The 59,805-nt window shown below is 38.9% G+C and overlaps 2 protein-coding genes across 5 annotated transcripts; both read left to right on the forward strand.

The window, feature by feature from the left end:
- Positions 1-494: 494 nt before the first annotated feature.
- Positions 495-38,533, forward strand: emilin1a (elastin microfibril interfacer 1a). The gene is made up of 12 exons (XM_077587199.1): positions 495-812; positions 21,781-21,897; positions 25,249-25,424; positions 27,452-27,551; positions 28,887-28,995; positions 29,488-29,655; positions 30,373-31,650; positions 33,734-34,148; positions 35,178-35,303; positions 35,401-35,418; positions 35,513-35,647; positions 37,255-38,533. The coding sequence occupies exons 1-12, from the start codon at positions 691-693 to the stop codon at positions 37,572-37,574; spliced, it is 3,084 nt and encodes a 1,027-aa protein (XP_077443325.1). The 5' UTR covers positions 495-690; the 3' UTR covers positions 37,575-38,533.
- Positions 38,534-39,370: 837 nt separating this feature from the next.
- On the forward strand, positions 39,371-56,961 carry ankef1a (ankyrin repeat and EF-hand domain containing 1a). Of its 4 annotated transcripts, none has more exons than XM_077587203.1 (10): positions 39,371-40,471; positions 41,716-41,951; positions 42,238-42,399; positions 46,837-47,036; positions 48,735-48,884; positions 49,014-49,137; positions 50,165-50,966; positions 53,591-53,817; positions 55,239-55,351; positions 55,439-56,961. In XM_077587203.1, exons 2-10 carry the CDS (start codon positions 41,762-41,764, stop codon positions 55,439-55,441), a joined length of 1,971 nt encoding a protein of 656 aa, XP_077443329.1. In that variant the 5' UTR covers positions 39,371-40,471; positions 41,716-41,761; the 3' UTR covers positions 55,442-56,961. The 4 variants fall into 4 exon arrangements, with proteins under 4 accessions (XP_077443329.1, XP_077443326.1, XP_077443327.1 ...); XM_077587200.1 differs by having other exon boundaries at positions 41,742-41,951; XM_077587201.1 differs by lacking the exon at positions 39,371-40,471 and adding an exon at positions 40,823-40,942 and having other exon boundaries at positions 41,742-41,951.
- The last annotated feature ends 2,844 nt before the right edge of the window (positions 56,962-59,805 follow it).

Genomic DNA, 59,805 nt, shown 5'->3' on the forward strand with positions numbered 1-59,805 from the left:
TAAAAAAATTGAATCTTTTTTCAAACTTGAGTCTTGAAAAAGTGTCTTATAATCGGAGTCGTCTTATATTCGGGCCAATACGGTAATATTGTTGTCAGTGGTATTTATTTATTTAGTGTTTTTAAGCAGATGCAGCAGTAAAAACAAGACATAATTCTGAAAAAAACTATTGCTGTCAATAAAGTAGGTTCTGAAAAAAAAAATAAGAATAATTGTGAATGATTGAGGCTTAATAGATGAGCATGCTAAGATCAGGGGAACAAAAAAATACAACATTCTGGAAAGTGCACAGTTAACACTTAGACTTTAGCATAGATTGAATTCATTTGTAATAGTGGAGGAAGTGTTTGCTTTAGCTTCACATACTTTTAGTGATTCTCTATAATGGGGTTTTGATGCTTGTGTACAAGGCAGTTTGAAAGGGGGAGGGATGGAGCAAGAAAGTGGGAGAGAGAGAGCGAGAGAGAGAAATGACGCAGAAAAGTTTCCCCTACTTGCCCCTGAGGAGGACTTACTCCACTGCCACTGTTCCATCCATTGATCACAAGTAAGAAGTTGAAAAATGCACTTGACTGACTTCAGAGGATCCTCTCATCTTGTAACGCCATCATTATTGAGCTGTCGGTAACTTGTACTTTTTGGGGAATAAACTCTACGTCCGACGAAGAAAGACTTTGACAGGCAGCCACAATGGACCCAAAGATGAGGATGTTGTTTTACCTGATCGCTCTTGCCTTAGCAAGGCTGTCGTGGGGTCTTGGATACGCGGACCCCGCGCTTCGTGGTGGGCAGCGGGCGGCTAGTAGACACAGGTTAGTGGAGCACACTCATGCTGTTTTTACGCAAGAATACTGTGGAGTTTTATGACATTATTTGAATCATACATTAACCATTACACGAACGGAATACACTAAACATTATTTATTTATCTATCTATCAATCTATTTATTTATTCATCTATCTATCTATTTATTTATCTATTTATCTATCTATTTATTTATTCATCTATCTATCTATTTATGTATGCATGCATGAATTTATTATATATATATATATATATATATATATATAATTTTATTTAGGTATTTAAATTGCACATTTTAAATAAAAACACAAAATGTTCTCACTTGCCAATGGTGTTTACTACAAACGAAATGTATTTATTTATTCATCTATCTATCTATTTATTTATTTATTTTTTATGTATTTATGTATGTATGCATGCATGCATTTATTTATTATATATAATATTATATTATATATATTATACTGTATATATATTTATTTTTTATTTTCATTTTTTATTTTTTTATTTAGGTATTTAAATTGCACATTTTAAATAAAAACAAAAATGTTCTCACTTGCCAATAGTGTTTACTACAAACGAAATGTGCTTTTAATAATTTTTCACTCACATTCATGTGATTGATTGTTTCCCAGTGTTTTTGAGCTAATTAAGGCATTTAAAATAAGAGAGAGAGAGAAACATCTCTCTGCGCACCAAAGGATAAAATGTCGCGTAATATATACAATACATCAATGAGGATGCTTCCATATTAATTTATTTGCAAAATTTGCTAATGAGAAATCTGTTTTTTTTTGTTGAACACAAAGGTATTTTGTTGTATGAATGACAACAAATCATCTTAATTTTACCTTCAGCATTGTTTTGGAAGTGTGTTTATTTCTTCTGCCTGTCACTATATGTTAATGGGATATATAGAAGAAATATTATTTTTTGCAATTATTTCATATTCGTGAAATCATTGATCTGGTAAAGAATAACCAAGCTAGTCAGAAAATTCATTAGAGATAACAATATTAACATCATACAACTTACATGATATACTATTGGTCTTCAAAACAAGAAAATAATGCAGCATGTTATATATGTAATGAGCTTTGTTGGGGAATTACATTATACAAATATTTATATCTATATCTTCATCAAGTGTGCAGTCATGGTTCAAAATGAAACACGTTCCTTGTGATTGGCTAGCGACCTGTTCAGGTTTTGCCACTCATCACACGTGACCAGAGTAAGAATACATTTAGAGGTAAAAGAATAGAGGAATGTAAACTGTAGTTCAAAGTATTGTTAGATTTAAGTATAGAAACACATAAATAATTGCAGTAAGTTTGCCTTGTCTGATTGGGTGGGATGTCATGAAGTATTGACTGTTAGAAAATTACATTTGCGTGTCGTCTTTAGAACTTCAGAATCAGCTTGTAGCAAACGTGAGTGACATGAAATAATGCTGTGAATATGAGATTACAACATGTTATGGCCTTCAGCATATGAGGATCTTGCTCCCATCTGTCATCTGCTAACAGCTTCACACAATATGTGCTGCTACAGGGAAAAAAACTGTCTTTTATGTATAGCAGTTTGCTCCAGATTTGTTGTTTTTTAATGATTTCATAGTCCTACAGTCCAACAAAGTTGGCCTTGTGGAAAGAAATATGTCATCAATGCTTATTTTTTGTTAGGAAATATCACCCATTTATCCATCAATTGGTTTCAAATGCAGTTTATCCTGTTCAGGACTATGGAAAAGCTGCAGTTTAACCCTGTTGATTTAGGGACAGATTATATCACTCATTCACAGTGCTGACAAAACACCTTTCAAACCCAGCTATCTAACCATCCATTTTCTATATAGCATATCCTGTTGAGGGTCACAGCTAGCTGGAAATAAAAGTATTCACTGAGCCTAACATACTGTAGAATGTTTTTTTTACTTGGTAATCTTATTGGACTGAAACCTAAGAAGCATGGGGAGAGTATACAACTCATTCATTCATTTTCTAAACCGCTTTATCCTCACTAGAGTCGTGGGGGGTGCTGGAGGCTATCCCAGTTGATTTTAGGCATAAGGCGGGGGAAACCCTGAATTGGTGGCCAGCCAGTCACAGGGCATGAGGAGACAAACAACCATTCACGCTCACATTCGTACCTAGGGGCAATTTAGATTGTCCAACCACCCCGTGACCGGCCGTTTGGTCGCCGGACGTTTGGTCGCCGTACGTTTGGTCGCCCGGACGTTTGGTCGCTGGACGTTTGGTCGCCCGGACGTTTGATCGCCGGACGTTTGGTCGCCCGGGTGAATATAATTTTGAGAGCTGGTTTCAACAGTAAACTCTCTGTCATGTTCTCAAATATCCGGCGACCAAACGTCTGGCGACCAAACGTCCGGGCGACCAAACCTCCGGGCGACCAAACGTCCGGCGACCAAACGTCCGACGACCAAACGTCCGGCGACCAAACGTCCGAGTACCCAACCAGCCTACCATCCATGTTTTTGGAATGTGGGAGGAAACCGCAGTACCCAAAGAAAAGCCACGCAGGCCCAGGTGGACCAACCTGGATTTGAACCCGGGACCTCAGAACTGTGAGGCCGACGCGCTAACCACTCATCCGAAGGGCCACTGAGAGTATACCAATTCCGCAAAAATAAACAATCCAAACTTGAATCTCATCAAATGGAGTACGTAGTCCTCGCTAATCTGCCATTAGTTTTTATTACACCTGATATTCAGAAGAACCATAGTTGGTGTGGTAATATGTTTAAATCGCTTTGGTTCAGGCAGCTTGGATTCAGTTCCCCTCTGACTTACTGTGTCAATTTGAAAATGAATGGTTGACTCTAAGTGTGATGTGAGTGACAAGCAATGACTGACAACCAGCACAGAGTATATGTACCTTATGCTGTTATAGGTCTCTGCACCTTATGACTGTGGACAGGTTAAGTGGTATATAGGAAATGAATGGCTAGATGGACACCTGATGCACAGTGGTGTGTAATTCACGGGAAACACTGGAGACATTTTATAGCAGTCATATAACTGAACTGTCTCCATTCTATGACCACAGTGTTTCAAGAGGTTAGGAAAGAACTCAACTGGCCTCTCTGCTAGTAGTTTATTATTCTGGTAAACCTTACGACTAGCTGAAGTTGATCTGTGTTTTGAAGCAAAGTTAATAAAGTCAAGTCCAAAGCTACTAAAATGAAAAATGTCCCTAAAGTCAAACTAAACCTTGGAGTAACTCTCAGTCTGTGCTGTTGTGGCATCGTGGTATGTCATTAGTATGTGCTACAGAGTAATTGTGCTTATTTACCTTTAGACTGAGTGGGGACATGACGTCATGGATTGCCTTGTGCCTGTTGTATGAATGAATAGCATGATTAGTTTTAGCTGAGCCAGTCAAGGATTATACTGTTCTGTAAATACATGCATATGTGCGTATTTCATAGTAAAACGCATACATGCACCACAACAGAATGACAGACAGTTTATAGCATTACATGTGGTATACAGCTGCATTCGTGCTTACCATATGTTTGCACTTTGCGTGTGTACACGCGTGTATGTGTATTTGTACAAGCAAAAGTGTCTAGAGGTTGAGCTCCCGAAATATGAGCTTCTATTAGGTTTCTTTCGGCAACTCAGAAGAGTCAACTGCTTCTGTTTTCACTTCCTGAGTGATGGTACCTGGTTGGCTTGCCTCTTTTGTGTAGCTTATTCTTGTATAGGTTTTCTATTGTTAATAGATGACTTCCATATTTCTAAAATGGGTAGCGGTATTTTAAGTTACTTGGTGATTCAAACTTTCTTGTAGTCGTGTGTGTGTGAATATATGTGCCAGCCAGTTATTAGATTCATAGTGTGATAACATGAAATGAAATCTTTAAATGTTTGTTAAAAAATTATATGTCATTATATTTTTCTCCACCTTTGTCGACAATTAGCAGGACATTCTTGAATAATATTGTTGCTTTAGCATTGCTAAATCAAATAAACACAACTGCTCTATATCAAAAAAGTATAATACTCAGAATTATGGAAATATTCCGAATGAAATGAAAACAAAAGGAAGAGTAGCTTTTGAAGGGTCTGCTTTTTTTTTCTTTATTGTGGGGATTCATTCATATTCTGTACTGCTTATCCCAGCAAACCATGGGCAATAGGTCGGGTGTAACCTGAATTGGTTTTGTGTCACTATGTTATTAAAATTGACCGATTGCGGAAAAAAAATGTAGGTTGGGCGGCATTGATTGATGACAATTTGAACCGGCTGCAGCAAATTCATTTTAATACATTAATAAATCGTTTTTTTTATTATTTTCTCTCATGCTTGTGTGTTACTCTCATCTCTCATACAAATTTGGGACACTGATCATGTTTAAAGGGTTTAGTTGGTAGTTTTTGGAGGACTGTGAAACAAATTAGAGAATTTACATATAAATACTGCTCCATCTACGAAAAATGTGAGTTACGAAACAAGTTAATTAATTAATTCATTCATTTTCTGGACCGTTTTATCCTCAGAAGGGTCGCGGGGGGTGCTGGAGCCTATACCAGCTGACTTCGGGCATGAGCCGGGGGACACCCTGAATTGGTGGCCAGCCAATCGCAGCGCACAAGCAGACAGACAACCATTCATGCTCACACTCATACCTAGAACCAATTTAGAGTGTCCAACAAGCCTAGCATGCATGTTTTTGGAATGTGGGAGGAAACCGGAGTCCCTGGAGAAAACCCACGCAGGCCCGGTGAGAACATGTAAACAGCACACGGGTGCACTGACCTGGATTCGAACCAAGGGCTCCAGAACTGTGAAGCCGACGCGCTAACCACTCAATCGCTTGGCCAGAACCGAAACAAGTTCCGGGATGAACTAAATTTGTATTTAGAAATATCACTGTACTGTCCCACATACAGTATTTGTAACTGATTACTTCCTAAGTAAGCCTAAGTATTCCCCTCAAAAAGAGACAGTCTACCAAAAATAAACAAACAATGAAGAGATAAATACAGACAAATATGAAATCTTTGGTGTTTGGTATTTTGGAAAAAAAAGTACGTACATTTATTAATAAGCAGTTGCATGAAATGTGTTGGTGATTTAATTTTATTTGCATGCATTTTTTCCACAGTAACTATGAACAATAACTAATTGCAGTGGACTGGTGCATGTCCATTTCAGAGCAATCATACCCAAGGATATTTAGAGTATACTGAGTTAACTTAACAAGCCTATGTTCACATAAAATGTGATAGGAAACCAAAAATCTTGAGAAAAACAACGTACTACTTTCTCTATTATCAATTAAGTCAGTAAATCTGTGGTATTGTGATAGTCAATGAACTGAAATAAAATACAATTGCAGTTCAATGCTTGAGACTGGAGTTGAACACAAAATATCTAAACTAGATTATATTTTTAGAAGAAAAACAATCAGGAAAAGACTGCTTCTGGTTGTATATTTTATGTTGTCTTTATCACACAGCCAAGAAAATGTTACTGTAAAATAGAGAAGCCTAAGATGTGACCAAATCCTAGATAAACATTGAGTCTTAGTGAGCCAGAGTACAGTAGTCCAAGTAGAACCAGTGGGGATTAAAGCATTACAAGAACTGGAAGGTTAAAAAAAGAGAATTTCCATGATGGTGGTACAGGTGGTTGAGCAGGTCGTCCGTTGATTGAAGGATTGGGGGTTTGAATCCAAATCCCACTTTGCCCATTCTTGTTACAGTGGTACCTCGACCTATGAGCAGCTCTACCTACCAGATGCTCGAGATACGATGAACATTTAGATCAAATCATTCGCCCAAGATACGAGAAAAATTTCGAGATGCGAGACAGCCAGGTGCCCATGACATGAGAGGCTGTTTATCATTGTAGCGCACGTCTTTTTTGCCGCATCTCTTTCGTGTATGACAGATATTTACGAGCACTGAACTATTTATTCAGAGTTTCTCCTACGCATGGACCAGAAAACGCACAACGCACATGCGCGGGCAAAATGAGGGCTTTCTGGGTAATGATGTATACTCGTGCACACAACACCGATAGCCAATGGCACCCTTTCTCAGAATAAAACGTCATTACCCACAATCAATACGTGGGTAGGCTGTTATTCCTTCCTTAGCCTGTTAGCTCCCGCGATCGCTCATTCAAGACTACTTCTCGTTGGCAAGTGGTCGTGCGTTATCCTATTGTGAGGACATTTGTGTGCATCATTTTCGGAATATTTTGAAGGCAATACAACAGCAAACAGTCCATCGATAGCGAACATGAGGGTGGAGGCGTGGCAAACAGCTAACCCGCCCAGAACGAAGGTAATTTTTTTTAAACAAAATTAAAATTCAGTTTTGTGTAAAGTTACATTAAACGTATGTTTGAGTGTGTCTGTACATATTAATCCAAGTTAATTTAAATTTGTTTGTTCCGTTACGAGTGCGTTGTCATGGAAAGAAAAATTGAAAATTTGTTTTTAGTTCATTTCAATGGGACACGTTCGCTCGAGTTACGAGAAGCTCGACATACGACCTCAGTCCTGGAACGGATTAAGATCGTATGTCAAGGTACCACTGTATATAGTTGGGAGAGATACTTGACCCTACTTGCCTGTGTGAAAGTAGTATGAGAACAAACACAAATTGGCTGCCTCACTTCTGTCAGACTGCACCAGGTCAGCTGTGGCTAAAATAGTAGCTTACCACCATCTAGTGTGGCATCAAAGAATAATGCAATGTAAAGCATATTTAAGTGTCCCTAAATGCTCTATATAAAGTCAATGCATCATTATCAGTAGCATTAGTATGATTCATTAATTCACTCCTTTTCCGAGCCGTTTATCCTCACTAAGGTTGTGCAGGTACTAGAGCCGATCCCAGCCAAAAACAGATAGTAGGCGTAGTAAAGCCTGAATTGGTTTCCAGCCAATCACAGAATTCTTCTACTTATTATTAAATGTAGTAGAAATATTAGCAGGCACTACCAGAGTCATTGAAAAAGAATATAAAAGAAGGGAAGTGACTCATAGTTACAAAAAAAGACGAGCCAGCCCCCTTTCTCTAAAACAAGTAGGGGTCTGCATGGTTGAGTCCCTATGAACAAAAAACACCACATGGAAACCAAGATGAGAAAGAAGAATACATTGCAGGTTGACCCTCTGACATCTGTTTGAACTCAAATGATGTGTTTTGACAGATGTGTCTAGTAGGCTGTAAGTGCTAAAGGTGCTTGAATAAAGTGAAGACATCCAGCAGACATCTATTAAGACAGCTTATTGTCAGTGTCACTGTGATGAACTGTGCTGGTTTTGTTATGAAGCTGTAAGGGGCCTTCTGCTCTTTTAATTGACGTGCATGCTAAATAGCATTCCTGGAATAAGTAATATGGCTCATCCCAGAGAGTGTGGAATTATAAAATGGCACACCAGATGGATTTTTAAATTTATCCGGCACGGAAATATTTAATGTGTCCATCTGCGAAAGATCAATTTGAGCCCTTTTTTCTGGGAGGAAACTTGAAACAAAAATATACGACTGCTGATTGGACGACAGGCCCGAAGGATGAGTGGATAGCGCGTCCGCCTCGCAGCTCTAGGGTCCTGGGTTCAAATCCAGGTCGGTCTAACTGTGTGGAGTTTGTATGTGTAGGTTTTCTCGGGGTACTCCAGTTTCCTCCCACATTCCATAAACATACAGTACTTCCAATTGGTGGTAGTACAATGACGCATGAAATCCCATTTTTGCACCAAGTCACTGTCAATTGGACACCATCTGTTGGCCAAAATGTACAGATCTATTTGATGATAAAGTAGAGTAAAAATTAAAACAGAAAGTTTTACAGCATATATAATTTTGGATTGTTGAATCGAACAGCACTACGTTCAACGTGTAGGGCACAGGTGTCAAAGTGGCGGCGTGGGGGCCAAATCTGGCCCGCCACATCATTTTGTGTGGCCCGAGAAAGTAAATCATGAGTGCTGACTTTATGTTTTAGGATCAAATTAAAATGAAGATTATAGATCTATGTTATATTTCCGGATTTCCCCCCTTTTAAATCAAGAATTGTAATTTTTAAATCATTTTTTTCTGTTTTTATTCAAAAAATCATTTCGTAAAATCTAAAAATATATAAAAATATTTTCTGTTTTCCACTATAATATGGAACATAATGATTAAAAGAGATTTTCCTTTATTAAGAAAAAAAGATCAAATAAACATTGTTTTAGATCTATAAAAATGAAATAGTTAGGGCTTTTGATCCAGTTCTTTTAATCCATTTATTTAAAAAAAATCTAAATATTATATCTAAAATGCTCCGGCCCACATCAAATCGAGTTGACGTTAATGCGACCCGCGGACCAACCCGAGTCTGACACCCTTGGCGAAGGGTAAATGTCAAACTGGCTATGCTTTTGAAATCACTACTATTGATGAAAAAGTTTGTAGTATTTGTAGGAGTGAGGTAAAGGGGTGAAATTGGTGTCTTTAATGCGATCTCTCAATCTTGGCTGCATTTTTGCAAGTTGCAGCTGCTTTCCATGTTCAGCCTAGCTTGGCACTCCTCGTCATCATAGCGATGAAACCCTACTCACCATTGGTTTTGCAGTAGAACACGAAGGCTTAGAGCTTGTCCATTTTCATGAGACAGGATCAGCCCCTCAAAACAGGCTAAGCTAACAGGCTTCAAACATAATCAGGGGGAAAGTGTGCTTATGTTTTTCTACTTGGTATATTTTGATGAAAGCACATCACAGATATGTTCTTATGACCTACGGAAACTTTTAAATTGGAGTGGGGGGTGGGAGGTTCACAGTGCAGTGATCCAACACCATTGGCAGGAAATAAAGAACCAGGCCCCGCTACTAATAACAAAAATCTGCAAGTAATCTACAGCACCTTAAAAAGGTTTATACTGTACTGTAATTGCCTAACCCCGAGAATAGAGTAATGGCACTAGACAACTGACTCTAACAGTTTCTTGGAATGAGAAGGCCACCAGTTTGCACAAATAACTGCAAAGAGTGAGTTTGTCAAAATGTCCCTCTTCCTTAACGGTGAATCAGTAAAATCAAATTGACACAAAGTATTTGGATATTTACGCTTTTGTCTGAATAAATGCTGCTGTAAACAATTGTTCGCAACATGTGTGGCGGAGTAAGGGGCCGAAAGGTGGACGCAAATTCAAAGAAGCAGAGACCCAAAGCAAACATGGAGCAGGGAAGTGGTGAAAAACTAAAAAATATTTAAGTTTCCCAAAATCCACAAACAAAGTGTAAAATAAATACAGGGGAACCAAAACAAATACAATGAGCCAAAGCTAAGTTTCCGGATACAATGGTAAAATCATCAAGTGTTTTGGTACGTAGCAAAAATCTAGGCAGATCTTATGATCTGAAACGTTGTTCTAATGTCTTAATCAGAAGGATAATGTCACGTGAAAGTTCCATTTCATTTTGTTCGTAATGAACATTGATTGTTATCCGTTTTTCATTAATCAACATTATGTAATCTATATTCAAAGTATTTGAGGGGCCATTTACACAAGACCAGTAATAGGGGAGAAAATGCATAAACCTTTCCAGATGTCCATATCATTTAGATGGAGATGGCGTTTTGGGTTGCAGTAACCGCAAAAATCTGTAAATTTCTTCCAGATTGGAAATCTTGACTATCCTCCGCTGCAGTGGTTATTGTTGTTGTTGTTGTTGTCTAAATGATTCAAAACACAAAACTGAGTTTTAGTGGTATTTGTCATCCATACTCCGAAACCATAGGTGGTGGTTATACTCCAATGTAAATTTGAGAATGAATGGGAAGAAAATATATAGATGAAATCACAAACATGAGGCAATTCAAATACTTATGTAACATACTACTTTCCAGATCAACGGTTAACTTTCCAGGAGTCATGTTAACAATTTACGCCGATCATCAAAGATTTAAATATTTTAAAAAAGCATACAACACATCAAAGCCATTGAACAGAATAGTAAGTAGTGGAGAACAAGGATTACATGCAGCAATCAAGTTTTAGTTGTGCTTACACTAGGCATGTAAACTACACTGAAAAATGTTAAATTCAGATTTCCCCACAACTCAGAATTATTTTTACAACAAAACCACCGCCATGTATTTTCCTGCTTCAGACCATTGTTGCGTAAAAGTGGCCTAAGTCATCGAGTTATATTAAGAAATAAATATCGAGGTCAAAGGTAAAATCAAAAGCAAACTATGAAAGAAAGAAAACAAACTTATATTCTCATTGCAAATTGTGTAGCAAATAGCTACTTTCTTTATTTTGCAATATTAATTTGCCATCTTTATGAAAGTTATTTAAAAATATGAAAAGCAGTATTATATTCTTCAATATTCTCAGATTTCTGTGGAACTGTATCCTTGAATTAGGTATACCGAAAATTGACTTTGATGTTATTTTATAATAATAATCGAACATAGGCTTTGTCATCATCATTGACTCGACAAAAGCCTAATTGTCATCATACCCAGAAGATCTGCGTATGACGAAATTGGTAGTGCTTCTCCACAAGGCAAAATGCCCAAATAAGTGATAATTACAGACTCGTAGGCATTCTGCCGTGATGGATACATGATGTACATCACATTACCCCTCGAGCGCAACCAAATTCCGACGACTGCAGAAAAAGTTTGCCTCGCAGATGCCAACAAAGAAAAAAAACGATCACTTGCCTCCCACTGTCTCATCACTTACCTTCAGTCAGCCAGTTATTACACTGTGTGTACATTGTGTGTTGTGCTACCGCAAGTTCAGAGTCCTGATGGCTGTCGGAAAAAAACTGTCCTTAAGCCTATTTGTCCGTACTTTGTGAGACCTGTAGCGTCTGCCAGAGGGCAGTAGCTGGAACAGGTTGTGACCAGGGTGGTATGGGTCCCCGACAATGTTCCCGGCTCTGCTGAGGTAACGAGGGCTGAAATATAAAGAAATACCAAGAATTACCAAGAAATATAAAGTTCATGTATATGGATTACGGATCGGGCCTTGAGTTTGATTTTCGCCTTGGACAGATTAAGACCTTTTACTACTTGCAACATGATTAATAGCGATGTAAGATACGCTTGTCAGTTTTTTTAAATATTTGATTGACTGGCAACCACTTTAAGGTTTACTGAGCTTCTGACCTGAAGTTAGCGTTGGCATGCTCAATTTGCGCTAACGAGGACACGTGGAGTTGAAAATGATTTACAAGACAGTTACAGTATATGCGCCCTCTATTCATTCAGCACACAAGGGAATGGGTTTTAAAATATCGGACATACATATCTGTATGGTGCAATGCAATTGTACACCACGATCAAGTGAGACATTTGATAGATCTTGAAACTGACCTAAATTTACCTAATCATTTGGCGTAAACCAGATTTTTCATCTTTGAATACTGTACCATGCAGTGCAGTGCAGTGTTCTGTTTTTTCTGACCAGGTCAGAAGGGACGGCATACCAGCAGGCATTGCAATGTTACCAGGTAATTATAGTGTAATAGGATTTTCCTGGCCAAACCTTGGATTTTATCCAAATTCAGTCCGTTTGATATTTTGCAAATTAGAACAATTGACAAATCTCCTTATATATGTAACTGAAAATGTGGGAATATTATCGATTTCAGTTCCAGCCATTGTAGATTAAATAACTATTTTGTCTAACTTTTGGCATTTGTAATTTGATTAACATTTTTTTCATTGAATACATGTGCATTGTCAGTGTATTTGTATTGTAATGTGTTACCCAACATTTCTGTCAAAGCTCAACCAAAACATTTTGTTAAAAGCATGTTTTCCATAATAGGTCAAAAGTTAAAGTACTCCCAACCCATGGCTCTTAGTTGTCCCAGTGCTGACGTGTGTAGACAAAGCTACTAAGGCTGTATCATGGATCCTTTCTGTATATCTTAGTCAACGCCAGGCTAAACAATCTAAGAAAGGTTTACACAGTCATGCTGTCCCTAGATTTTGGAACAGGTCCAAACAGAGAATGGTGTGGATGTGTGTGTGGGGATGCGTGTATGCACGTGCGTAGTAAAGCTTAAAACCCTTGGAAAGAAATAGAAGAATGTGTTCTTCCATTATGTTAAACCGCATGCAATCACTCAAGCTTGAGTGTGTCCACTCAAGTGTATACAACTGTGTGTGCAGTGATATACCTTTACAGCGACACTGAAGGGATACTTGACCCTAGGTCATAGTTCAAACATAGAGGCACACCCCTTCATTGAAGTTGCTGTTAGAGCCCTCCCTTGAAGGCAAATGAAAGGTATCACAACAAAAGGGACTGCTTAGTGATTTCTTTGTTTAAGCATTCAGCCTCATTCCCCCATTTTTCCCATTTCATTTACTCATCCACTTGCCCTTTGTGTCACTGTTTTCACTAAACACTCCTGCTTTACCTAGATTTCTCTCTGTAATAGGTCACTAACAGAATATGTTAGGGTGGATTTCTCAGAACATTGGTGTGCTCAAGGACAGTCTTGTGTTTAATATGCAGTTGGATTTAATGGATACTCAGTCAGGTGCGGTTGTTCGACACATGGTGAGTTATCACCCTGTAAGCAGAAATATTAGGTCAATTTCACTGATCAATGTCTTCATGGATGGTAATTGAGCTGATTCAACGTGAAGACCCGTGTTTTGATGGTTTCCTTTGTATGGAGGTATAAACATTCTTGTACATATAAAAATTCTCCATACTCTGTACTTGTAAGTAGAGGTCGACCGAGATATTTTTAAGGTGATATATCAGGCCGATCTATGGACTTTATCCAACATCGTTCATTGGCCGATAAACAAACAAAACAAGCTGATAAAGAAACTAATTTTGATCAGGCAACTGGGCAACGAGAGTTAGATGTAGTCAGTGAAGGCTCCGAAATGTATAATCTTTCAAAAAGTTGTGTGTATATACATATACATACATATATATATATATATATATATATATATATATATATATATATATATATATATATATATATATATATAAGTATGTCTATACATATATATATATATATATGTATGTATGTCTATACATATATATATATAATATTATATGTAACAGTATCTAGATATCTATTTTTTAATGTCAATTTTAAAATTCTATAATATCCGTATATAACTAGAACTTCACTCAGCCATGTCCAGACCTGCCCTAAGGCTGAAATTGGGAAATTATTATGGAATGCAGTTTCTTGATTTTTTTTGTGGGTGTCACTAGGCTATTTCTGGTATGTAGAAAATGACTAACGGAAGAGTGATCCCATCAGATTAATGAAGGAGGATTCTACCAATGATGCTCTCCAGCTTGTCCTACACTTTGGTGGGAGGAAATGGTTTCCTCAGTGGATGGCTGACATGCACTTGGTATGAGGAAGTACATTAGAAGTACCATACAGATACTACATGAGTTTAGTCAATGAGATTAATGTAGAGACATGGTCACTTTAAGATTGCATTCCATCTGATTATTCACCCCTTGTCACTTACATCAACAATCTACAAAAATACAAATCTGAAAAAACTAAATACATTCAGGATAGCAAATGAATCGCCTGTACCTCTGTGGTGTTCATTCATTCATGTTCAGAACCACTTTATCCTCAATGGGTCGCAGGGGGTTCTGGAGCCAATCCTAGCTGACTTTGGCCGATCGCAGGGCACGAGGAGATGGAAAACCATTCAGACTCACACTCATACCTAGGGGCAATTTAGAGTGTCCAATCAGCCTACCATGCATGTTTTTTGTAATGTGGGAGAAAACAGGGGTAACCGGAGAAAACCCACACCGGCCCAGGGAGAACATGCAAACTCCACACAGGTGGACCAACATCTATTCGAACTCAGAGCTGTGAGTCCGACGCGCTAACCACTAAACCGCCGGGCCGCTTCTGTGGTGTTCAATGCTTGGCAAAGTAGTCATGTAAAACACTTGTATATCAGTAGGTAGCAGCAGGTTGTTTCGTTAGCAATGAGTGGCAGTAAAAAGAAAGGGAAGAAGGTTTCCCCGTGCAATGTCTCTACAAGAGAGGCAATATAGCTGAAACTATCTTTCATTTGGATTTATTTTGACCGGGTGGTGATGCAATGATATCTATATGTAGTTGTACTTGGGATGAGGTAAAAAGCTATCCAACAGTGATTTGGTTCCAAGTAAACCTAAGTGGCATCTCAAAACAAAATACACAAAAGTTAAAACAGATAGATTGAAAAATGTTGAGAACTAAGAGAACTTTATGGGCTTTTGTCCAATCTTTTTCTTTTATTGATTGCTTCCAAAGTATCGGCTCTGTGTTTATACAAACAAGCCTAGGTGTCATATTTAGTGGGTAAAAAATGTGATTATTAAATTTTCTTTGGGCTTGCTTGATTGATATTCTATACATTACTTATATTGTTGATTCATACTATAGAGATTCAGTAGTAGTAGTAGTATTCAATGAAGTAGGTGTTCAGTGCATTTGATAGTGTTTAGGTTAGCACAAAAAGCCTTGCTGGCAGTGAGGGCCCACTTCTGTTTTACACAAAGCCATTTCTTTCCAGATTTAGGCATTAATGTTGATTTACTGGATTACAGTGTGGAATGCTTGACCTCACTCACCTAGAATGAAAAAGAAGGCAAAGGTGTAACCTGTTCAACAACAAACACGAATGCAAAGATGCACAACAGTAATATTTATTTATATTATTATATTTTAGTTTTTTGTTTTGTTTTTGGTTGTCTTTCGGGCGGCTTGGCGACAAAGTGGTTAGCGTGTCAGCCTCACAGTTCTGGCGTCCTGGACTCAAATCCAGGTCGGTCCATCTTTGCGGAGTTTGCATGTTCTCCCTGGGCTTGCGTGGGTTTCCTCCGGGTTGTCTGTCTCCTCGTGTGCTGTGATCAGATCACCACCAATTCAGGGTGTCCCCTGCCAACTACATGTAGTTGGCTGGGATAGCCTCCAGCACCCCATGTGGCCCTTGTGAGAATGTTTGATGCTCACATGTACAGCACACAACATCATCATTGTATAAATATAAATGCTCCTCTTGACAATTCTTGGGAACCAGAAGACCTTCAGGATGGAATGAGTCCTGTGTGCACACTCCAAAGAAGGGAAAAATCATGTCTGTATGTTCATAACTGAATAGACATGTACCTGTTAAATAAGAAAAATGATTATTTACATTATATCGTGGATAGTGTCTGTGCACCGTCAAGTGGGATAACTGGATTTTTGCTTCTGCCTCTAAGCCAGTCAAAAGTGATAATACATTGCTAAAGGCAACTCTCTGAATAACTATGTCCTTAAGACAGTGGAGATATAGAGGGACCAGACAGATTTATTACAGCTGTCTCTATTTTAGATGTTCCTCATTCCATTCTTCTGTTTTCCATTTTAAGTCCTGATGGAGAAATTTCCCCTCTCTAAGAATGTCCAAAACACACACAATGGGAACCAACCACAGAACATAACAAAGCTGAGTGGCAGCTGTGCTTGTGGTAGCAGAAAAATTCTGATTATTCCAGATGCAAGGTGGCAGATTACTGGCCCCACACCATCATAGCTGAGTTGCCAGCAAACGTAAAATGAAAATGTAATTTAAAAAAAACTAAAGTATAGCAAGTGACAGGCAAGTGTTTGCATGGATTTTGCGGCGTATAGTAGACTTATATTGTATTCAATGTTCCCTCTAAGCTGTGCGCGTGTTACACCCTGCATTCGATCTTGACACACAGGGGGAAATAATCAGAACAGCGAGATGTTGTTGTTACTTCAATCCAAACTTTTACTGTAATGATTCAACACAAAAACCCATAACATACAATTAAACCCATATATATACATTATCAACACGTTAGAACCCAAAACATAATGTACAATTACACCTATATATATAAATATATATATTATCAACACTTTAGAACCCAAAACCCAATGCACACACACACTCGTTCAACACACGGTCATAACTTGTTATATCTTTTCCTTTTACAACTTGTAGTAGTCCTACTATTATTCAACAGGGCAAACAATGCAATATCAATAATATAAAATCCTTTCTATGACCGTTATAGACACTGTCAACGATAATGGTGGCCGAAGGTAGCGTGCTAAATGCTATTCCATGTGCGTGACCGAGACTCTCACATTCACGCCCGTAATTCAAAAGTAAATAAACATTAATAACCATTATCTCTTTTCTCACACGCTAAACAGTGTATATTACAAACCCCAAACTCAAACAGCCTTTACAACAAACAGCATACCTTGACACACAGGGGGAAATAATCAGAACAGCGAGATGTTGTTGTTACTTCAATCCAAACTTTTACTGTAATGATTCAACACACCTCCCGTGCCTCAAGCTATTTGCTAAGACATCAATAATCGAATACCGATCTACTTTAACATGCCCCACACTTGCCATGTGGATCCAAGGATCACCAATCGAACACCGATACACACATTCAATCCAAACTCGTCATAGCTTCTTTACATGCAATCGTTAATAAATCAAACACTCTAGCATGTCACACTAATAAATCAAACACTCTAGTATGTCACACTAATAGATCAAACACTCTAGTATGTCACACTCTCCCCCACAAAAACAAATGTCGTCCCGACATCAGTATATTCCAAATATCTTCCCCTTGATGGTTGTTATGCTGAACAGTCTAGCGAACTTGTCATCTCACATCCTCTTCTGTAAACTGATACTCATGAAAACTCCAGGCGGCAAGGGCCACAGTTCAAATATAATCCACAACTCGTACGGTCCACGTTCACTGGATGGAAACTGTAATCACAGTCGTAACAGTCCATGTTCGCATAATACATGCCACCCTTGTAGGCTCAAGCCTGTTGGAGTCCATACATAAAGGGTGGTTGAATGTAATATGGCTGCAAGTGTACTAACCAAGGAACCACTCCTGGTGCAGGGTAAGCAGGTACCAGCTGATGTGGTGACTGAGTACTATAACAGGAGGGGACACCAAGCTGATCATAGGTCGTTCGTCGTGGTGGATGTCTCTCCCTTCTTGGCCGTTCATAAGTCAACGCCTCAGGTTCATTCACAGCGGTTGGCGGAGAGGTCTCTGATAAATGATCATCACGAGGATCTTCAACAGCCAGATTTGTTCCCTCACCAGGCAGGTCCTCCCGCTGATAGTCCTCTTCTCGTTGTACTGGTCCGGAAGCAGGGCCCTTCACTCCGAGTCTCTGATTCGCTGACAGTGGCCTGTGCTCAGACTCCATCCCTTGGGCATCTCTCTCATTTAGCACCTGGAGGGGCTCGTAGTGAAAGTCATATTCGTCACCACTGTCTTCGTCTGACTCTTGAAGATGAGATACCGGCTGCTGTTTCTTTCTCTGCATACTTTTGCCAATTTTTCCTTCTTCTAGTGCTGCCTCAACAGGTAAATGATCACAGGACATCAGTAGATTTCTGTGCAGAACTCTGGAACGCCCTTTACCTTTTTCTGGCCTGACTTCATAAATTGGTAGATCAGATCCCATTTGCCTCACCACTGTATGAACTGTATCTTCCCAGAAGTCACGGAGTTTTCCAGGTCCTCCTCTTGGTGTCAGGTTTTTTATCAGGATGCGTTCTCCTGGTTGTAGCACAGAGCTCCTCACTTTGGTGTCATAGTGCTTTTTACCTCGTTGTGCAGCTTTCCGTGCACTCTCGGTGGCAATGGTGTACGCCTCCTCCATCCCTCGTCTCCATTTCTCCACATAGTCCTGCTGTCCATCTGTATCGGACTTGTTGTACAGTCCAAAGAGCATGTCCACTGGAAGCCTTGGCGATCTCCCGAACAGTAGGTAAAATGGTGAATAACCTGTCACATCACAACGGGTACAGTTGTATGCATGCACAAGCTTGTTCAACGACTCCTTCCAATTCGATTTCTGTGTCTCAGTCAGTGTTCTTAGCATCTGTAGCAATGTCCTGTTCATTCGTTCCACCTGACCATTACCCATCGGGTGATAAGGTGTTGTCCTGGATCCAGCCATGCCACTGAGTCTCTTCAACTGTGTGAACAAATGATTTTCAAATTCTCTTCCCTGATCATGGTGGATACGTAAGGGGAACCCAAACTTCAGGGCAAAGTCATTGAAGATAAGGTTTGCAGCAGCCTTTCCTGACTTGGAGGTGGTGGCATATGCTTGGACAAAACGTGTAAAGTGATCAACAATCACGAGGATATACTCATATCCGCATTTGCATCGATCAAGATGAAGAAAGTCAATGCAAACCAGCTCAAAGGGCTGTGTTGTCACAATATTCGTCAATGGTGCTCTCTGTTCCTGGCATGGTTTTTTTTGTTTTAGGCAAGGACAGGTTTTAGTCACATAATGTTCAATATCAGACTGCATATACGGCCAGAAGAAACGATCACGCACAAGGGATACTGTGCGGTCGACACCCTGGTGCCCCATGTTATTATGCAACTCTTTCATTACTGTTTCTCGATATTGTACCGGTAAGACTAACTGTTTACGGGTTGTGGTGGTTCTGTACAGAATCCCGTCACTGTCTGTTATCAGTTTGTCCCACTGCCTGAGCAAACATTTTGTCTTTGGGCTGAGCAACTTCAACTCCTCCGCTGATGGCTTACAACCTGACAGTTTATAATTCAACACAGGACGAATGAACAGGTCAGATTGTTGTGCTTTCCTTACCTCTTCTTTTGGTATAGGGCTGATTGACGCAGCAGCTGTCTCCTCTACATCTGTCACTGAACAACACATCTGTAATGAAGGCAGACTCAAAGGGGACATTTCCTGTACCTTGATTGCTTGGATCGTGGCAACGATGGCATCGGGTGGTAGTTCCTCAGAACATTCCTTCATCAACGACTCAACATCCAGCGGCATCCTTGACAAAGCATCAGCATCATTGTTTTCCCTCCCTGGCCTATATTTTATTGTAAAGTGGAAATCAGCCAATTCTGCAACCCACCTGGAAGTGGTTGCATTTAATTTTGCAGTGGATAGAATGTATGTGAGCCACTAATGATAGACGCGATTTCCGTTTAACACTTCTTAATATGTTAAGAAAATCACATATTTCCAGTAGGTTATTTTCCGTCAGGTTGTTCAATGTTCCTACCACCTCTTCGAGTAACTGTTCCATTTTGTTGACGATCTAGGAGCTCTGTTGACTGTACAGGAGTGAACTCTGAACTGGCACGTCTTTACCGTCCCTCTGATGATCTCGTAGGCCTCAGATGACAAGTACTCAACCGCCAACTTCCAGTTCTTCTTAAACAGCAACACCTCCTCTCACTGCCATCGGCCTGGTTTTGTGGGGGGATTTAGCTGGCTCAGAATTCAGTGAGCAGGTCATGGACACTGGACATCTGAACAGCAATCCCAGCGGTGCCTCCAAAATGTTACACCCTGCATTCGATCTTGACACACAGGGGGAAATAATCAGAACAGCGAGATGTTGTTGTTACTTCAATCCAAACTTTTACTGTAATGATTCAACACAAAAACCCATAACATACAATTAAACCCATATATATACATTATCAACACGTTAGAACCCAAAACATAATGTACAATTACACCTATATATATAAATATATATATTATCAACACTTTAGAACCCAAAACCCAATGCACACACACACTCGTTCAACACACGGTCATAACTTGTTATATCTTTTCCTTTTACAACTTGTAGTAGTCCTACTATTATTCAACAGGGCAAACAATGCAATATCAATAATATAAAATCCTTTCTATGACCGTTATAGACACTGTCAACGATAATGGTGGCCGAAGGTAGCGTGCTAAATGCTATTCCATGTGCGTGACCGAGACTCTCACATTCACGCCCGTAATTCAAAAGTAAATAAACATTAATAACCATTATCTCTTTTCTCACACGCTAAACAGTGTATATTACAAACCCCAAACTCAAACAGCCTTTACAACAAACAGCATACCTTGACACACAGGGGGAAATAATCAGAACAGCGAGATGTTGTTGTTACTTCAATCCAAACTTTTACTGTAATGATTCAACACACCTCCCGTGCCTCAAGCTATTTGCTAAGACATCAATAATCGAATACCGATCTACTTTAACATGCCCCACACTTGCCATGTGGATCCAAGGATCACCAATCGAACACCGATACACACATTCAATCCAAACTCGTCATAGCTTCTTTACATGCAATCGTTAATAAATCAAACACTCTAGTATGTCACACGTGCGCAATTGCGCACTACTCTCGTCTTCTCTGCATACAGAAAATCATATGGAGCGCACAAAATAAAATCCGATTTTTTTTTTTTGCTGTGAGGCCGACGCGCGAACCACTCATTCGCCGGGCCGCCCATTCATAGACATTAATCATTACATTTGATTATTACTAAATCATTTATGTGTAGTAGACATGCACCTGCTGATGGCAGGTGTGATACTGGTGTGTGCCCATAGCGAGCAATGATGATGTTGCTCACACCGGTACTCAGTGTGCTCAGGGAGGTTTTCTTTCTGCCCAGACAAACAAAAAATTAGAGGGAACATTGATTGTATTCCTATAATTTATTAGTGTTATTAATCAGCAAATGGTGTAATAAATGTAACCAATCTAATGTTATCATAAACCAAAATATGGTCAACTTTATGTTGACCGTTACCTTTGCTTGCATGTGTGTATGTTTTTTGGAGAAAGCCGACATAGAGTGTTAGAGAAGGCATACCATAATGTCTATTGTTGAATTAGTGAAGTTGTTTTGATCTGATCTGACATTTTCACCCGAAGGCCTATTGAATGTACAGAATAATAAGCATGGTTTGAGATTTGATCTATCTTTTTTTCTTGTTGTTCTGAGAAAAAAATACTACCATTGTCAGTAGGCTGACTCTATGTATGTTTATTGTAAATCGGGCCACTCATTATTTGTCATTTCCTTTAGCTTGTGGTTTTTGTGTGTGGTACCATAGGAACTGGTGTGCTTACGTGGTAACTCGAACTGTTAGCTGTGTGATGGAGGATGGCGTGGAGACATATATCAAACCAGACTACCAGCGTTGTACTTGGGGCCAGTGTCCTCGAGTAGCGTAAGTATTTCTTATTCTTTGTCACACACACACATGCTGAAACCTCTGAGTTCACACATGCAATTCATTGCGTAACTCCAATTTTTCCCATAGGGATTCATGAAATAGTATTTTCCAGGGCCAAAACTGTTGCCGCCATAAAATATTTAGGACTTCTGTATTTGGGTAAGTAGGATTTTAACGAAAAACAAATAACTAGTTGGTTTATTGTAGAACACATGAAATGCGATGAAAACATATACAATGTGAAACCTGTATGGTTAAACTAAAAGCTTTCAAGATGGTGTCCGACATCAAAATGGAAAATATTTTTTAAAAACTAACAAAAACTTAACCATTTTAAACACTGAATCAAAACAATATAAGCTTTTATGTGCTGACAACTGACTGAGGAAAATAACATCTTAAGCAAGACCATGTTAGAACTATTTCCAACAAACATGACTATTATAATATTAGTGTCATTTAATGAATAATTAAAGTACAAATGTTGCATATTGCTTTTTTAAACACTACTTCTGTTTCCTGTTGTGTATAACATCTTCGGCACTAGAATATATTCTTCATCTTTGCCACAATAATAAATGTGGGGAACATGCGTGCTGATGAGAACTCTATTACTCATTCATAGCATATTTCATCCCACCTCTCATTTCCTGAACCGCTTTATTTAGTAATTTGTGGCCAGCCAATCGCAGGGCATGAAGAGATGGACAACCATATACTGCCAAACTCATACCTAGGGACAATTTAGAGCACATGTGTCAAAGTGGCGGCCCGGGGGCCAAATCTGGATCGGCGCATCATTTTGTGTGGCCCGAGAAAGTAAATCATGAGTGCAGACTTTCTGTTTTAGGATCAAATTAAAATGAAGAGTATAGATGTATATTAAATTTCCTGATTTTCCCCCTTTTAAATCAATAATTGTAATTTTTTAATCATTTTTTTCTGTTTTTAGTTCAAAAATCATTTTGTAAAATCAAAAAATATATAAAAAAGCTAAAATAAACATTGTTTTAGATCTATAAAAAACTGAATATTTAGGGCTTTTAATCCAGATCTTTTAATCAATTTATAAAAAAGATATCTAAATATTATATCCAAAATGGTCCGGCCCACGTGAAATCAAGTTGACGTTAAAGCGGCCCGCGAACCAACTCGAGTCTGACACCCTTGATTTAGAGTGTTACCAGCTATGTTTTCGGATGTGGAAGGAAACCGGAGTACCCGGAGAAAACCCACGCAAGCCTGGAGAGAACATGCAAACTCCACACAGCAAGGTCTGAACCTGGAACCGAACTCTCGATCCCAGAACTGTCAGGCTGACGTGCCAACTACTCATCCACTGATAATATTATATTATTAAAAATTGAAATAAGACTATAGAGGGCAAATAGTAGATAAACAGTAAGAACACACCCAAAAATCCTCTACTTAAAATTTTAACCGCTACGACCTTAGGGGAATTTCAGTCAATTTCCCACCCATTCAAACAAATATGTAGCTCCTCATTAACTTCCTGGCTTTTATTGCACGGGTTTGTATTCTGTCTATTGGCACCATCTTGCCTTTTCCTGTCTGAGGATACTCATTTCACTCAGCACTGTTTTATTTTCAAGTCATCTTTCAGGAGTGTCTGGTCAGAGAGGATCTCACTTGTGGTTATCCTGCTGTATTGCCAGAATGTCACTATGTAAATGCTTACACCGCAAAGGTTTGATTTCAATAAGGAAGTGCTGTATTCAAAACCTCACATGTATCACTATGTTGTCTGGGGAATATCCGGTGTCCTGAATCGAGGTACAAATCGACTCTATATGGAATGGATTTTGTGATTTTCTCCAAATGTGGATCTTAGCCGCTGAGAAAGCATTCACCAAGCCTTCCTGATGTTTTTGTTCTATCGAAATAATAACCCCGTTGTTATGGACTCTGGCTCCTCCTCGATATTTGTGGCTGCCTCAATCAACGGCCTAAACCTGGGCTATGACAAGAATGGAGCAAAAAGGAGTTCTAGATCGTCATTTAGTATGATAGCATGCTGTAGAATAACATCTTGCACTCTTGTCCTTTTCTTTTCATAACTGTTCCTCCACTCCACCTTTCTCAGCTTTTCTTTTTTAGATATGTATATTTATATTTCCTCCGAGAGTAGGTCGGGTCTCTTTTTCTCACGCTATAATTGCAGGGAGCTGGAAGATGAAGATCTTTTCCGTGGCATAGAACAGGCTGAGCATACGATACTTTGAGTGTTGCCTGTGAAGAGTTAAGAAAGGGAGCGACCCACTGAACAATTGACTTAAACGCTCATTAATGGGCCTGATTCGATGCCAATACAACTTTATTCGGACTCCCGTCCAATTCTGGGCTCAGTATTGTCTGGTTATTTAGATGTGTATGGTCCTCAATCACAAATCTGAATGGGACATTAATGAGGGGGAAAACCTGCCAAGATAAGCATTTCAAGGTTCCCACTAACAGCAAGACATGGAAATATAGTAGTGGCTAAATATAGCTGATTTGTTGGAGTGTGAAAAAGAAATAGTAATAGCAACGTTTAGAAATCTCAAATTTGAGTGGTCCCAACTGGCATCTACTGTATGGAAATAGAAAACATGCCAGGTTCTTACTTTTTCTCGCCAAACAACCTGTCGTTCCCCCGTTTTTTTGTTCATTTTTATAATAATAATAATTATTCCTGTGACTATTTTAATGGTGCGTAACAAGAGTCATCATTCAACTTGTTGAAAGACAATGTGTGGCTCATTTGGGCGGAGTGTACTTTTACAGCCTCAACCCAAACACTTATCGGCTCTCCTAAAATTAAACCTGGAAACTTAGAGGCGAGGTAAGAAGATCTCATCCCTTTAAGTGTTCAAAGTGAGGTCATTCCCTTAAATGTTCAAGTGGATTGCTGATCAACTTTGCAAGTAGAATGTGTTTTGTCTCATAGGCCTCAATTTTTGCCATCAACTTGCTGGTCACATCATTGTTTTTAGAAAATTGTTATCAAGCCATATGTTTTTATGGACGACGCATAGTTAGTTTTCATTATATTCTAGTAATTATTACAAAAATGTAGATGAAAATATCAAATTTTAGTCACACAATGTCCCATCTAAAGAGAGTGGAGCCTGCATGTGTTGAAATTAGTCATCAAAACTATTCCATTTAGTATTTTACAAGAGGGAATGCTAACATTGCTTTGTCCTCTTTACAGCTAACATGCAAAAATATACCTCTTGGCGTGACAATGTAAACTTTCACGAGAAATATGCAGAACTGCAGTTTGTCGTAGCAATATAAATATTACGTTCATCTTGCTGATCAGGCAATTCCCTAAACATTCAGGTACCGGACATACAGGAGGCCGAGGTACAAGGTGGCTTACAAGATGGTTACAGAAATGGAGTGGAAATGTTGCCATGGATATTCAGGAGAGGACTGTCACGAGGGGCCAGTCAACGGAGGGCGACCCCTCGTCACACAGACAGGCCACACACAAGGCACCGGACAGAATGGAAATGGTAATGAACCGCATGCTGTCATACTTATGCAGAATGTTATCACACTCAACTAAATTAAACATTGAAACAAATTAAAACAAACCCATGACATAAATGTATATATACCAGTGGCGGTCCGTGAATTTCCTAGCGACGCCTTCAGCTGACGGAATCGATCCAACCCTCAAAAACAATTTTATGGCTATAAAACCTCTACTGCAGCTAGAGCTGCGACATAAAAAATCATCAATAATAACCTCATACAATTGAAATATTATTTAGGAATATAGCCATATTTTACTCACCAAAAATCCTTTTTACCTGTACACAATATCCATCCTCCTTTCTTTCCTCCTTCTTTTCTATTGCTGACGGAATCAATCCAATCCTCAAAAACAATTTTATGGCTATAAAACCTCTACTGCAGCTACAGCTGCGACATAAAAAATAATCAATAATATTGACGGAATCAATCCAACCCTCAAAAACAATTTTATGGCTATAAAACCTCTACTGCAGCTACAGCTGCGACATAAAAAATAATCAATAATAACCTCATACAATTGAACTATTATTTAGGAATATAGCCATATTTTACTCACCAAAAATCCTTTTTACCTGTACACAATATCCATCCTCCTTTCTTTCCTCCTTCTTTTCTATCGCTATCAAAGCTAATGCTGAAAGTCGAGCCTGTCCTGTCGTATTTCTGGCATACGTTTTTATTCGATTTAGTGCTGAAAATGTTCGTTCCCGGTTGTGACAGGCTTGCTTGCTTTGGAGTTGTCTGACCTTTCTTAATGATGTCTAGCTTTTTTTTCTTGAAAAGACCGTCTCGAAAATGACAGTAAATCTGCAAACAAATCCATTTCTTCTCCTTCAGCCATTGCAGGTTGACAAAACCGCTATTAAATCAACACAACAATATATTTGCTTGTGCAGCTCGCTCCAGATACAGTTTGGTAGCTCTGGCTAGTCCACTCTATCACTAGCCAATCATAGTTGGTGAAAGCGATGACGTATCCCTACACCTGCGAGAAGGCAATGACGTATCCCTACGCCTGCGAGAAGGCCTTGGTGTCACCAAATCGAATCCTGATTGGTTAAAGCAACAGTCTTATCGACGCTTGTTTAATGCAGCAGAGCCTGCAGAACTGATTGTGAAGGCCTTGAGGCATATTTCTGACCCTGGCAACAAATAATGGCTGAAATGTGATTGGTTAAATGCTTCAATATGAAAACACACATCTGGAAGCATTGCAACCAGGGGGAAAAGCAATGAAAGGAAGCTAACAGACAATTTGGAATTATTTAATAAGTATTCATGGACAAAATATAATTAACATCAGTCTGTGATTCAGATATTTCTTAGGCCAGCAGAGAAGGCCTTGAAGGCCCTGACGGCACACCACTGATATATACATATACTATATACACAAAATTATAACCAAGCAGAAAGACAACAAATTAAACATTAAAGACGTGTTCTCTCATAGAAAAATAGTAACAAAATAATTACATTGCAGTGCATTTCTTTGTATAGTTTCATGACAGAGACCTTTGTTTTGAGACATGATGTAGTACGTTCCACAATCAGTGGCCCGTTATCCAACCCAGTGGAAACCATCAAATTGAGCCAGACAGATTCTGTACACAGCCAAAACCGCACAATCTCAACTTAAATTCAAAATTACTTCCTGTTATATCAATGAAACCTACAATACTTACAAAAAAGACAGCACTTTGTCAATATGTTGAACAAGACTTAACTGTTTTCCCAGAAAAAATTGAAGCCTTTACTAGTTTGAAATGATTTCCATATTGTTTTGATTTCTGTAGAAAGAATCACTGAACATGCCAAAATCACTTTGCCATTAATTACATGCTGAAATGACAATTCACCACACTTTTCTTTTTACTTTGTGTAAACACATTTCCCCACCTGTTATCTACCAAATACCAACCGTGCAGACACAAAGTCTCTTTAACCCGTCTCCAGTCCAGTAACCAATCTTCCAATAACAGGTTTACTTTTTCTTTATACACAGGTGACAGTGAAAAGGTCAAACAGTTGGAACAGACAATCAACGGCCTTGCCAAAGACCTCCAGAACATGCATACCTCTATTCAAGATCTACACCAGAAGTTGTATGTGCATGTGTTTCCCCCCCGCTTTAAAGTCCAACTATTTAAACGTTTTAAAACTAAATTGTTTTTTAATCAATTAAGTGTTAACTATATGTAAATAAGAATGTTCTCAAATCCTCAAGGATTTAAAATAGACGCACCTTTTTTGCCATGGTTACACAGACCTTTTTAAAATGCCTCATTTTCTGATTATTATCATTAATGCTGTAATGACTGACATCCCAGAGAACCAATCCTGTGATTAGCTTGGCATTTACAAATTCATCAAAGAAAGTCAAACTTTTTACTTAAGTTTCCATTAGTTTTTGTGTTGAAGAGTAAGTCCAGCGATAAGTACGTTTGTTGCCAAAGTCATCTTCAACTGGCCCCAGGACATTGTCCTTGTAAATATAATTACATACCTGTCAACCATGGCCAATTGCTCCCCTTATTAATGATTGCAATTCCCGTTATTAAGCGTTAAAAAACCGTACAAATGCAACGTGGAACATATTTACTCACAAAGGGCGCACTTAAAAGTCTAAAATTTTCTCCAAAGTGGACGGATGGGGTGCCCAATCAGTATGTACTAAATTCAAGATTCTGTAGATGTTGCTGTATGATGTGAAAGGGGAATGCACGTGCGCATATCATGCTTAAAGCATGATAATATTAGCAGTCAACGATGACGTTTTTGTCTGCTACTAGTGACCAAATTAGTTTGGATTAGAGCCAAAATGTGTAAAACGAGATCGGTTTTACAAAAAACTTACTTTACTTTTTTCCCATACAAAAGTTGTTACACGGCGTACACAATTTGAAATGTTCAACAAACGTATAAAATACGGGAAAAATGTAAAATTTGACAGGTATGTAATTAATTAATCTGACCTTGAGGCACTTCCAGAGAGTTAAAGTTAAATGCTCATCTGAACACCAAACAATGGAAGAGCACATCTTTGAACTTGTCATCTTCTTGATAGCATGCCATAGAATGTATCATATTTTTCGGATTATAAGTCGCACTACCCAAACAGGGCCCAATAAGGATGAAAAAAATATATTTAGTCGCATTTTTGGGAGGGCAATTTTTAATCAGAAACCAAGAACAAACATCCGTCAAAGTAAGAATAGCAAATTGGAAAACAACAGGGTGAATAGGCATCGGTTAACATAACAATTTTTCGTATAACGATAGAAAAAAAATAGATATCTTTAAAAGTTCCCGTTTATTGATATTGCCATATTTTGCGGTTTAAATAGGAGGATGAAAAAGTATAATAAATGGGCTTTAATACCACATTATTCCATTTTCCTTTTGTAACTCAAGGTAACGTTAACTATTGTCCTATATAGTTCAGTCCTAAACGGAGCTGTTGTGCCAGCTGATTCAGCCCAGCCACATATGAAGGAAACGATAAATAACATCAACACGAAGCTGGACCATCTCTACAATAGAACACAGGTAAACATCATGTATGTGTATTGTGTACTTCACTAAATAGAATCTGAATAACCTTGCGCAAATGTTTTTTTAATTCACTGATCTCCTTAGCTATACCTGTTTTACTTGCTTGCCCAACACATAAAACAGCCAACAACGGATAGTTTTTATCACTTTGTTACAGAATAACTATCATAGAAATAAGGGTACTCAAGAAGTTTCTCTTTGCTTTTTATTTCCCTCCAAGTAGAGATCTGAGCATCCAAGCAGGCTTATTCATTTCAGTTTATTGTAGAAATGTTCCACTCTGGAAAATTGATAGATGCTGCATAGGCCAGCTCGCTCTAATAAAACTCTACAGTAAACTTCGCTTTCACAGATGCCATGACTGCTGTAGTGTAGGTTAATATGGTAACCTAGTGATACCCATGTTTAATATGAGTTAATGCACTGTGGTGTACAAGGCTTCTGACAAAATACACATTAACCTTGTGATTTGGTATATTTCTACAGGTCCATGATCAGACCCTGCTCAACATTAACAACCACTTAGAGAATGGTGGAGGCAATGACCTAGATGGGGCCACTGTAGGACACCAAGGGAACCAGCTGAACATACTCAAGGAACAAATACTGACCGAATTGGAGAGAAGGGTGACTCTGTCCTGCTCTGCCTGCCAGGTGAAGCCTGATGATACATAAATAGATGTTGGCATTAGATTAACACTAGGTGCTTTTTTTGGAACCTGTCTATTTACCCAGGTGCCTCTCTTCTGCGATATTAGTACATGTCTTGGTGTCAGGGAGCAAGTAGCGTAAAGTAATGCTAGGAAGCATTATCAAGATCTGCTCTCATTTTCCCCAGAGGTCGAGGAGAATGTATAAACCCATTTAAAGCCATAACTTTGCTCTCCATAAACAATGAGTCACTTCTGGCCGCGTTCACCTTTCATGGTTCCTTACACGGCGTGTGGATATTCATTGCCTATCAGTGCCCCTCAAAAGCAGTGTTTCAATGAGATAGAGTTTTAGAGGACATTAAAAACACATTTTAAAATGTGATTCACAAAAGCCATATCGTGTATAGATGTGTGCGCGTATTCGTACTGTACAATTATTTGTTTTGTTGCTAGCTTGTCTGAATCTTTGTAGGAACACTGTTTATTTTCCCTGTTCTTCTTCAATTCATCACTAGGCACTCATGAGCGAGTATTGCGTTGCACTTCTCGCTTTTGCGGGGAGTTGATTTGCGGTTGAAATACATTTTGATAAAGCAACAATGAAATCCTAAAGACGTTTTGTGCATACAAAAGTTGAGAGCATGTGTTATCTCTCATACTGATGAAAGTCAACACTGTGACAATAGAAACAACAGGTTTGTCATTTTCTGATATTCAGGCTGGTGTGGAGGACATGAGGAGACAGCAAGAGAAGGACAGAGAAAGAGTGAGAGCCCTGGAAAAGATCGTCAGCTCCATGGACCAACATTTTAGGCAGGCGCTGCAAATCATTCGCACTGAGACTGAAAACTCCCAGACTTGCTGCAAAACACTTACCGAGATGGAGACGAGATTGTCAGATCTGGATATCCAGATCACCTCCACTGCCAGTAAATGTGACACTATTAAAGGGCAACTGGATAAGGAGTTGTCTGGAAGCGGGGGAGGAAAGGGAAGGGTGACCGAAGACAGGATGAATGGCAAACTTAGGGAGTTGGAAAAGAGGGTGAACAATACAATGAGAAAAACTGACCAACGGTGTATTAACACCGGCAACAATATAAAGGATAGCGTCCAAAGAGATGTAACGCAGTTACAAAACATGGTATTTAGTCAGCTGGATGATCACAGCTTCAAAATAGGAAAGCTCGAGCTCGATGTTGCTGCGCTTGGAGACACTGTAACAGATCACAGTCGACGTTTAATCCATCTGGAGAATGTGACAACCATCTTGGACAGAAATTTAATAGCAACTACAAAAATGTGTAATGACACTTGTGGGCGCAGTGGAAAAGACCATACGACTGAAGACACTGTAAAAACCTTGGAATGGAGAGTTGTGGCGAACCAAGGGGAAATCCAGAAATTTAACACAAGATTAGATGATTTGTCTGTGTCAGGTGACTCACTAGTAGACAGGATTATTAACCTAACAGATGATGTCAAAAAGATTATTGCCGTGACAGGCAGGGATGGCGAGAACTTCAATAGGATAGTCACAGAAGTTGACACACTAAGCCAGGATTGGGAAGACTGTTCTATTTGCAGCAATGTGGAGGAAGACTTACGTTTACTGGCCAACTCCACCACCACCGGCCTCAACAAGTGTCAGATCGAGCTGAACGATATACGCAGAAAGGTGGATTCAGGAGAAACTGTGTGCTCCCAGGTATGCTCCAACCTCCAAGAAGAGGTAGGGCGACTAAAAGAAGAAGTGGAAAAGAGCCACGAACAGTGTAAAATCAACATTAATGAAATGAGGAATCGCTTGAACGGTCACACTGACCACAATGGAAGATTGGGAGGCGATCTGAAGTCCATCCAAGGGGAGCTATCTAAGTTCATGGTCACATTCCGCTCTATTAATGACACTTTGAAGGGCATGGATAACACCATACAGACACATGGGTACGCACTAGATGATCTGACTGACACTAAAGAAAAGATCAATTCTGAGGTAATGGTATGATTTTGCTATCAATACTAATATACTCTTTCTTTGTACTATGAACTATATACTACTGGAGATAATGTTGGTATATTTCTATTGCACAACAAATTTGCATTTTTATAAGATGAATGCTGTTAGTCTACATTAATGATAACAAATTGTGCTTCCGTCATAAAAATGTAATGTCGTCAAATACAAAGGACAACCCGAGGTGTTGGTGGACCAAATTTTCCGTGTGCGGTCGATTGGTCGCCGGTCTTTTGGTCGCCGTCTTTTGGTCGCCGGTCTTTTGGTCGCGGTCTTTTGGTCGCCCGGACCGCGACAACGGGCGACCAAAAGACCGGCGACCAAAAGACCGACAACCAAAAGACCGGCGACAAAACAGGGTAAAACAACACGGCCGGTCTACGCATCAATAAAAGCCAACAATGGCCATGAGCAGTTTCACTGAGCCGACGTGTGAGGGTATAGGAGTTTGTATGTACATGCGTTGTCCCTTTAAGAAGCTGCGTCAGTCCGGGTCTTAACAAGTTCTCCAACAAAAAACAATAAAAGTCCGGGAAATTTTGAGCTTTTCTTTAGCCTAATAATTACTATGGCATTAAGTATGACTAAATAGTTATTTGCAGTTTGTATTTAGGGAATTTGAGCAACAATTTAAATGGTAATTATCAATAACCTTCCGGGCGACCAAAAGACCGGCGACCAAAAGATCGGTGGCCAAAAGACCGGCGACCAATCGACCGTGTACCAAATTTTCTTGTTTTCTTAGCTCCGTGATTCTTGGTATTCATATTTATTTTTAGTTTTTGTACAAACGTTTCTGCATATCAAAAAGATCAGATAATGTTGATTTAAAGAGGTCATTCTACAACAAACAAGTTTTGTTGACGTATTAGTTTATTTGAAGAGGTCATTCTATAACAAACAAGTTTGGTTAGACTGTTTTCTGGATGATAGTCTATTTCTGTAAGGTACCACAGAGACAAAGCCAAAATACGTAAATGTTACATAAAGTAAAGGTATGTTTAATTCTATACACTTCAATGAAATTACACATTAAATAAAACAGTCGCAATGACACGTTTGAAATATATATTGCTACATTCTCAAAGGCTATTAAAAATTAAGAAAACTATATTATCACTAAATGATTTCAGTCTTTTAATTCAAATCCTAACTGAACACCTCAAATAAACACAAATCTCTCACACGTAAGCAAAAGAGACCAAGTTTTTGTGTAAACTTATATAACATTGAGGACTGCGTTAATTTTTGCTTCAATGAAATCTCCACCAGTTGTAATACAGCTTGTATGAATTATGTTCTTCTGTACAAAAATCAGTTGGTTCATGCTGTTTTTGATTGATCCTCAGTGTGCAGTCATTATAAATTTGCATTTGTCAATCCTATGTTTTAAATAACACTCCGAGTCATCTCTGACTGCAGTTTGAAAATTCTTATTTGTTTTGTGGATTGCCTAAAATGAAACATCGAACTTCTACCTTAACTCTTGATAGTCTATTATCAAGATTTAAAGAAAACTTTTAGACATACAAACAAATATTTTTGCAAGCAAAAATAGACTTTGCTGTTATGTTTACAAAATAGAAAAAATACAACAACAACAAAATGACCTTGTTTTTTGCTGTCACTGAAAATGTAAAACTGAAGATCCCGGGTGCTCATACTGTTTTTGCTCTAAGATCTACTTTTCAAGGAGCCGACCTCCCACGCTCTACCTTCTTCAAGGAGACGGGGTCGACACTCAGGTCCCAGGGAGGGCAGCTCAGATGCGTTTGATTACCAATGAGACAGTTTTCCGGCCTAAAGGAAACTAACAGACCAGATTGAATTTTACTCTCAGACGATATACCAGTAGTACGTTGGTAATCGACTAGTCGGATCGTGATTGACGGAATGAGCACCCCTGCTTAAGGCAGCAGATGTATGCTTCGTTTCTAGCATCCCTATCTTAAATACAAATGTGAAATACCAAATCCTTTTGAACTTTGAGCATTTGTAAACTAAATAATGCACACTAATATGTCAAAGAACTAAAGACTAACCTGCCTTTTTTCTGTTAAAGGTGGATAACTTGAAGAATGATTTGGACGAGCATGTCCTTGACTCAAACATTCGATTTGGAAGCCTTGGCAAAGATGTTGAACTGATCAGAAGTAACTATGTGACAGAGATTGGGGAGTGTCGGCGAGCAAGCAATGGCCTAGAACACCGCTTCTCCAAATTAGAGGAACTGTGCGGACGCTTCGACTCTTTTTCAGACAATTTGCAGCGTATAAAGGAGGGCCTGAACCAACATGTGTCTGGACTGTGGAGCTGCGTCAATGGGCTCAATGTAACAGTCACATCTCAAGGACATAGTATTGATAATATCCAAAATGTCCAGCTAGTGAATGTTCACTCCAAGATACACAGGCTCAACACATCTCTGCTGGACTTGACAAGGGAGTTCCATGATTTTATACGACAAGATTTCATGGGTAAGACTCAGAGGATACATGTCATGGGAACTGACTTTGAGAAAAGATATACAGTTTGGTTAATGTGAGGCAATATAAAAATAGAACAAAGAAAGAATCTGGACTGTCAAGTGTTCACTTAAGAGCCTGTATACTGTGTGAAAGAGGGTTTTAGTCAACATGGTGGTGAAAACCTCAAGTCACACTAGGTTAAAGATTGTGCAGTAGCTATCCTTGCATACTGTGAAGTGAAGGTTTCAGGTTTCTCAAGCCATTGATCTTGAGAAAAGATGCTCAAAAAGATTTTTATTCAGACATTTCAAGAGGAATTGCTGTGTTTAAACATAATGTCCTTTATTTATTTAAGACATGTACACAATGGCACGGAGGTCTGATTCTGGTTGAAATAGGAATGAGACCATTATCATCGAACCGGCAATGTCGGCACTCGGATGTTTCGTCGAAAGACGTTTGGTCCCCGGACGTTTGGTCGACCGGACGTTTGGTCCCCGGATGTTTGGTCCCCAGACGTTTGGTCCCCGGAGGTTTGGTCGACCGGACGTTTGGTAGAACGGACAGGGCGTCGACCGGACGTTTGGTAGAACGGACTCTCTCTCCCTCTCTCTCTCTCTCTCTCTCATGATTATAATTGTGAGAGCAAGAGATTACCTGGTTGCTCGCTTTCAACAATAAACTCTCTGTCTCTCTCTCTACCATCCGTTCTACCAAACGTCCGGTCGACCAAACGTCCGGGGACCAAACGTCTTTCGACGAAACGAACAAAATGTTCTACTATTAACTCTGATTTTGTACTGATCCCAGCTGACTATTTATAATGGTTTCTATGTCAATCACTACTCAAGCATTCATTCATATCGACACCAATTGGAATTTTAGAGTCAAATCCAAGAAATAGTCCACATGTGCAAACCACACTCTACACATACTTCCAAATTTAACCCCATTGGAGTAAAACATACTGAAAACTTGCTAAGTAACATCACTTAGCCCACATAATCCAAATCCGGCCTAAGTGTTCATTTCATCCAGGTCCACGTGGTCTACCAGGACCCAAAGGAGAGCGAGGGCAGTCTGGACCCGGGGGAGCTGTGGGACCCCAAGGAAAAGTGGGGCTTCCTGGTCAACAGGGCCAACAAGGACCAGCTGGACCCCCAGGTAGAAATAACCAATTTTCACTCGTTAAATTCTGCCTTTCAAGAAAATGGAAATCTGACATTTTAACTAAATACTTGTTTCTCATCTTATTTTCTAGGCCTCAGAGGTGAACAGGGTATGTGTTGTTTTTACTAAACATCACATGAAAGGTCCCATTACTGTTTCATCTGTTTAAACTTAAATTCCTTTTCTCTCACCCCCACACTAAGGTCTTGCAGGGTCTGACGCCCATGTGCCAAGACTTTCATTCTCCACAGCGCTAACTCGACCAATGCGGGGTGTAGGAACTATTGCTTTTAACAAAGTATTTGTCAATGAAAACGATGTCTACAACCCCAGAACAGGTATGAATAAGCACATTTTCTTTTTGTAGGCCAACTGGACCAAAATCAAATACAACTGCATGCAGATTTTTTTTTAAATTATTTGGACTGTAAATATTTTTTAATGATGGGATAATTGGAGCAGACACATTTACTATTCTAGTGAGTGAATTTGATATGATTGGTAAATTTATGAGTTGTCAATAATGTCATGACCAGGCCAGACCAGCTAATTGATCAAACAGGTAATTTCTATATTTGTAGGATCACAGCTTTAATTTAACATAAGGCTGTGTAATGGCGTCCACCAGGGTGGCAGAATAATCTGCAAGTGTCAGATACTCTATACGGAATTTTGCTTTACTGTTGATCAGCTGTCTATAATAGGAGTGTCAAACTAAGTTTTGTTAGCAGGCCACATTCATGCAAATTAGATCTCATGTGGGCCAGACCAGTTTATTTTTGGCCAAAATAGTTAACTTACTGGCCGCCATTGACAGCACTAGATGTAGGCATTCGTTCATTCGCCCCTCCCAGTCAAATGCATTAGACGTCTAGCACCATTAATTCCACTGAAAGATGAGCATCGACTTCCAGTTTAAGTGAATATACGACATTTATCGTTGTCAGTGGCAGGCAATGAGTTAATTTTGTGTCACTTCCTTTTCATTTTAGAGTATTTAAAGTTCACCTGTAAAATTTGGATAATTTCCTATTTCCTATCCATTGTTTTGGGGGGGATTTTCTGTCTTTTTCCTGTCGGTTAGTCACTTTCTGCTGAATTTTGGGCATTTTTATGTTACTTCCTGTTGGTTTGGGGCGTGACCGGACGTTTGGTCGCCCGGATGTTTGGTCGCCGGACGTTTGGTCGCCCGGATGAATATAATTTTGAGAGCTGGTTTCAACAGCAGATATTTAGATATTAAACTCTCTCTCTCATGAATATAATTTTGAGAGATGGTTTCAACAGTAAACTCTCTGTCATGTTGTCAAACGTCCGGGCGACCAAACGTCCGGCGACCAAACGTCCGGCGACCAAACGTCTGAGTACCGGTTTGGGGGCATTTTAGGGTTCCTTGTTAACTCATTGGCTACCATTGACGGCGCTCTTTTGGCTGCGGGAAGCGAAAGAACGAATGTGACTGCGGATGGAACATTGAGCAGTACAGTAATCCCTCGAATATCGTGGTTAATGTCGACTAGAAATGGCCGCAATTATCGAAAAATCGCGAAGTAGGATCACCCCTATTATGACTACCTTTTTTCCCCTTCAGTGCTGAGTCCTAGTAGCAAGCGGAAGACAGGGGAGTGGCTTCCGCATACGAGTTTCAGCGTGGATTTTCACATTTTTATGAACTTAAAAAAATCAAGCTTTGAATGGCAGGAAAAAATTGTGTAGAAGCGATTTTGCGATAAGTGAAGTCACGATAATCGAGGAAACACTGTAGTGCATGTGGTCGATCACCATTTTTTTTATTTTACGGTACCTATGTCAGAAAAAAATAAGCATATTATTCTGCATGTATAGTATGAATGAGCTAAAAAAATGCCGAACTAAGGCAGAACAAATGGTTCCGGCTCACTGGCCGCATGTTTGACACCCCTGCTCTGTACCTTATGTCCTACAGGCTACTTCACTGCTCCAGTGAGAGGGAGGTACTTTTTCAGTGGAATTCTAACGGGCCATAAGAACATGAAGATCGAGGCGGTATTGTCCAAATCCAACACTGGTGTGGCTCGAGTTGACTCAGCTGGGTATCAGCCTGAAGGTTTGGAGAAGCCAATGGCGGAAGTAGAACACATCCCCGGAGCTCTAGCAGTCTTCAACATCATCCTGCCAATGGAGAAAGGCGATACTGTTTGTATCGATTTGGTTACTGGCAAGTTGGCCTATTCCTCAGAACCCTTGACAATCTTCAGTGGAATGTTGCTGTATGAGACAATCTGATTGGATGGACGTCAGTAATCGAGCGTGGAGTCTTTAACGTGGACAAAGCAAACAGGCAATCACAGAGACTAAAACAATTCAAGGTCTCTTGAGAGGATACAAGGGGTTCTCTCAGGGAATTGTGGAATTTAAATAAAAAAGTTTCCACTTTTACCTAATTATTTTTCTTTGACAACTTCAAGGAGACACTTGATTCATTCTCAACAAGTCATTATGGTTTTCACAGCTTTTACAATCTAACAAATCTGTATTTTATGCCAAAAACTTGAATATCACTTATTTGCAATAACATAGCCCTCAGTTAGCTTTTTGATGACACAAAGAAAGGAGCATATGAGAATGAAGCATAATCCTCCGTAATGATGACTAATATTTTAAGGCCAGCAACCACAAATAGATTCCCATAAACAGCCAACTGTCCCAGAAAAATGCTAAGGAAAATAAGTGGGAGTGTGACAATGTTTAAACCACCATTCCTTCCAGGAAGTTGGTGCAACCTCATATCATCAAGTTATTTTTTTGTCCAAAATGCCGTTTAAAGTCACACAATTTACACTGCTACCAAAAAAATAAAGGGAACACTGAAGTTTTTGAGTGTACCCTTTATTTATTTATTCTAATATTATACCCATTCAGCAGCTAACAATACTTTTAATGTTTTTGTTTTGTTTAAAAAAGTTGTTTGGGTAAGCTATTATATGAGCACTAAGAATATTTCCATTAAAATCAATGCATTGCTCATTGAAATGAAAATTTACCTTGATAGAAACATCCTTATTATCGTTTGAAGTGGGATTTTCAAAAAGAATTGTAAACTCTGGAAGAATTGTAAATATTTCAAAACATTTTATCATGTAATATTTTGTTGTGCTACCACTTCACATTGCAAGGTTCTGTATATTTTTGTATGTTTCGTAATATGTGTGCCAAATACAATGATGCACGATTTCCACATGGCCTTTAGGAGTATGTATGGGTTTATTCGGATTTTGTTACTTACTGCAAGTACAGTTATACCAGTGGCGGGCCGTCAGGGCCTTCAAGGCCTTCTCTACTGGGCTAAGAAATATCTGAATCATATATTATATTTTGTCCATCAATACTTATGAAATAATTCCAAATGGTCTGTTAGCTTCCTTTCATTGCTTTTCCCCCTGGTTGCACTGCTTCCAGATGTGTGTTTTCATATTGAAGCATTTAACCAATCACATTTCAGCCATTATTTGTTGCCAGGGTCAGAAATCTGCCTCAAGGCCTTCACAATCAGTTCTGCAGGCTCTTCTGCATTAAACAAGCATCGATAAGACTGTTGCTTTAACCAATCAGATTTCGAGTTGGCAACAGCACAATGCCTTGTCACAGGCGTAGGGATACGTCATCGCTTTCACCAATATGATTGGCTAGTGATTAGCCAGAGCTACCAAAGTGTATCTGTAGCGAGCGGCACAAGCAAATATATTGTTGTGTTGATTTAAAGCCATTTTCAAGACGGACTATGCCAGAAAATACGACAGGCCAGGCTTGACTTTCAGCATTAGCTTCGATGGCGATAGAAAAGAAGGAAGAAAGAAAGGAGGTTGGATATTGTGTACAGTTAAAAAGGATTTTGGCTGAGTAAAATATGGCTATATTCCTAAATAATATTTCAATTGTGGGCCCGGTTCTGATATCTGAAAAGCTCCAGTGTTTGTATTTAAGCTCTAGTGTTTGTATTTAATCACTAAATGCTGTTAGGAAGTAGATTTTGCCCAACTTTAGTGCAATATTTGCCGTTTCCCCATTGACGTCCATCGCTGTCTTTTCCCGTGAAAATCACCCTCCGGCCCAGTTGTAATGTCTGAAAAGCTCCAGTATTTGTATTTAATCATTAAATGCTGCTAGGAAGTGGATTTTACCCGTTGAAGGCGCTACGAGAAAATGCACGGACCGCCACTGAGTTATACCATTGTGGACAAGACCTCTCAAAATACTTCTTGTATAAATCTGTACTCTAACTTTGCATAGCATTGCTGAGATAGCATATCTCTTTTACATATGTGACCCGAGATAAATTAAATTATTTTATTTTAGATTTCAGGTTTCCCCATTACCCAGTAGTATCATATTCTGCACTATGGCACCATCCTGCGGTCAAAGACGGGAGTACAACTGTGCAGGCAGAATGAAGACAGGTTTGGGGGATGATGGGTAGTCTATTACACGTTTGTTCTTTGGGGAATATATATTTTTTTGCATTGAAGATAATATGAGAGTATGAACCGGGTACTTTTTGTTGTTGGTATACCTTTAATAATAAATAGATGGGCTCTAATTGTAGTGCTCTTGTGAAAACAAGTCACATCTTGACCAGGTAAATCGATCTCCACACTTGAGACTTCTAAACCTAATCCTAAACTGCTAGGACAGATAAGGTGACAGACATCATGAGAAGAAACCCTTAGTAAGATGTATTTTATGTTTATTATTGATAGAAAAACAAACCCAAACGACACCGGATATAGTAGTTTTTCTGCTCTTGCACTGTAAAGTGTCGTATTACAACTGAGATGACGTAATACAGCGTGGAAGTGTTTGAGTAAAGTTGTCAAACTGTATTCAACCAGGGCCTTATTTTTTTTTCAAATCGTCTTTCTTTTTTGAATTACTTTCCCCAATGTAAAATGACAATTTGACCAAAAGCTCCGATCTTTTTTTCCACGTTGCATTGCCGAGATTTAGTGCGTTTCGTTGCCATGGAGCAGAGTTACGCCTTCAACAGAAGAAACAAAGTGAAGCAAGACGCTTCAAAATGGAAAAATAAACCACGACGGACGGAATAAAATGTTTTTAATGGAGAAACATTGAGAAGAAATGTCGACAGTGGTCAGCCTAAATGGACCAGCACGTTCATTCTATAGGTGAGTGTACTGATTGATCCCTTACGTGTTATAATTTATGCTATCTTTTTATTATTATTATTCGGACATGTGCAAGTAAATTAACTAAATTGACAAGGGGATATAGTATTGATGGTATGTGGAATTAAATTCCAACTTCAACATTGCCCTGGATTTTTTCCTGCAGTGTTGCTATGACGTCACGCCATAGTTTATGTTATGACTGTTGAAAAGCACGTCATACAGGTTTATAGTAATGACGTCACCTTATTATGTGCAATGGCCCTGCCTCTAAACCCTCCATACAACAGCCTTGCAAAAATGTCAGCCCAACCAGAAAACATTTTTATTATCTTAATTTCACCATTTGAAATTCTCCTTTGGCCACCACAATGAAAAGCATGCATTATACAGCTAAATAAATTGAAATGACCTTACTTCTGTACAAGTGGATAAGTGCCACTTCATCAGATGACGGTTGAGTTATGCTATGTATGTAATGCTGATACATTCACTCATTCATTCATTTTCTGAACCACATTATCCTCATTAGTATCACGGGGGGGGGGAGGGGGGGTGCTGGAGCTTATCCCAGCTGACTTCGATCTCGAGGCAGGAGACACCCTGAATCGGTGGCCAGCCAATCACAGGGCACGAGTAGACGGACAACCATTCACTCGCACACTCATACCTAGGGGCAATTTACAGTGTCCAATCAGCCTATCATGCATGTTTTTGGAATGTGGGAGGAAACCGGAATACCCGGAGTAAACCCACACAGGCCCAAGGAGAACATGCAAACTCTACTTAAGTGGACCGACCTGGATTTGAACCCAGGACCCCAGAGCTGTGAGACTGACGTGCTAACCACTCACTCCACCGGGGTGACCTGCTGATACATTAATTGATAATGTATTAGTAAGCATTTTGTTGCAGTTTTGGAGTTTGTTAATGTCACAAAGAACAATGGCCAGACAATGAGATGAGTGGGCTACCACCATTAAAATAGCAACAACTGAACTTACTATTATCGCATGTGGTTTACTTGAGATGACTAACACAATAGTTACCCAATAAAATGATACTGTAGTCCCACTAAGAACTAGTTTCCTATCACTAACAAGTCATCTCATAATACATGTTTTGCCATTTCTTTTTATTTCGATTAATGACCACTAAGGCAAAATGCTTTTTTTCGACCATTTTTAAGAGTGATGGATTGATGGTAACTTTTTTTGTTTTTCTTAAATGCATCTCATCAACAGTTTGTGAGCCTCTTGTCATTTCCTAGCATCTGTGGTCACCGCAACCATGACTGGCAGGGAGGTAGACATGCGCCTGCAGGTGTTGCAGATCTACCGTTTGCTGCAGTACATCAATGAAAATGACAGGGCACAGATTGAGACGATGGTTCACCTCGGGGTGGAGAACCTGATTAATTTCACTGAGCCAAAGAATGGAAGAGGGGCACTTCACATGGCTGTTTCAGCCAACAATCAAGGTAAAGACTTGTCCACATATGCGACTACGCTACTTTTTCACACTTTTTGGGGGGTTTTAGGTTGCAACCCGTGCCCAGTAATTTTATCCAAGAGGCGTTGTGGACCCTGGAACGGTCGCAGCCAATCACAGGACACATAGAGAAAGTTGTTAGAATGGTCTTACTGGGAAAACAATCATAGTAAATTTAAAGTGCCCTTTTTTCCGGTTTATTGGTATTCGTTTCAAAGTTAATAGAATACCAGTGATGGGTTCATCACATTATGTTTTATCCCCCACCTTTTCAGACTTGACAAGGTTTCTTCTCTCCTTGAGAGCGCATCCCGATGTTCAAAATAAGAGGGGCCACACACCGGTCATGTTAGCAACAGAACTGGGTAATGATGGGATCGTGAAAATGTTGGCAGAGCATGATGCTGATATGAGAATCCAAGACAATGAGGGTAAAGGTGAGTACATAACTCAGTGACCTCCACTTGCTCTACGTTGGTGCATATTTATCTATAACTAATGATGTAGCGTGCATGTGTCAAAGTGGCGGCCCGGGGGCCAAATCTGGCCCGACGCATCATTTTGTGTGGCCCGGGAAAGTAAATCGTGAGTGCCAATTTTCTGTTTTAGGATCAAATTAAAATGAAGAGTATAGATCAGTGTTCCCAAACTGGGGGGCGTGCCCCCCTAGGGAGGCGTAAAGAGAATTCAAGGGGGGCGTGAAGTCATCTGCTAAAAAAAATGTTTAAATAGATTATAAGAATAATAAAATCAAAGAACAAATATCTGCCATTAAATACATGCAAAATATGATTATAGCAGTCACTCCAACGGTCCAACCTGTTTTCTATTAACAGAGATCTGTTTTCCTGAACAATGCTGAGAAATAAATGCAATACAATAAAATAAGTTCACATGAGCAAAAGAGGAAGTGGGCTCGTGCGGGTCTACTGGAAGCAAGAAGGGGGGCGTCAGGTAAGATAGTTTGGGAACCACTGGTATAGATGTATATTAAATTTCCTGACTTTCCCCCTTTTAAATCAATAATTGTAATTTTTTAATCATTTTTTTCTGTGTTTTTAGTTCAAAAATCATTTTGTAAAATCTAAAAATATATTTAAAAAAAAGCTAAAATAAACATTGTTTTAGATCTTTAAAAAACTGAATATTCAGGGCTTGTAATCAATTTATAAAAAAAACAACTAAATATTATATCTAAAATGGTCCGGCCCACGTGAAATCAAGTTGACGTTAAAGCGGCATGCGAACCAACCCAAGTCTGACACCCTTGATGAAGCGTGTTAAACAATGAGTATTATACATGTAACACTCAGATACTAATAATGATTGGTAATAGATTGGCCTGGGGTTTCAGCACTGCACCACTAAGCTTGGTTGCAAATGAACGCTTTCCTAAATGGATGTATTTTCTATCTTAAGTGCGATCAATAGGCTTATTTGAATGCACTACCTGTTCCCCCAGCTCATCAAAATGCTCGACGAGTATTGATGAAGTTGCGGTAACCCAGACAGGTTCAATCAGAGAGCCTAAAGCCCTTCTTTGGGACCATTTATAATATATCAAAGTGAATACTCAATGTATCATTGGGGATTATCAATGACTACTGAAAATTGCACGATTTGAGAGTCAATGGGAAGGGGCATGCTTGAAAGAGAATGTGAAGAGATATCAGCCAACTGTTTTTGTAGGGAGATTTAATTTAAAAAATCTACTTTTGGTTAACCTTCTCCATTGAGTAATCTGTTTGTTCTCCTTGGAGATGAATGTCTGAAACAAACCTGTATTTGGCTGGGCATTCTTTTTGTATGATAGTATAATAGTTTGTTTGTATTTTTAATCCATTTTAAGATTCAGATGCTTGTTGAAGGCCACATCAACATGCTAATCTCAGCTATATCAAATTTATTAATAAAAAAAAAAACGACTATACGTCGCACCGTATTTTTAGCCGCAGTGTCAATAACGAGTGCTATTTCTGTATTTTACACACACAAAGGACGCACCGTTTTTATAGACGCAGCCAGGCATGGCAAAACATACACCAGCTTAAACATACACGCTCCACCCACATGATAAAAACACGTTTTTAAAAAGGCAACAGAAGCAAAACTGAGTTCGGTTGTACTTTATTTAGCCATTTTACAATGTACTCACGTCATCATCACCCACAAATCCATCAAAGTCCTCATTTTCTGTGTCCGAATTGAACAATTGTCCAAATGAGTCATCGAAAACGCTGAGTTTTATACGTTTGTCCAGGGGGCGACAATCCATTCTCAAATAGTAGCTAGCTAGTAGCTAGCGTAACTATTCCAACGCTGCTTTCCATGCTTTGTAAAGCTGTGTTGATGTCAATGTGTACAGGCCACAATCCATTGGGTGTATTGACAAAATAACTATATATCCCAGCAGCCACTGCGCAGTACTTTTTCTACGGGAAAATAGTAGAGTCGGGGGCTGCTTGCCGTAGTTTTGAGAGCTGTAGAGGATGGTGTACCCTATCGACTGATTTATTTTATTTTATCGTGATAACAATTTTAGTATTGGTCCATATATAAAGCGCACTGGATTATAAGGCACCCTGTCTATTTTGGAGAAAATTTAAGACTTTTATGTGCGCCTTATACTCTTGAAAATACGGTACATTGTATTGTTCCAGGCCACAGCCCTGTCAAGTTGCCAGTTCCGTCATTCCTGAACTGATGTTCTTGAACTATGGAGATATGTAGTATGGACCAGTATCTATTGATACCTGGAGCCTGATGTTTTATTATTTTTGTGTGTTTACCTGGTATTCCAGTAGCGCACATTACGTGAAATTATGGCGCCTGTATTGCCTGTAGTTTACGAGTTAGTCAGCAGAGAGCATGGTACACAGCCTTGATACTTTCATTTGCTGGTCACGCTCGTGTTTGTTTTACAATTTTTCCAAAGTCGTTATAGTCCATTTCTTGACTCATCCTCATCCTTTGAAAAACAGTTTAAAAATAATTAATACAATTAGTAAAACACCATGGATTGCCTGCAAAATCCAGTTCACTTCTCGAAATCCTTAGTGCAACTCAAATTTAAATTTCTGTGTCATGAATATGTTAGTGCTTTCAGAATGACAAGTCCTTCTGTAATTATGTTTGGAAAAGATTGTCAAATTTCTTAGTGTTACTGTCAATAGAATAGTGTACTCCTAGAGATGTTCTGATGGACATTAAGTGTGTGGATGGGGTGCCTTGCACAAAACCGGACAAGATGTACTTGACATTTTTACTGTTAATAGCATTTGTTGACAGACCATGTCTTTGTTGTGCAAAAATAAAAGAAAAGTACTTTGCAGCTAAAAACAAAACAAAAAACGAAAGAAATGTGATTGAAATTGTTCTCCCGACATTTGGCTTCACCCTTCTACCATTCTCAGAGATTGTAAATCCATGATTGAGAACCTGGACTAAAAGTGTTGCTCTTATGTCATCAAGATTACTCTTTTCTGGCTATTGATCCCAGGGGTTTGGGTCCTGTTTTTTTGTCCTTCCATTGTCACACATTACTGAGGTTGGCCTATAAAGCTTCTCTTCAGTAGATGAAGATTTTACCTTGAAGAAACGTGCGGCTTTAGGAGAGCTCTAGAGAATGGGAAATTAAATGTCCAATAATATATTAGACTTCAAATTGCTCATAAGTATGGGTGTGTCCATAGATGTTAGTCTGATCCCTGTGACTTGCTGGCAACTAATTAAGTGTGTATCCTGCCTACCGGATGTTGTCAGCTCAAATTGGCTCCAACATCCCAAGACACCTGTGAGGATAAGGGGCTTGAATAATGCATTTTATGACAAGTTCAGTTTGCATGTAAAGACCTATGCAATGAAGTAATGACTAAATTGAAGATGAGACTATTCAATAGAGACTGAGGTATGGGAAATGAGCAATTAATAATCCAGCACCCCCCCCCCCCCCCCCCCACACAACCCTAATGATAAAGCGGTTCAGAAAATGAGATGAGATGAATGTTAAATAAGTACTTTTGAGCATTTCAAATCTGATCTGAGAAATGCAGCAAAGTGACTGATAAGAACTGTAAGAAAATTCTATTTTTTTTATCTTTTGCATTTGTAAAGTGTGCTTATGTTTTATGCTCCAACATGAGTTGTTCTCCCCAGAGTGACTTACAGAGATTGATGAAATACCCAATGTGAACTGACTCTGAAATCGTTGATTTACGTATTATCAGAGCAAATTCAATTGGGGCCTGCTGCTTGCTTGAAATGGTGCCAAACCATATATCGTGTTCGACTGAGAGCAAAATAGTGACCATTCTTTGAAGATTGAAGATATACGTTGGATTTAGAAACAAGTAATTTCTTTAGTTATTCAACAGTGCCTCGAATTATAAGATGAACGGCAGCCTATCATCATTGACAAAACAGTTTCATAGCTTTTACATTTAAATAGCCAAAATGTATTCATTCATTTTCTGAACTGCTTATCACAAGGGTCGCTTGGGGTGCTGGAGTTTATCCCTCCGAACTACAGGCCAGCCAATCACAGCACACAGGGAGACATATAACTATTCACGCTCACCCTCATACGTAGAGGGCATTTTAGAGTGTTCAATCAGTCTACCCGGCATGTTTTGGGGATGTGGTAGGAAACCGGAGTACCCGGATAAAACCCACAGAATTCCGGGGAGAACATGCAAACTCCACACAGTCAGGACCGACCTGGGATCGAACCCAGAACTGCGAGGCAGATGCGCTAACCACTTGTTGGCCGGGCCGTTAGAGCTAACATGTGTCAGTTAAATGAATAGAGCATATTAAATATAACTGAGTATAAAAACACTGTTGTTGAACCTGTTTTTCTTCCCCCTTCTGTTTAGGGGTTCTTTTCTACTGCATCTACTCCACAAAACGGCATATACGATGCCTGGAGACAGTTCTAGAGTACCAGGCTGACGTCAACAATGTCTCATCGCAAGGGACTCATGTCTTTCAACTGATGTGTCAAAATTCCGAAGACTGCGCCCCCATGTGTCACATGATGCTGGATAAAGGGGCTGACCCGAATGCAGCAGATGAGGTTCATATTTCAATGCCAGTCATCAATTGTTGATGGAACTTTGTACCACTGCTTTGTTTCATTTGATTGGACGGTGTAGATATGTTCCAAACCAGCCCATGATAGCTGGAAATCAACAGCAAATAGTACTAAAAAAATCACTAGATTTATCCCGTCTAAATGCTGTAAACAAAACTCTTTCAGAGCCATTTATTTTTTGGGACTAAGCTATGTTGTCAGCATTTTGACAGATTTCTCCTCGACACTATTTTTGTCCCATGAATATAGTGTATTACAAATTTACCAAAAGAAACAGGAGACTTATTTTTGTTTATATATATTTTTTTCAGCGATAGAAAATCTTATTATTCCCAGTAGTGTACTCACAAACTGGGTTGCTCTTAAATTTAGAAGAGTAGATATCTGTGGTCTACTGGTAGTTGTGTCATAGTGAAATTATTCCCAAGCTTGAACTTTACAGTGAAGCAATGTTAGACCCTCACCCTCCCTGCTCAATTAAAAAATGAAAATTGATAACCATCATTGAATGGCAAGGGAAATTTACAGCTCACTCATTAAATAACATTTTCTAAAGTATTCCTCAGCACCTCTTCATGTTTGCAAAGTTGTCTTGTCTCGAAACTAATAAGAGGCAAACCCTGCCTGATTTAATGTTTATTTGAAACTCCAAGTTAAAGCTTCTGTAGGATTGACACATAAAACCAGCAAATAATTGACACCCATTTTTACTTCATTGTATAAATCTCTAAATAGCGCAAGAAGTACTTTCCACATAGTGGCACCCCAAGAAAGATTTCAACTGAAATTTGCAAATAGATTAATACAGTGGTACCTCGAGATACGAGCTTAATGCGTTCCGGGACTGAGCTCGTATGTTGATTTTCTCGTAACTCAAACGAATGTTTCCAATAGAAATGAACTAAAAACCTAATTAATTTGTTCCAACCCTCTGAAAAAACACCGAAAACAGGATATTGGATTGGAAAAAATTTTGTATTTCTTCTAATTCGCCATCTATTAACAAAGTAACAAATAACTAGTGGTTTAATAGTACTAAAATGTGTTTAGAGAGTGGGGGGGGGGGATTGCACGGCAACGCGCTCGTAACATAACACAAACAAATTTAAATGAACTTGGATTACGATGCAGACACACTCAAAAATAAATTTAATCTAACCTTACACTAAACTTAATTCAAATTTTGTTTTAAATTTTGCTACCTTTCTTCTCATGGTTGGCTCTATTTGCAATGCCTCCACCCTGACTTTCAGATGCAATCTATCGAGGGTTGTTTGCTTTTGTATTCCCTTCAAAATATTCCCAAAATGATGCAGACAAATGTCCTCACAATAGGATAATGCACAACCACTTGCCAACGAGAAGTAGTATATACGCCATTCGCACTGACTAATGGAAAAAAAACACTGAAAAAATGCAATGCTCCGCCCAGTGCTCGTAGAGACATTACACGAGGGAGTTGCTACGGGAAACACAGTGCCAATGATGTTCTTATGAGCAGCCTCTCGCGTCCGCTGTCTGCTCGTATATCAAAATGTGTCTCGTATCTCAAGATAAATATTTGCTCAAAATTTTACTCGTATCTCAAATTGCTCGTATGTCGAGGTACCACTGTATTTGGGTCAATAACTGTACTGAGGTCAACTGTACTGGCCATGACATTTATTCTCGTGTCCATAGCAAACAGGTATTACTGCTTTGATGGAAGCTTCCAAGGCTGGATCCCTGGAGCTTGTCAGAGACATTTTAAAAAGGGGTGGGAATCCCAACGCCCTGGACCAGAAACGCATGTCAGCAGTGCACTATGCTGCCATGGGGGGCTTTTTTGAGGTGAAATAGCTGCTACACGAAAATGTATACATATCATATATTCTGTGGAAATTCAAATCAGGAAGGAAAGATCGTTCTTTTCGATTACAAACTCCCCTTTGGTCTTGTGTGCCCTTGTGCAATGCCCAGGTGATTGTGCTGCTGTCTGCGTTCTCAGCAGACATAAGCTTGATTACAGTGGACGAGTGCACGGCCCTTCATTTTGCCGCAAAAACAGGCAACGTCAACTGCTGCAAGTTCCTGGCTCAGAGAGGTCACAGAAATATATTTTACACATTTCATGCAAAACAATCTATTATCTTCTACCAAAAGGTTGGGAACCATTTTTATATTTTTCAAAAAAGTTCAAATTGTTTTTCTCTCAAAATGTCTTAACATAGTAATTGGTCTAGAATGAGAAAAAAACGAATTGTGTTCAAACTATGTGGGTTAACATTCAAAGTGATCAATATTTTAGACTCCACTGTAGTCAGAAAATCCTTTTAGGCCCTACAAAGCCTGAAATCAGTCGTAAAATGTGATCAATGTGTCCCAAATCATGTGGTACACGGTTGATTGGTCGCCGGTCTTTTGGTCGCCAATCTTTTGGTCGCCGGTCTTTTGGTCGCCAGTCTTTTGGTCCCCGATCTTTTGGTTGCTGGTCTTTTGGTCGCCCGGAAGGTTATTGATAATTTCCATTTAAATTGTTGCTCAAATTCCCTAAATACAAACTGCGAATTACTATTTAGTCATACTTAATGCCCTAGTAATTATTAGGCTAAAGAAAAGCTCCAAATTTCCCGGACTTTTATTGTTTTTTGTTGGAGAACTTGTTAAGACCCTGACTGACGTCCCTTCCTAAGGGGACAACTCATGTACATACAAACTCTTATATACACTCACACGTTGGCTCAGTGAAACTGCTCATGGCCATTGTTGGCTTTTATTGATGCGTAGACCGTGTTTTTTTACCTTGTTTTGTCGTCGGTCTTTTGGTCGCCCGTTGTCGCGGTCGGGGCGACCAAAAGACCGCGACCAAAAGACCGGCGACCAAAAGACCGGCGACCAATCGACCGCACACGAATCAAGTACGTTCTACAAACATGACCCATAAATATGGGAAAGTTAATAGGCATTAATTCCGAATTAAAAATGTGGTTTAGTTTCTTGCATTACAATGGTGAGAAAACCATTTAAATAATGGCTCCTGTTTGCTATCATTGTCTCAGCCTCAAAGATGACACCGATTACTTTGACACTGCATGTCAAACTGCTTGTCATTTTATGTGCTTTATGTTCAGGTAGCAACGCCAAGTTGAAGAACGTAGAAGGTCTACTGCCGCGTCAGATTGCTAAAGACGCTGGTTTCAAACCGGCTATGAAGGAACTGAAAAAAGCTGAGAAAATGAAGGTCAAAGATACTGATGAGAGTGCCTTAACAGATATATGGGCTCTGACCTTGCACGACTGGTCTAATGAACATGAAAGTGAACTGCTGCAAGCCTTTGACAGCGCAAAGGTTCCCGCTGAGAAATTTGCCTTGGTATTAACGACATTAGGTGCTCCAGTCAACCAGGAGCAACTTGAGTTAGTGATCTCATTGCATGGGATTGGAAGAGATCCTATGGTAAATGTGAGTGACTTCATCAAGGGTGTAAACTACATCAAGAAACCGTACCTCCTCCTCTCCTACATTCCCAAGAAGAAAAAGGGTGGCAAGAAAGGAAAGGGCAAGAAGAAGCCAAAATTTGTTCTCCCTATGCCTATTTGTACCCTCCCACAGGAGTTTAAGCCTCGTCGAGAGGATGGAGGTCCACCAGAATACATGATGGAGACGTGCTATACCGAAGACTGCCGCCAACTTGACGAAGATCTTCCACCGAAACATCCTGTACTCGATGACACCTCATGGTACACAGAGAAACCAGACAAGATTTACCTAAATATCAACTACCTCGTGAAGAATGGCAACATTGAGGCTCTAGAACTGGCTTTTAGTCAGAGGATTCCTGTAGATGTTCAAGATCCTTATTACAAGACCCCCCTAATGGTAGCATGCGCCGTTGGAAACTTGGAGGTGACGAGGTACCTCATCAAGAAGAGGTGACGCACATTCATCCACTATTCATGGTTAAAATAATTTCCATGCTAGGGATTTTATAGTTGTTGTTTTTTTCATGGTGACAGGTTATGCTTGTGTTTATAACTGCTGTGCAGTTTTCTGGGTTGTTTTCTGCCAACATACATCTTAGAATCATTCATTGGGAATACAGTTGTACCTCTACTTACGAATGCTAGCTAAATACTAAAGATTCTGGTTACGAAAAATTTTGTCCCAAGATACAAAAAAAAAATCTAAACCAAATCACACATCCCTGAAATGTAAACAGACTTCATATAGGCGTTTTTTTTTTAAATTGTCGTACTAGTTTTTTTCTCATTCTCCCAACACCTTGCTGGCCTCCCATTGGCTAGATGGAAGCTGTGTTTCCATGATGTCGGAACTGAAGGTAGCGCACTGTAGGCGGACGTGGGAGCCAGCAACCACTGGCATAGTTTGAGCGCGACCGTCCGATCTAAAGCCCCTTTTCCGGGACCATGGCGGAGCAGCTCCGGTCGGCGGTGAGTTCCTGATTCGAGTCCCTTCGACCCTCATTGGTCACAAAGTTGTTTGTTGAGCTATTCTGAGTGTGCATAACATTTTAAATTAAGTTGTATTTACGTGCATGTCTATGTATGTTTACTCACTTGCTCCTCACAATTCCACCCTAAAGGAAAATGCATTTTTTATTCTAAATTTTATCTTTTTATTCTCTTTTGCATTCCTGCATTTGCATACATATTTCATACAATATTGGTAGACATGTGAATTTATTTCTCTACTTACGAAAAATCCACATTATGAAACAACTTTTGGAACCAATTAATTTCGTAAGTAGAGGTACCACTGTATATTGTTGGACTGATTGACTACCATTACAAACAGACACCATTTCACCTATGACCTTAAAAGTGATGAGCTGTAAGGAAAATCATTGGATGTAAAGGGATCGACAATTTAGAAATGCCCCCATGTGACGTAATTCAGTTGCTTGCCCCAGTCAAATCCAATTAACTTTACCTACTTCGTTTGTTGTTATTCTTCAATATTGACTAGTCTGAATAGCTTGGGAGCAAACGTTAATCATGAAGTATTAGTGAAATGGAAGAACCAACCAAGGACCAACAATGTGGATAAGTTTATAATTTCTCTATAAACATGACAGATTTTGTATACCGTATTTTCACGACTATTCGGTGCATCATATCTTTAGCCGCAGTGTCAGTAACGAGTGCTATTTCTGTATTTTAAACACACAAAGCACGCACCGTTTTTTAGACTCATATATATTATATATGGATGAACAAAGTCCTCATTTTCTGTGTCCGAATTAAACAATTGCCCAAATGAGTCTTCCAAAACACTGGGTCCTGCGGTTGTAGTTCTCAAGCCCCCGGGAATGACGGCAAGCTCCGAGTTAATATATATAATATATATATAGTTTGCAGTCTAGCTTTGAATGCTCTGTTGACGCCAACATCTAGCGGCAGGATTTCTTTTGTAAATACGGTCGAAATGACGACGAGCACCAAATTAGTGTGCTCGCCGTCATACTGGGTGTATTGAAGAACTGGGTGTATTAAGAACTCTATATCCCAGCAGTCACTGCGCAGTACTTTATCTACGGGAAAATAGTAGAGTCGGGGGCTGCTTACCGTAGTTGTCCTATCGACTGATTTATTTTATTTTATCGTGATAACAATTTTAGTATTGGTCCATATATAAAGCGCACTGGATTATAAGGCGCCCTGTCTATTTTGGAGAAAATTTTAGACTTTTATGTGCGCCTTATAGTCGTGAAAATACAGTATTTTTATTGTTGACACATACTTTTGAAAAACATAATAATATGCAATATGTTTGCTTTTTTGAAGTTAAAGGTTGTTAAAACAGAAATATGATTTTTGTGTGATTTGATAGAGAAGCTGGTGCGTGTTTGAGTGCTAGATTTTGGTCATTAACGTAGTTATTGAACACGTTGCGCTGTCAATGTTGTTGTGAGTGCAGAGCGCAAGAATTTTCAACCTGGACTTAGTGTTGCGACTTTCTTTGGCATCACAATATTGGAAATGTTTCAGAGGCCATTAGATAGTTATTGCTCCAAAATAGATATATATGATTAAAAAGCAAAGATGCATCACCTGAGTGAAAAAGTGACAATTTCTTCCTATAATCTATTTAAATGAGACATCTGTGCAGTTTTTCGTTTGACTCCAGATGAGCAGAATAGGGACATCCTGCACAAAAATTCAGAGAGCTAAGGCTGCATGATTACGAGCAAAATGATCGTAAAAAAATAATTACTTGTATCTCTATTGCAGTTCTGATTATGTCAACGTCCATCGCGTTGTGATTTACCAACATGTGATTTTTTGGTTTCAACTCGGCTTGAAGATACGTATGTTACAATTGTATTGTTTTACTACCACGTGGAGGATCTTAACACGATTTTGATATTATGTAGCTAGCTAATGCACTCACCCTCTGGTTGTTGGATGATATTTAGACTGGTGTCCAATTAGATATGCATCAGAGACTATTGAATTAAAAAAAAAAAAAATGTATGCAAAAGTGAGCTTTACTCAAGTCCTATATTGGTATCACAGTATAATTTTGTTATAAACAGTGCGGCGGTGGACTTGCGTGATCAGTTCTGCTGGACGCCGCTTCACCATGGTGCGCAAGCTGGCAAAGTGGAAATACTTGAACTTCTGGTGGACGCTGGAGCCGACATAGACGCTCAGACCATCACAGGGACCACGCCGATCATGATTGCCATCCAGAGCCTTCACCTCTCCTGTGTTGAGTTCTTCTTTACAGCTGGGGCTGATATCTTAATAGAAAACAAGAAAGGTATGACTCACTCAAACATCTGAAATTATGAATAGAGTGAGGTATTTTGTTTTCTTTATAGTTTTCATTATTTCACAAATTGCCAATTTTTCAACTTATATCATTATATATATATATACATATATGTATATATACATATATATATGTATATACATATATATGTATATATATGTATATATAGTTATATGTATATATATGTATATATACATATATATATATGAATATAGTATATGTATATATATATAATGATATAAGTTGAAAAATTGGCAATATATACATATATACGTATGTATATATATACATACGTATATATATATGTATATATACATACATATATATACATATATATATACGTGTATATATATATATGTATATATATGTGTGTATATATATATATATATATATATATATATATATAAACACTGAAATTCATCAGGGCCCATTAAAAACAAGTAATTATATTTAAAAAATAATGAAAGAATGAAAGTATATATACATATATATAGGTAGCCGTGTAGTTAGCATGTCGGCCTCACAGTTCTGAGATCTAGGGTTCAATCCCCGCTGCGTTTTGACCTGCGTGGAGTTTGCATGTTCTTCCCGGGCCTGGGTGGATTTTCCCAGGCACTCCGGTTTCCCCCCACATCCCAAAAACATGCATACTAGGCTGGTTGGACACTCTAAATTGCCCATAGGTGTAGTTATTGCATAAATGGCTGTCTCCTTGTCATACCTGTCAACCTCTGCCGGTAACTGCCCTTATAAATGATTATGATTCCCCTTACAAACCCCCCAAAAACCTTACAAACACCGTACGAGTCGTACGGTGTTTGTTAGGTGTTTTGGGGGTTTGTAAGGGGAATCATAATCATTTATAAGGGCAGTTATCGGCAGAGGTTGACAGGTATGCCTTGTCCCCTGCAATTGGCTGGCAAGCAATTTAGGATGTCCCCCACCTGGTGCCCATAGTTAGCTGGGTTAGGCTACAGTGAAGATAAGCAGTAAAGGAAAATAAATAAATCAATATATAAGTGTATATGGTAATTCATTTTCATGTGGGAACAAAATTAAATAAGTAACAAATAGGCAAAAGTGCAAGACATGACACATTTTGAAATGTCAACAGGCAATGCAATGAGATGCATTTTGCCCCAAAAATATGAGAAATAAATGAGAAATATATTACCCTCCTGCCCCATATTCTAAAGCCATGACATGGTGGATTAGTGAAAGGTCTTATTCAGTCAAATTAAACAGAGCAAAGAAAAGACTCCCAATTCATAGTTACCATCTGCTTTGTGTGAAAATGGCCTTTGCATGAAACCATTGTCAATTTTTAGAAGGACCAGTTTTTGAAATTAAATTTAAAAAAACATTTGCATGGAATGTTAAGTAAGGAGGCATTTTTCTTTCCCTTTTAGAACAAACCTGCCTCGATGTAGCGACTGCATTTGCCGATGGTGAAATATACCAATTGGTCAAAGAAAAGTATGAAGCCATGCCTAAACCAAAAAACAAAGGAAAGGGTAAAAAGGTATATTCTAGTGACACCCTTAAACCCTCAACCTCACATCTGAAATTAAGTTTAAAGCTTTAAACTATTTCTCTTTTTCTGTTCTAGTGACAGGGATCTCCATCTGCCTCTCTGGGGATTCATTCACCCATTCACTGTTTCCCTTCCCAACTTCATCTGGTGCCAACTGTTATGCAATACATTTACTTCATCAGAACATGTTCATAAAAATAAACACATTTTTTCAAGAACTCATTTGACCCACACATGTGCCAATGTGACCATTTAATCTCGTAATGGTCACTGCCCGGGTTATCAGTTAACTTGGAAATCAGTTTCCAGTAGCTATTTTAATGTTTATGTTCATTAAAGGGGGGAAATTATTTGAATTTTCAACAAAACTGTTTTTTTTTTCAATCGGAAAGACAACAATAATTCCATCACCGGAGTGACAAAATGTTGACAATGTTTCACAGATGTGAATTCATGTCATTGACTTGTTATAACTGAAAGATATTTGGACTAGCAGTGTTTTCCATCAACAATACATATACTCCCAGAAGTACTTTATATTATTTTTAGAGTCACCCTTTAAATTGAAATGTCGTTAAGCAAAGTACACATTTAGAATTTTAAATGTCTATATACATAAATTATCATATGCTCACAAGATAAATTTGAATGACTATAAAGAGTATATGTAGACTTTATTGGATAGTCTGAGTATAGTGGGCAGTTTAGTTGACTCATCGCTCCAATTTTGTATGCAGAGGGCACTCTAGGGTTTAGCCAGACAGTAACCTCGGTTGTTGTTGTTTTTTTCGGTAAAATAATAATTTTCTCCTGTTTTGTTCTACTGATCAAATCACTCATGCTTTTTCCTTTAACATTGTTTTTTGTTCCCACTGATGAAATGAATCAAAGCATTTTAATATCTAAAATTATTTGTTGGACTTGACTGAAGGAGATTCCTCACCTTTTACTAATTTAACCCTTTTTTTAAATCAATATACTGCATGTCATGTGTGTTAAAAAATCTGTGAGCCACACCAAGAAAGTGAATATGGAAATGTGCTGTGTAACAAAAGTGCAGAATTACTTTGACAGGGATTTTAATGTTAATCCTCCTAATAGGTTAATGCATCACAATGTGTAGACATTGCGACCGAAAAAATGAACTTCAAGTTAAATTGAATTGAATGCTTTTATTGTCATTATATAACTATAAGTAGAGATTTAAAGCTTTCACCACATAGTGCACAAAGAACAACAACAAACAGACACATAAGTAATCAATAAATAAGAAATAAATAAGTAGTTCAAGTGAGGCCAGCAGAATGGTTGAGAGCACACCACTCGCTGAGTCTAAAGACCCAAACAAACACATAGATAATCAATATATAGTAATGATAAATAAATAATCATTATATAATAAGAGATAAATAAGTGTTCAACATAATACATAAGGAGTATAAGTAGTAGTAATAAGTCTTGATTAGGTTCTAGGTGCAAAACTGTCCTTGAGTCTGTATGGAGTCTGTTTGTCTTGGCTGTTATGGCTCTGTAGCACCTTCCAGAGGACAGCAGGTTGAAGTGGTGGAAGCCGAGATGTGTATTGTCTTTTATAATGCTTTTAATAATATATCCATCCATGAGTGAATTTAACTGGATTTCAACCAAATAGGGGACAACATCTATGGCCTAACCCAGATCTGTCAACCTTTTGCATTCTACTGTCATGTGAAGCTTTTGTCTTTCTATTGGCTTAATTCCCAAATACATACATATACACATAATTGTGCTTTGTTGGTGCGGGTGGGCAAACAATAGCAGATGTCAGACTATTGAACCAATGTGTCTCCCTTAAAAGAGCAAGAAATGAAAACATGTCGCTGTAATTCAATGTAATTCAAGCAAAAAACTATGTCCCACTCCTTTTCTGGATTATCCATACGCTCTCAGGCAAACCTCAAATGGACCTGCAACACATGTCTGGGGATTTGAGTCCCTGGCTGTATATTGTGTTAAAAATGATGGTAGCCATTTATTACTGTCGTCGCAGTTCAATGCAGGTCAGGATTTTTGTTCATTGTGATTTTGACCCCACACAGTGAGATCTTGCATGGGACCCCACACAGTGAGATCTTGCATGGGACCCCCAGATCGAGGGAGATTTTGTTTTATGTGTTCTTTAAGAGCTCTGTAGTTTTTGCTGCCACGGAGTTTAGAGCAGGGGTAGGGAACCTATGGCTCGGGAGCCACATATGGCTCTTTTGATGGGTGCATATGGCTCTCCACTAACCTGTGAGGTAAACTATGTAAACTGCTGGTGAGAAAACGCAGGAATGGGAGTGTTATGTTGGTATTATGGCATTGACACTCCCCCAGCGCCTTATAATCATTTTTTTTTCATTACACTCTTTTGCATGGATTTTCTCATTGATACTCATTGATTAGCAACAACGTAACAATGTTGTCAAAATAATTCATAGACTTTTTGTACTTTAAGTGGTGAAGTGACTAAAAAAGGCACACATTTTCATGTATGTTGACTTTTAAATTCGGAGCATGGCTCTCAAGGATTAACATTTAAAAAAATATGAATTGTTTATGGCTCTTTCCATCAAAAAGGTTCCCGACCCCTGGTTTAGAGTGTGTCTGTTAGAAGTTGTGTATATATACTGATAACAAGTTCAAACAAATGTCATTAATGCAGGTAAGCATGAAATGCTGCCTTTTTTTACGTGAACAAATACTTATTTTCCATCATAATTTGCAAATAAATCATTTAAAGATCCAAAAATGTGACTGCTCATTTTATCATACAAATTACAGAAGAACTTGCACAATTGGTGGCTGACTAGAAAAAGAGTAGGTTTTAGTTTGAATAATACATCTGAGTGAGCAAGAGGAAATATACTTGGAGTAATTATATTTTTTAAGCATTCTTAGACGTTACTTCTTAGAAAAGAGTTGAACAACTTGGCAGTGATGCTGCGTTTCTACCAATACGTGGCGCTGTTTATCAAATGTAGCATTTTAGGGCTTTTGTTATTCAGGTAACAACTCCACAGAAAAGGCTGTGCAGTATTGTTTTATAATGATAATAATTAATAGACCAAAGCTTTTCAAGTAATACAGAGCTTGGAATGTTGTCAATATTGCTTTTCTTCCTTTTATGTCTCTTAGATTGTGCCAATGTGTGTGACTCAACAATATTTGGGACATCTTATTTTCCTGCATCCCTATAGGAGAGCATCACAGATAATGGGATCTATTTGTATGTTAAATTCAGCATCCACTCTCACTCCCATCATCACTATCGTCAGATAAAATTAGATTGCTGTGTCCTCAAGGTCCATGGGGACACAGTTATATAATCAAATCTACGGGAGAGAGGGGGGGGTTGGTTGGTGTTGACGTTTTTGATACAGGCCCTTGGCTTTTTGAAAATACATTTATTAAATCTCATTAATGACAGGTAAGCAAATAGGGAACGAAAAATACGACAAGAGGTGGACAGGACACGACAGCAGGTGATTTATGGGGGGATGATAAAGCAGTGGAGGGTGACTCAGAGGAAATGGTGGGGATGGAGACGTGGGGTGGGATGAGGGCGAGGGCTTTTGTAGCTCACAGGTCAGAGTGAGACTCCTGGGCATGTGACGCAGTATGTCTGCCAGGGCGTGGCCTTGCACTTAAATAGTCATGCAGTGTGTTTGTGCATAAGTTCCTAAAGTGTACAGGAATGGTGGTGTGTCATTGTAGCCGAATACGTCCTTCAATTCTTTTTTAATATGAACATAAACATGCAGGCCTGCTTCGTGGTGAAAAGGTGGAATGACTGTGCGATGTTTATCTGGATGAGTGGGTGTTGTGTTCAAAATGAGACTGCATCTTCCTCTCTTCTCAGTTTCACCTCCCCCTCTACTGAGTATCAGTGTGTGTTGCTGGTAAAAGCACTGCAGTCTCCCAGCACTCCCCCTGCGCCGCTTACTCAGCAATCCATGCCAGCAACACCAAAAAAAACACTAAATCTTGTGCACAATAACACATCGTATATGTGTTGATGTATTTCCTTGCATACTTGTATGTTTCTTCCTCATCGTATTTTTTTTAAGGACGCACTGAACTGTGTCAGATTTTTCTTTGTTAGCCAACACAGTAAGTGAGTTAGTTGTTGTCTTGCTGCTACGATGTCACACTATTTCAGGAACTCACAGTCTTCTGCCTACGCACTTGAATTGAAAAGCTAACCAAATCAGGGTATACAGCATTGTACTGAGCTGTACCACCTGGTGAAAAGTACAAATAATGTTGTGTTTTATTAATTGAAATGAGATCTCAAGGCTTTGTTGAATTCGGATCTGATTTTGTGTCATGCAGTGTGAACAGTCCAATTTTATTTAAGTTTATTTACCATATTTTCTCGCATATAAGCTGCTCTCGCGTATAAGCCGCACCCTTAAAATTGC

The sequence above is a fragment of the Stigmatopora argus genome, chromosome 19 (genome assembly GCF_051989625.1).
Source record: "Stigmatopora argus isolate UIUO_Sarg chromosome 19, RoL_Sarg_1.0, whole genome shotgun sequence".
NCBI lineage: Eukaryota > Metazoa > Chordata > Actinopteri > Syngnathiformes > Syngnathidae > Stigmatopora > Stigmatopora argus.

Bases quoted from the DNA above. Each gene is read 5' to 3' on its own strand.
- emilin1a (XM_077587199.1), top strand. From the start codon at position 691: ATGGACCCAAAGATGAGGATGTTGTTTTACCTGATCGCTCTTGCCTTA. The intron at 21,898-25,248 runs GTAAGTATTTCT...CTAAACATTCAG, and splicing joins GGCCAGTGTCCTCGAGTAGC to GTACCGGACATACAGGAGGC. The intron at 31,651-33,733 runs GTAATGGTATGA...TTTCTGTTAAAG, and splicing joins AAGAAAAGATCAATTCTGAG to GTGGATAACTTGAAGAATGA.
- ankef1a (XM_077587200.1), top strand. From the start codon at position 40,447: ATGGACCAGCACGTTCATTCTATAG. The intron at 42,400-46,836 runs GTGAGTACATAA...CCTTCTGTTTAG, and splicing joins CCAAGACAATGAGGGTAAAG to GGGTTCTTTTCTACTGCATC. The intron at 53,818-55,238 runs GTATGACTCACT...TTTCCCTTTTAG, and splicing joins CTTAATAGAAAACAAGAAAG to AACAAACCTGCCTCGATGTA.